Raw genomic sequence first — 72,089 nt, 5'->3', positions numbered from 1 at the left:
ATGTATAACCACAATAATAAGTAACAAAATATTTTATTATTTTATAAATTATATATAATAAATAAATAAAAAAACAATATATACAGCAAAACTACTCTCATACTTTATGGCCACTATAGCTATCATTGACTCCATCAGTATGTTACGGTGTTACCATTGACTCTACCAATAAGCAATCCTACGTGTAGGGTCTATTATAGCCTCATTCCTCATCCACTTGACACATGTTGCAGCAACAATTAGACTCGAAATTTCTAAGTAGAAAAAAAAATTATCCTATTTGAACTATAAGTTTTTAGCGGCTAACTTTCATTTAGTTTCTTTGAATGTGACATTATTTTTTAGGGAAATAGTTGGTAATTAAAAAATATTAGACAAAAATAATTAAAATTTGTGTTATTTAATATTTATTGATTATTCAAATAAAAATAATAAAAATATTTTTTTATAAAGATATTTTGTTTAAAAATATAATTTATTTATTTAGTCATATTTTAAATAAAAATAACACTTTTATAAATATTAAAATCTAATCATATCATCCATCATCTAAAGATCAAAAATAAATATTTTTTTATAAAAATAATTATAAAATTTTTATTGTAATATTTTTTTTTTAATTATACTGTTTAACAACAAGTGATATTTAATGCGTGTTAGTAGAACTAACTGGTAAGAACATTGTACTCAAATCAAAAGGATTTATGCAGTACTCATCATCACATTAATTCTTCCCTTTTGGTACAAAAATAAAAACTGGGATTATCTCAGTTATCAACACTAATTATTGCAAACCTCGTCCTATCATTGAAACTGATAAGAGTGTCGCCATACATCAACAACGAAGTCATCTTTCGTACCAAGGAATCTTTCTCACTTGAGGACCGTCGTGTTATATACGATGTTTTCGGAAAACCCGTTTCGACTCTATCAAAGAAGGTTTCAAAATTTTTATACATCACCTACTCCTTCAATTCATCTACTATATAAATTTTCTATCTTTTTGAGACTTTTAAAATAATACTTATTAGTTATTGAATCTATTTGTGCAGAAAATGTCGATGCATGATCGATGGGATGTTTTCAAAGGCCGTAGCACAGATTCCATTGATTTGTTGTTTACAGTGAAGCGATCAACATTTTTTATCTCCCAGAAAAGAAGAATATTGATTTCAATGTGTTTCTGGCTAAAAATACCACAGAAAGTGTGTGGGACTTTAAGGTTTGTGCTGGTACTGAGAAAAAGTCGTGATATAAGTGCTCATGGATCTTCTTATCAAAATAATTTTCGGAAAAGTTTAGGGCCAGCAATTTTATTGGATTTTGGCCAGCATGTAACCAGCAGAAAAATGTGAGCTATTGGATGAAATCTCACACCAATCTCATACCATTAAATCATCATTGATGGCTAATGGCTATTTGATGGCTACTAATCACAAAAGTTACTGGCTCTAGCATTGTTCTTAATTTTCAAATGACTAAGGAAATTTTATTGTCGCATGGATTCAAAATAATGCTCCATAATGAATCCTCTCTTCTCGCCCTCTGATTTATGCCTCCTAGGGTTTTGGAAGTGTAGTGCCCCTATGTCCGTTACAATCGTGCTCCCTCGTCCCCACTAGTGCATTTAGTAGAGTGTGTCCCAATCGGTATTTAGTGTCCTGAAAACAAACAAATGACTAAAGGAAATGAGTACGTGGAATCAATAGAACAAGAAAAAGAGAAAAAAAAATTCCTAATAGTGTACGAGGAAGATGATGTCTCCAATGGAGTCCAGGAATGCAAAAATAGTGTCATTGAAAAACTAATCACCAATAAGGACATCAATGTCAATTCGATCCAAACTGCCATGGCCAACATTTGGAAAAAACCAAAAAAATTCAGAATCGTTGAAGTAAAACAAAAAACCTATCAATTTTTTTTCCAAAACGAAGCAGATCTCAACAGGGTACTAAAAGGTAGCCCATGGTTCTTTAGGAATGCATGGCTCCTAGTAAAGAGATGGGAGAGAAGAGATGATCAACCAGATCTGGGATTGAGCAAGGTAGACATCAAAATACAGATTTGGGATTTACTAGAGCACTGCAAGACAATAAAGCTAGGAAGGAAGATTGCGGCTTGTATGGGAGAGGTAATGGAGTGTGATCTATACGAAATGGAAAAAGACCAAGAATGATTCATAAAAGCAACAATTAGAATGGATGTCAACACATTCTTTAAGCGAGGAACTAATTTTGGGAGCAGGAATGATGGACTCAAGTGGGCAACTTTCAGGTACGAACGACCACCCACTCTATGTTATTACTGTGGTATAGCTGGTCACAAAGAAACCTCGTGTGGAAAAGCGGCAAGGGATGAAGAACATGGAAAAACAAACTCAAAGGGACTAGGCTCATGGATAAAGGCAGAGATAAGAGGAAGCAAAATAGGGAGGTTGAAAAACAACGCAGAAGACAACCAATAACAAGAGGATCCAAAAGAAGAACTCCAAAAGGCCAAGCTCACTGAAAGACTAATGGCGAAACTAGCGAGTCTGTCAATTACGGATTCATTGGAATCTAAAACTGGAAAAGACCAAAGTGAAGCCCCTGCGACATCTCCCTTGGGCACTTTCCCCCAGCGAAAGGATCTGAGGGGTGATGACAAAAAAAAAGGAACGAGAGCCAGGAGTCTTTAGAGAAGCTAACAATCTATAACAAGCCACTGGAAAATTACAGTGAAAGGGGATAACTAAGCGAGCAAGAAAAAGCAAAAGAAGTCCAGTGTAAAAAAAAAAGTGAGGTAGAAATGGAGGAAGAGGAGCAAGCAGGCAAGGAAAATGATATCCTCTACGAGATCATGAACACAGAAAAGGAAGACAGAGCAAGCTTGGGAAGGAAATGGAAAAAACAGGCCAGAACCGGGACGGGTAAAATAGAGCCAAATAAAGAAATAGAGCCCATAAAAGAAAGATAACCATGATGGAGGACATGAAGATAGAAGACGAAGCACCACTGCAAAGGAAGAAAACAATAACAAGCAACCAGGGAACGGCAGAGGCTGCTGAGCAGCCCTGCCGAGATCCTACCAAGCTCATCCAACAAAAAGCTCCCAACCTTGTTTTCCTGATGGAAACAAGGAAGAAGGCAGATGAGATTAAGAGACTGAGACACAAAGGAGGTCTACAAAATGTGATAGGAGTTGATTGTAACGGTGAAGGAAGACAAAGAGGGGGTGGGCTTGCTATTTTGTTAAAAAGCTCAATTGAGGTAAAGCTTCTATCTATGTCAACAAATCATATAGATATGGAAGTGAAGAAGGAAGGAGAGACAAACTGTTGGAGGGCAACCGACTTCTATAGTTGGCTGGAGATCCAAAATAAAAAATTAAGTTGGGACCTCCTTGATGATCTGGGACAAAATTCAAACACTCCATGGGTAGTGTTTGGTGACTTTAACCAGGTGTTATGCCAAAAAGAAAAGAAAGGCGAAAATCCAATTATTCTGTCTCAAATCAAGAACTTTCAAGAGGCTGTCCAATCTAGTGAACTCCTGGACCTGGGCTATATAGCACGAATCCCCACACCTTCATACTGTTGTACCATCAAGTGCACTAGGTCGTCCAAGTAATACCTGAGCGAGTCAGGGTCGAAATCAGAAGGTTGTTGAATAAAATTTGAATGATTATATGTCATATATAGAGTTATAAGAGTAATGTGTGAAAGGATTACTATAACAGGGTGCTAATACTTTAAAGATAGAGTTGAGAGTTGGAGTTGCTTTGTCTTTCTGAATCAACTCTGGTACTACTGCTCTCCTTGCTTATTGTGAGTGATTTCTTCAATGGCAGGCTGTATATGATTGACACTGGTTTGAGCAGCTGCCAATACTCCTTTGAATTTGAACCCCAGGTTTAGTATGGATCCATCTCTGCTTGAGGGTGAAGCGCGTACAGTCCATTCTCCTTCATGATCCTACTCAAAACGCCACAAACAATGTCGGATCTTCCGGATCAGAGAATGCTGTATCCATGGATTCTAGCCTCTACCACAGAGACCCTAATCTCCCCGATGTCGGCTGAACTAATGTCTCGAGAAGTCCCCATCGAAATCGTGATTAGCCGTCTGAGAGATGTATATTCAAGCTGTTGGTCGTCCTTATCCGGTGAAAGACGCATTCTGACCCAAGTAGACGCGGGTGTTTGTCAGGCACGTTCGTCTTAATATGATGAACAGAGCTAATTGGTTAGATAATCCTATTCACCACGATGAAGTATGAATACACATCTTAGAATTAATCAAACACGGATCGAAGAGAAACAGTAGTACTTTTATTAATTCACAGGACTAAGCAAGGCTTCTCCCCTCAATCTTGGGATGAAGTATCTTGAATAAGATGTGATCCTCCCCTAACTTTAGGGTTAGTTCTCCCTTAGCCACATTAATGATAGCATTGGTTGTGGCAAGGAAAGGTCTTCCAAGGATGACACAGTCATCCTCATCCTCTCCTATGTCCAAGACTATGAAGTTTGCAGGGATGTAGTGGTTTTCAACTTTAACCAAGACATCCTCGGCTAAGCCAAATGGCTTCTTCATGGTCTTGTCTGCCATCTCTAAAGAGATGTGTGCAGCTTGTATCTCAAGGATTTCTAACTTCTCCATTACAAAGAATGGCATGAGGTTAATACTTGACCCTATGTCACACAGAGCCTTATCAAAGGTCATGATACCTATGGTGCAAGGAATCAGAAAGCATCTACGATCTGGAAGCTTCTGAGGTAGCTCTTGCTGAACCAAAGCATGGAGTTCTTTGGTGAGCAGTGGAGGTTCTTCCTCCAGAGGCTTTGTACCAAATAGTTTGGTATTCAGCTTCATTAGAGCTCCTAGGAAACGAGCAACTTGCTCTTCCCTAGTGTCTTCATCCTCACTTGAGGATGAGTAGTTATCAGAACTTATGCACTGCAGAAGTGCATTCAAAGGAACCTCAATAGTCTTTATGGTTTCCTTTTGTTCTGTGCTAGAGAGTTCTTGAGCGGGATTTAGGCACTCAAAGGGTGTGCTTTCACTGGTGTTCAACGCTAGCTTTGTTAGCTCATTGGGCATTGAATGCCCTTGCTGTCCACCCTGATTGGCGTTAAACGCTAACCCCTCTAGCATTCTGGGCGTTAAACGCCCAGTAGGGATGTCCTTGCTGGCGTTCAACATCAGCTTCCCTGGGCTGGTGGGCATTGAACGCCCAGTGAGGGGTTTCTCACTGGAGTTCAATGCCAGAAAGCCTTCCTTTTTGGGTGTTGAACGCCCAGCCAGTACTGAACGCCAGCTTTTCTTTCAGGATGGGCGTTAAATGCCCAGTGAGGGGTTCCTCACTGGCGTTTAATGCCAGGCTTGCTGCCATGGTGGGCGTTGAACGACCAGTGAAGGCTTCTTCACTGGCGTTCAATGCCTTCCCATTCTCCTCCAATTCGGCCTCAACCTCCATGGTTATAGCCTTGCACTCTTCTCTAGGATTAACCTCAGTATTATTGGGAAGAATGTCAGGAGGGATCTCAGGGATCCTCTTGCTCAGTTGACCAACTTGTACCTCCAAGTTTCTAATGGAGAACCTTGTTTCATTAATGAAACTATGGGTGGTCTTAGTGAGGCTGGAGACTAGAATGGCTAAGTCAGAAAGGCTCTGCTTAGAGGTATCCATATTCCCTTGAGAAGATGGGAATGGTGGTCTATTATTGAACTTATTCTGGTTCCTACCACCTTGACTGTTATTGAAACCTTGCTGAGGTTTCTGTTGATCCTTCCATGAGAGGTTAGGATGATTCCTCCATGAAGGGTTGTAAGTGTTTCCATAGGGTTCTCCCATGTAATTCACCTCCTCCATGGTGGGTTGATCAGGATTATAAGCTTCTTCTTCAAGAGAATCTTCCTAAGCACTGCCAGCTGCAGTTTGCATCCCAGTGAGATGTTGAGAAATCATATTGACTTGCTGAGTCAATATCTTATTTTGAGCCAAGATGGCATTCAGAGTCTCAACTTCATGAACTCCTTTCTTCTGAGAGGATCCATGGTTTACAAGATTCCTAAAAAATTTTTGAAAAATAAAGGTGCTAGATCTAAAAATTTTAAGTCTTGTGTCTTTTTTTTTTGTATTTTTCTCTTTCATCATAAAATTCAAAAATAAAAAATATATTTTCTAACTTAATTTTAGCATAATTATCGAAAATTTAAAATAAAATTCAGATTTCAATTTAAAATTTTATCTTATCATATCTTAGTTGTCAAGTTTTCAAAAATCTTATCTTTTTCAAAATCTTATCATATCTTTTTCAAAAATTCAAAAATTTTATCTTATCTTTTTCAAATTTCAATTTTTAAAATCTTATCTTTTTCTAATCTTAAATTTTAGTTTCAAATATTTTCTTATCATATCTTCTATCTTATTTTTAAAATTCAAAATATTTTTAATTAATATCTTATATTCTCTCTCTTAATTTTCAAAACTTCCTAACTAACTCTTCTCTTCCTTAATTTTCAAAAATAATATCTTCTTCTCTCTCTCTTCTTTTTCAAAACCACCTAACTAACTCTCATCTTCTTAATTTTTGAAAAACATCTCTCTTTACTCAAGAACACTTTGAAGACTCACAAGAACACAAAGAACAAAAATTAAAGACTCAAAGAATACAAGAACATAAAAAGAACACCAAACTTAAAATTTTTAGAAAACTCAACACAAATTTTCGAAAATCCAAGGAAAAGTAACAAGAACACACCAAACTTAAAAATTGAAACAAGATTTAAACAAAGAAAAATTATTTTTGAAAATTTTTTAGAAAGAAAGACTCAAAGGAACAACAGTTACCAAGAACATAAGCCAACGCTGTAACCAATTGAGCAAAGAAAATAAAAATATTTTTGAAAAACCTTTTTAAAATTTTTGAAAATTAGTGAAGAAGAGAATAAAGATTAAAGAAAATTAAACAAAGAAAAGAAAAATATTTTTGAAGAAATTTTTAATTTTTTTTCAAAAATTAGAAGAAGAAGAAAAGAAAAATAAAAGACTCAAGCAAAATAAAAATAAAATAAATTACCTGATCTAGGGAGCAAGACAATCCTTCAGTTTGTCCAAACTCAACAATCCCCGATAATGGCGCCAAAAACTTGGTAGCACGAATCCCCACACCTTCGTACTATTGTACCAGCAAGTACACTAGGTCGTCCAAGTAATACCTGAGCGAGTCAGGGTCGATCCCACGAGGATTGTGGTTTGAAGCAAGCTATGGTTATCTTGAAGATCTTAGTCAGGCGGAATCAGAAGGTTGTTGGATAAACTTTGAATGATTATATGTCATATATAGAGTTGTAAGAGTAATGTGTGAAAGGATTATTATAACAACGTGCTAATACTTTAAAGATAGAGTTGAGAGTTGGAGTTGCTTTGTCTTTCTGAATCAACTCTGGTACTACTGCTCTCCTTGCTTGTGAGTGATTTTTTCAATAGCAGGCTGTATGTGATTGACACTGGTTTGAGCAGCTGCCAATACTCCTCCAAATTTGAACCCCAGGTTTAGTGTGGATCCATCTCTGCTTGAGGGTGAAGCGCGTACAGTCCATTCTCCTTCATGATCCTACTCAAAACGCCACAGACAAGGTCAGATCTTCCGGATCAGAGAATGCTGCATCTATGGATTCTAGCCTCTACTATAGAGACCCTAATCTCCCCGATGTTGGCATAACAGATGTCTCGAGAAGTCCCCATCAAAATCGTGATTAGCCGTCTGAGAGATGTATATTCAAGCTGTTGGTCGTCCTTATCCGGTGAAAGACGCATTCTGACCCAAGCAGACGCAGATGTTTGTTAGGCACGTTCGTATTAATGTAATGAACAGAGCTAATTGGTTAGATAATCCTATTCACCACGATGAAGTACGAATACACATCTTAGAATTAATCAAACACGGATCGAAGAGAAACAGTAGTACTTTTATTAATTCATAGGACTCAGCAAGGCTCCTCCCTTCAATCTAGGAGGTTTAGAAACTCATACTGAAGGTAAAAATACAATGTAAATGAAAATAGGGCTGTAAAAGGTTCGAAGAACGTCCGAATTACATAAACATATTCCCTTAAATACTAAACAAATGACTAGTAAGGGTAAAACAGTCTATTTAGTGCTAAAATCTACTTCTGGGGCCCACTTGGTGAGTGTTTAGGATGAGCTTTGATGAGATCCACGTGCTATAAGACTCCTTGGGCATGGAACGCCAGATAGGGGGTCCTCTTTTGGGCGTGGAATGCCAGGAAGGGGGCAGGAAGCTGGCGTTAGACGCCAGTATTGGGCTTTCTAATCCGAAGCAAAGTATGGAGTATTATATATTGCTGAAAAGATCTGAAAGTTAGCTTTCTATAGCCATTAAGAGCGCTTCATTTGGACTTCTGTAGCTCCAGAAAATCTCTTCTGAATGCAGGCAGGTCAGATCCGGACAGCATCTGCAGTGCTTTCTCCGTCTCTGAATCAGACTTCTGCTCCAGCTTCTTAATTTCAGCCAGAAAATACCTGAAATTGCCCAAAAATACAAAAACTCATAGTAGAATAAAAAAATGTGAATTTAACACTAAAACCTATAAAAACTTAATAAAATATGAACAAAAAGTACTAAAAACTATATGAAAGTGATGCCAAAAAGTGTATAAAATATCCGCTCATCAGGCTACATAGGACACCCCTTTACCTGGTCAAATGGACAAGTAGGGCAGAGAAACATTCAAGAGTGTTTAGATGGGGCAATGGAAAATCTAGGATGGAAAGAGAAGTTTCCAAAAACAATAGTCCAACACCTTCCAAGATACAAATCCGATCATAGCCCCATCCTCATAGATCTAAATGGGGAGGTGTGAAGAAGGAGAAAACAACACCGAAAATTCAGATTTGAAGAATTGATGAAGATTGCAGGAACATCATAGAAGAGGCCTGGAAAAATAGCAACGGGGGGATTCAAGAAAAACTAAAGGTTTGCACCGAAAAGCTGGGAATCTGGGGGAGAGAAACTTTTGGAGACCTCCCAAAACGGATATAGAAAGCACAAGAAGAAATAAACAACATTAATGAGTCACTGGTGCACGAAATCGTGATCGTTCATTCCTTGGTAACGGCGCTGAAAACTCAATATGCGTGTTTATAATCTTAATTCTTTGTCACAACTTCGCACAACTAACCAGCAAGTGCACTGGGTCGTCCAAGTAATAAACCTTACATGAGTAAGGGTCGATCCCATGGAGATTGTCGGTATGAAGCAAGCTATGGTCATCTTGCAAGTCTCAGTCAGGTGGATCCAAATGTTTATGGTGAATTAATAATTAAAATAGAAATAAGATATAAAATAGGATAGAGGTACTTATGTAATTCATTAGTGAGAGTTTCAGATAAGCGTATGGAGATGCTTTATCCCTTCTGTCTCTCTGCTTTCCTACTGTCTTCATCCAATCCTTCCTAATCCTTTCCATGGCAAGCTGTACGTTGGGCATCACTGTTGTCAATGGCTACATCCCGTCTTCTCAGTGAAAATGGTCCAAATGCTCTGTCACAGCACGGCTAATCATCTGTCGGTTCTCGATCGTACCGGAATAGGATTTACTATCCTTTTGCGTCTGTCACTACGCCCAGCACTCGCGAGTTTGAAGCTCGTCACAGCCATCCCTTCCCAGATCCTACTCAGAATACCACAGACAAGGTTTAGACTTTCCGGATCTCAGGAATGGCCGTCCATGGGTTCTAACTTATACCACGAAGACTCTGATCTCACGATCAGGAGGCTAAGAGATACACATTCAAGCCTTGTTTGCATGTAGAACGGAAGTGGTTGTCAGGCACGCGTTCATAGGTGAGAATGGTGATGAGCGTCACATAATCATCACATTCATCATGTTCTTGAGTGCGAATGGATATCTTAGAATAGGAATAAGCTTGATTGAATAGAAAATAGTAGTAATTGCATTAATTCATGAGGAACAGCAGAGCTCCACACCTTAATCTATGGTGTGTAGAAATTCCACCATTGAAAATACATAAGAATAGGGTCTAGGCATGGCCAAATGGCCAGCCTCTATGATCTAAGAACTAAACGTCCAGAGATGATCCAAAGATGTCTAATACAATAGTAAAAAGGTCCTATTTATATCAGACTAGTTACTAGGGTTACAGAAATAAGTAAATGATGCAGAAATCCACTTCTGGGGCCCACTTGGTGTGTGCTTGGGCTGAGCATTGAGCTTTAAATGTATAGAGACATTTCTTGGAGTTAAACGCCAGCTTTGGTGCCAGTTTGGGCGTTTAACTCTGCTTTGCAACGTGTTTCTGGCGTTTGACTCCAGAATTGGGCAGAGAGCTGGTATTGAACGCCAGTTTGCGTCGTCTAAACTCGGGCAAAATATGGACTATTATATATTGCTGGAAAGCACTGGATGTCTATTTTTCAACGCAATTGAGAGCGCGCCATTTGAAGTTCTGTAGCTCCAGAAAATCCATTTCGAGTGCAGGGAGGTCAGAATCCAACAACATCAGCAGTCCTTTGTCAGCCTCTGAATCAAATTTTTGCTAAGGTCCCTCCATTTCAGCCAGAAATTACCTGAAATCACAGAAAAATACACAAACTCATAGTAAAGTCTAGAAATGTGATTTTTAATTAAAAACTAATAAAAATATAATAAAAACTAACTAAAACATACTAAAAACAATGCCAAAAAGCGTTTAAATTATCCGCTCATCACAACACCAAACTTAAATTGTTGCTTGTCCCCAAGCAACTGAAAATCAAATAGGATAAAAAGAAGAGAATATACTATAAACTCTAAACTATCAATGAAACTTAGCTCCAATCAGATGAGCAGGACTAGTAGCTTTTTGCCTCTTGAATAGTTTTGGCATCTCACTTTATCCTTTGAAGTTCAGAATGATTGGCTTCTATAGGAACTTAGAATTTAGATAGTGTTATTGATTCTCCTAGTTCAGTATGTTGATTCTTGAACACAGCTACTTTATGAGTCTTGGCCGTGGCCCAAACACTCTGTTTTCCAGTATTACCACCGGATACATACATGCCACAGACACATAACTGGGTGAACCTTTTCAGATTATGACTCAGCTTTGCTAAAGTCCCCAATTAGAGGTGTCCAAGGTTCTTAAGCACACTCTTTTTGCTTTGGATCACGACTTTAACCGCTCAGTCTCAAGCTTTTCACTTGACACCTTCACACCACAAGCACATGGTTAGGGACAACTTGGTTTAGCCGCTTAGGCCAGGATTTGATTCCTTTAGGCCCTCCTATCCACTGATGCTCAAAGCCTTGGATCCTTTTTATTACCCTTGTCTTTTGGTTTTAAGGGCTATTGGCTTTTTCTTTTTCTTTTTTTTTCGCCATTTTTCTTTTCTTTTTCTCTTCCTTTTTTTTCTGTAAGCTTTTGTATTCACTGCTTTTTCTTGCTTCAATAATCAATTTTATGATTTTTCAGATCATCAAATAACATTTCTCCTTTTTTATCATTCTTCAAGAGCCAACATATTTAACATTCATAAACCACAAATTCAAAAGACATATGCACTGTTCAAGCATTCATTCAAAAAAACAAAAAGTATTGTCACCACATCAAAATAATTAAACTAATTTCAAGGATGAATTCAAAATCATGTACTTCTTGTTCTTTTGTAATTAAAACATTTTTTCATTTAAGAAAGGTGATGGATTCATAGGACATTTATAACTTTAAGGCATAGACACTAGACACTAATGATCATGTAATAAAGACACAAACATAAATAAAACATAAAGCTCAAAAACCGAAAAACAGGAAAATAAGAACAAGGAGATTAAGGAGCGGGTCCACCTTAGTGAGGGTGGCGTCTTCTTCCTCTTGAAGAACCAATGGTGTTCTTGAGCTTCTCTATGTCTCTTCCTTGTCTTTGTTGCTCCTCCCTCATAGCTCTTTGATCTTCTCTAATCTCATGGAGGATGATGGAATGCTCTTGGTGCTCCATTCTTAGTTGTCCCATGTTGGAAGTTAATTCTTCTAGGGAGGTGTTGATTTTCTCCCAATAGTTTTGTGGAGGGAAGTGCATCCCTTGAGGCATCTCAGGAACTTCTTGATGATGAGCTTCCTTATGCGTCTCTTGAACTCCATGAATAGGCTCTCTTGTTTGCTCCATCCTCTTCTTGGTGATGGGCTTATCCTCATCAATGAGGATGTCTCCCTCTATGTCAATCCCAGCCGAATTGCAGAGGTGGCAAATGAGGTGAAGGAAGGCTAACCTTGCCAAAGTGGAAGGCTTGTCATCCACCTTGTAGAGTTCTTGAGGTATAATCTCATGAACTTCTACTTCCTCCCTAATCATGATACTGTGGATCATGATGGTCCGGTCTACAGTAACTTCAGACCGATTGCTAGTAGGAATGATTGAGCGTTGAATGAACTCCAACCATCCTCTAGCTACAGGCTTAAGGTCCAGTCTTCTCAGTTGAACCGGTTTGTCTTTTGAGTCAATCTTCCATTGAGCTCCTTCCACACATATGTCCATGAGGACTTGGTCCAACCTTTGATCAAAGTTGACCCTTCTAGTGTAGGGGCGTGCGTTTTCCTCCATCATTGACAAGTTGAACGCCAACCTTACACTTTCCAGACTGAAATCTAAGTATTTCTCCCGAACCAAGGTAAGCCAATTCTTCGGATTCGGGTTCATACTTTGATCATGGTTCCTAGTGATCCATGCGTTTGCATAGAACTCTTGAACCATTAGGATCCTGACTTGTTGAATGGGGTTGGTGAGGACTTCCCAACCTCTTCTTTGGATCTCAAGTCGGATCTCCGGATACTCATTCTTCTTGAGCTTGAAAGGAACCTCAGGGATCACTTTCTTCTTGGCCACAACTTCATAGAAGTGGTCTTGATGGAATTTTGAGATGAATCTCTCCATCTCCCATGACTCAGAGGTGGAAGCAATTGCCTTCCCTTTCCTCTTTCTTGAGGTTTCTCTGGCCTTAAGTGCCATCAATGGCTATGAAAAAAAAAAGCTATATTTTTACCACACCAAACTTAAAATGTTTGCTCATCCTCGAGCAAAAGAAGAGAGAAAGAAGAAGAAGAAGAAGAAGAAGAAGAAGAAGAAGAAGAAGAAGAAGAAGAAGAATAGAGGAGAGGGAGAGAGGTGTGTATTCGGCCAAGGGTAAGAAGAAAGGGTTGTGTTGTGTGAAAATGAAGAAGTAATGAGGGGTTTATATAGTGGAGGGAGAGGGTTTAGGGTTCGGCCATTTAGGATGGATTTGGGTGGGAAAGAGATTTTGAATTTTGAAGGTAGGTGGGGTTTATGGGAAAGTGTGGATGGATGTGAGTGGTGAAGAGGTGATGGGGAAAAGAGATTGAGGTGATTGGTGAATGGATGTTTGGGGAAGAGGGTTATTGGATTGTGTGAGGAAGAAGAGAGAAGGTGAGTTGAGGTAGGTGGAGATCCTGTGGAGTCCACAGATCCTGAGGTGATCCTGTGGGGTCCACAGATCTTGAGGTGTCAAGGATTTCACATCCCTGCACCTTTTAGGCGTGTAAAATGCCCTATGTATGCAATCCTGGTGTTTAACGCCAGACTGCTGCCCATTTCTGGCGTTAAACGCCACTTTCATGCTTGTTTCTGGCGTTAAACGCCAGTTCCATGCTTGTTTCTAGCGTTTAACGCCAGCTTTTCTCAGGGTGCAATCCTGGCGTTTAAACGCCAGACTGCTGCTTGTTTCTAGTGTTTAACGCCAACTTCATGATCTGTTCTGGCGTTAAACGCCAGTTTGCTGCCCATTCTTGGCGTTAAACGCCCAAAATGGTGCCAGTCTGGGCGTTTAACGCCCATTCTGCTAGCCTTACTGGCGTTTAAATGCCAGTAAGCTCTTCCTCCAGGGTGAGCTATTTTTCATTCTGTTTTTGATTTTTCAGTAATTTTTGTGACTTCACATGATCATCAACCTACAAAAAACATAAAATAACAATGGAAAATAAATAGATATAGTTAAATAACATTAGGTTGCCTCACAACAAGCACTTCTTTAATATCAATAGCTTGACAGTGAGCTCTCATGGAGCCTCACAAATGTTCAGAGCATTGTTGGGACCTCCCAACACCAAACTTAGAGTTTGGATATGGGGGTTCAACACCAAACTTAGAGTTTGGTTGTGGCCTCCCAACACCAAACTTAGAGTTTGACTGTGGAGACTTTGGTTGACTCTGTAGTGAGAGAAACTTTTCATGCTTCCTCTCCATGGTCACAGAAGGAGATCCTTGAGTCTTAAACACAAGGTTGCCCTCATTCAGTTGAAGGACCAACTCTCCTCTGTCCACATCAATCACAGCTCTTGCTGTGGCTAGGAAGGGTCTTCCAAGGATGATGGATTCATCCTCATCCTTCCCAGTGTCTAGGATTATAAAATCAGCAGGGATGTAAAGGCCTTCAACCTTTACTAGCACGTCCTCTACTAGTCCATAAGCCTGTTTCATGGATTTGTCTGCCATCTCTAATGAGAATCTGGCAGCCTGTACCTCAAGGATCCCAAGTTTCTCCATTACAGAGAGTGGCATTAAGTTTATTCCTGACCCCAGGTCACACAGAGCCTTCTTAAAGGTCATGGTACCTATGTTACAGGGAATTAGGAATTTACCAGGATTCTGTCTCTTTTGAGGTAGAGTTTGCTGAACCAAGGCATTTAGTTTCTTAATGAGCAATGGAGGTTCATCCTCCCAAGTCTCATTACCAAATAATTTGGCATTCAACTTCATGATTTCTCCTAAATATTGAGCAACTTGCTCTTCAATAATGTCTTCATCTTCTTCAGAAGATGAATATTCATCAGAGCTCATGAATGGTAAAAGGAGGTTCAATGGAATCTCTATGGTCTCTAGATGAGCCTAAGATTCCTCTGGTTCCTCAAAGGGAAACTCCTTATTGGTCATTGAACGTTCCAGGAGGTCTTCCTCACTAGGATTCATGTCCTCCTCCTCCTCACTGCATTCGGCCACACCAAGCAAGGTTATGGCCTTGCACTCTCCTTTTGGATTTTCTTCTGTATTACTTGGGAGAGTACTAGGAGGAGCTTCAATGACTCTTTTACTCAACTGGCCCACTTGTGCCTCTAAATTTCTAATGGAGGACCTCGTTTCATTCATGAAACTCAAAGTGGCCTTAGAGAGATCAGAGACTATATTTGCTAAGCTAGATAGATTCTGCTCAGAATTCTGTGTCTGTTGCTGAGTGGATGATGGAAAAGGCTTGCTATTATTAACCCTGTTTCTTCCACCATTGTTAAAGCCTTGTTGAGGCCTTTGTTGATCCTTCCATGAGAAATTTGGATGATTTCTCCATGAGGGATTATAGGTGTTTCCATAGGGTTCACCCATGTAATTCACCTCTGCTATTGCAGGGTTCTCAGGATCATAAGCTTCTTCTTCAAAAGATGCCTCTTGAGTACTGTTGGGTGCAATTTGCAATCCATTCAGATTCTGAGAAATCATATTGACTTGCTGAGTCAATATTTTGTTCTGAGCCAATAAGGCATTCAGAGCATCAATCTCAAGAACTCCCTTCCTCTGAGGCGTCCCATTACTCACAGGATTCCTTTCCGAAGTGTACATAAACTGGTTATTTGCAACCATGTCTATGAGTTCCTGAGCTTCTGCAGGCGTTTTCTTTAGGTGAATGGATCCACCTGCAGAGTGGTCCAGTGACATCTTTGATAACTCAGACAAACCATCATAGAATATATCCAGGATGGTCCATTCTGAAAGCATGTCAGAAGGACACTTTTTGGTCAGTTGCTTATATCTCTCCCAAGCTTCATAGAGGGATTCACCTTCTTTTTGTCCGAAGGTTTGAACATCCACTCTAAGCTTACTAAGCTTTTGAGGAGGAAAGAACTTGGCTAAGAAAGTCGTGCCCAGCTTATCCCAAGAGTTCAGGCTATCCTTAGGTTGAGAATCCAACCATATTCTAGCTTTGTCTCTTACAGCAAATGGAAAAAGCATGAGCCTGTAGACCTCAGGATCAACCCCATTAGTCTTAACAGTATCACAGATCTGCAAGAATTCAGTTAAGAACTGAAAAGGATCTTCTGATGGAAGTCCATGAAACTTGCAGTTCTGTTGCATCAGAGAAACTAATTGAGGTTTAAGCTCAAAATTGTTTGCTCCAATGGTAGGGATTGAGATGCTTCTTCCATTTAAATTGGAATTTGGTGCAGTAAAGTCACCAAGCATCTTCCTTGCATTATTATTTTCGGCCATGTCTCCTTCTTTTTCGAAAATTTCTGTCAGATTTTCTCCAGAGAGTTGTGCTTTAGCTTCCCTTAGCTTCCTCTTCAGAGTCCTTTCAGGTTCAGGATCAGCTTCAACAAGAATGTTCTTATTCTTGTTCCTGCTTATATGAAAAAGAAGAGAACAGAAAATAATAGGGATCCTCTTTGCCACAGTAGAGAGGTTCCTTTATGTGAGTAGAAGAGAAGAGAAAGAATTCGAATACAGAAAGAGGGAGAGGGTTCGAATTTTTAAGAAAAAGAGAAGTGTTAGTAGATAAATAAATAATTAGAAGGAGATGAGAGATGGAAGAATTCGAAAATAAAATAAAAAATAAAGCTAAATTCAAAAATTAAAAATTGAAATTAAATTAAAATTTAAAACAATTAATTATTTAAAAAGGAATTTTGAAAAAGAGGTTAGTGATTTTCGAAAATTAGAGAGAGAAAGTTAGTTAGGTAGTGATTTTAAAAAGATTTGATTTTGAAAATTAGAGAGAGAAAGTTAGAGAGAAAATTAGTGATTTTGAAAAAGAGGTTAGTGATTTTAAAAAGATTTGATTTTGAAAACTAAAGTTGATTACTTGACTAACAAGAAATAAAAAGATATGATTTTAAAATTTAAAGATCGAACCTTTCTTACTAGGCAAGTAATAAACTTAAAAATTTTTGAATCAATCACATTAATTATTAGCATTAATTTCAAAAATATGAAATAAAGATAAGAAAAAGATTTTGAAAATAAATTTTGAAATTTTCGAAAATATGAAAGAAAAATGAAAAAGATTTGATTTTTGAAAAAGATTTGAAAAAGATAGGATTTTTAAATTGAAAATTTGATTTGACTCATAAGAAACAACTAAATTTTAAAAAGTTTTGAAAAAGTCAACTCAAATTTTCGAAAATTTATGAGAGAAAAAGGGAAAGATATATTTTTTTTTGAATTTTTAGAAAGAGAAAAATAATAAAAAGACTCACAACATGAAAATTATGAATCAAAACAAGAAAAATATGCAAGAACACTATGAATGTCAAGATGAACACTAATAACACTTTGAAGATCAAGATGAACATCAAGTAGAACTTATTTTTGAAAATTTTTAAGAAAAGAAAAACATGCAAGACACCAAACTTAGAAATTTTCAATGCTTAGACACTAACAAATTGAAAATGCATATGAAAAACAAGAAAAGACACAAAACAAGGAAATATGAAGATCAAATAAGAAGACTGGCCAAGAACAACTTGAAGATCATGAAGAACATATGATGAATTTTCGAAAATTCTTGAGAAAAATAGAAATATGCAAGACACCAAACTTAAAAATTGACACTAGACTCAAACAAGAAACATCAAATTATTTTTGGTTTTATGATTTTATAATTTTTTTTGGATTTTCGAAAATAAATTTTGGAAAAACGAAAAAGGAAAAAAGGAAAATTTTTTATTTTATTTTTTTTCGAAAATAAAAATAATAAAAACAAAAAGCTTAAAATTAAAATAAAATTACCTAATCTGAGCAACAAGATGAACCGTCAGTTGTCCAAACTCGAACAATCCCCGGCAACGGTGCCAAAAACTTGGTGCATGAAATCGTGATCGTTCATTCCTTGGTAACGACACTGAAAACTCAATATGCGCGTTTATAATATTAATTCTTTGTCACAACTTCACACAACTAACCAGCAAGTGCACTGGGTCGTCCAAGTAATAAACCTTACGTGAGTAAGGTCGATCCTACGGAGATTGTCGGTATAAAGCAAGCTATGGTCATCTTGCAAGTCTCAGTCAGGCGGATCCAAATGTTTATGGTGAATTAATAATTAAAATAGAAATAAAATATAAAATAGGATAGAGGTACTTATGTAATTCATTGGTGAGAGTTTCAGATAAGCGTATGGAGATGCTTTATCCCTTCTGTCTCTCTGCTTTCCTACTGTCTTCATCCAATCCTTCCTAATCCTTTCCATGGCAAGCTGTACATTGGGTATCACCGTTGTCAATGGCTACATCCCGTCCTCTCAGTGAAAATGGTCCAAATGCTCTATCACAGCGCGGCTAATCATCTGTCGGTTCTCGATCGTACCGGAATAGGATTTACTATCCTTTTGCGTCTGTCACTACGCCCAGCACTCGCGAGTTTGAAGCTCGTCACAGCCATCCCTTCCCAGATCCTACTCGGAATACCAGAGACAAGGTTTAGACTTTTCGGATCTCAGGAATGGCCGTCCATGGGTTCTAACTTATACCACGAAGACTCTGATCTCACGATTAGGAGGCTAAGAGATACACATTCAAGCCTTGTTTGCATGTAGAACGGAAGTGGTTGTCAGGCACGCGTTCATAGGTGAGAATGGATGAGCGTCACATAATCATCACATTCATCATGTTCTTGGGTGCGAATGGATATCTTAGAATAGGAATAAGCTTGATTGAATAGAAAATAGTAGTAATTGCATTAATTCATGAGGAGCAGCAGAGCTTTACACCTTAATCTATGGTGTGTAGAAACTCCACCATTGAAAATACATAAGAACAAGGTCTAGGCATGGCCGAATGGCCAGCCTCTATGATCTAAGAACTAAACGTCCAGAGATGATCCGAAGATGTCTAATACAATAGTAAAAAGGTCCTATTTATATCAGACTAGTTACTAGGGTTACAAAAATAAGTAAATGATGCAGAAATCCACTTCTGGGGCTCACTTGTTGTGTGCTTGGGCTGAGCATTGAGCTTTAAACGTGTAGAGACTTTTCTTGGAGTTAAACGCCAGCTTTGGTGCCAGTTTGGGCGTTTAACTCTGCTTTGCAACGTGTTTCTGGCGTTTGACTCCAGAATTGGGCAGAGAGCTGGCGTTGAATGCCAGTTTGCATCATTTAAACTCGGGCAAAGTATGGACTATTATATATTGCTGGAAAGCCCTGGATGTCTACTTTCCAAAGAAATTGAGAGCGTGCCATTTAAAGTTCTGTAGCTCCAGAAAATCTATTTCGAGTGCAGGGAGGTCAGAATCCAACAGCATCAGCAGTCCTTTGTTAGCCTCTGAATCAGATTTTTGCTCAGGTCCCTCCATTTCAGCCAGAAATTACCTGAAATCACAGAAAAACACACAAAATCATAGTAAAGTCCAGAAATGTGATTTTTAATTAAAAACTAATAAAAATATAATAAAAACTAACTAAAACATACTAAAAACAATGCCAAAAAGCGTATAAATTATCCGCTCATCACAACACCAAACTTAAATTGTTGCTTGTCCCCAAGCAACTAAAAATCAAATAGGATAAAAAGAAGAGAATATACTCTAAACTCCAAACTATCAATGAAACTTAGCTCCAATCAGATGAGCTAGACTAGTAGCTTTTTGCCTCTTGAATAGTTTTGGCATCTCACTTTATCCTTTGAAGTTCAGAATGATTGGCTTCTATAGGAACTTAGAATTTAGATAGTGTTATTGATTCTCCTAGTTCAGTATGTTGATTCTTGAACACAGCTACTTTATGAGTCTTGGCCGTGGCCCAAAGCACTCTGTTTTCCAGTATTACCACCGGATACATACATGCCACAGACACATAACTGGGTGAACCTTTTCAGATTATGACTCAGCTTTGCTAAAGTCCCCAATTAGAGGTGTCCAGGGTTCTTAAGCACACTCTTTTTGCTTTGGATCACGACTTTAACTGCTCAGTCTCAAGCTTTTCACTTGACACCTTCACACCACAAGCACATGGTTAGGGACAACTTGGTTTAGCCGCTTAGGCCAGGATTTGATTCCTTTAGGCCCTCCTATCCACTGATGCTCAAAGCCTTGGATCCTTTTTATTACCCTTGTCTTTTGGTTTTAAGGGCTATTGGCTTTTTCTGCTTGCTTTTTCTTTTTCTTTTTTTTTTTCGCCATTTTTCTTTTCTTTTTCTCTTCTTTTTTTTTTTGCAATCTTTTGTATCCACTTTTGGGGCCCGCTTGGTGTGTGCTTGGGCTGAGCATTGAGCTTTAAACATGTAGAGACTTTTCTTGGAGTTAAACACCAGCTTTGGTGCCAGTTTGGGCGTTTAACTCTGCTTTGCAACGTGTTTCTGGCGTTTGACTCCAGAATTGGACAAAGAGCTGGCGTTGAATGCCAGTTTGCATTGTCTAAACTCGGGAAAAGTATAGACTATTATATATTTCTGGAAAGCCCTGGATGTCTACTTTCCAACGCAATTGAGAGCGCGCCATTTGGAGTTCTGTAGATCTATAAAATCCATTTCGAGTGCAGGGAGGTCAGAATCCAACAACATCAGCAGTCCTTTGTCAGCCTCTGAATCAGATTTTTGCTCAAGTCCCTCTATTTCAGCCAGAAATTATCTGAAATCACAGAAAAATACACAAACTCATAGTAAAGTCCAGAAATGTGATTTTTAATTAAAAACTAATAAAAATATAATAAAAACTAACTAAAACATACTAAAAACATACTAAAAACAATGCCAAAAAGCGTATAAATTATCCGCTCATCAGTCACCACAAACTAAAAAAGCAGAAAAGAGAGGCAGGGAATTGGAATCAGAATTAGATGAGCTTCTGAGGATAGATGAGATCTGATGGTGCCAAAGGTCCCGAGTGAGCTGGCTAAAATATGGAGATAAGAATACTAGTTTCTTCCATTAAAAAGCTACCCAATGGAAGAAGAGGAACTGGGTCGACTCAATTGTAGATTGTAACACCCTACCACACAGAGTCTTATGCTTAAGTCATAAAGCTGAGCTGGCAAGGTATTACGACCTTTAAAAGTAAAAAATATATATATGTAATAGTAGTTGAAAGAAATTTTAACTAGAAGCCTGTGAAAAAGAGTTAAGCAAAGCGTTAAACAGAAAGTCACATCACTCGTGTAAACGATAACTATGAGAGAAGAATTATAAAGATACATATAGCAAGGCTTCCGACTTGGCTCGCGAAGCTTGAACCGGCCAAAGCATATATACATATACACAATTAAACCCAAAAGTAAACTGATGAGCGGATAATTTATACGCTTTTTGGCATTGTTTTTAGTATGTTTTAGTTAGTTTTTATTATATTTTTATTAGTTTTTAAATAAAAATCATATTTCTGGACTTTACTATGAGTTTGTGTGTTTTTCTGTGATTTCAGGTAATTTCTAGCTGAAATTGAGGGACCTGAGCAAAAATCTGATTCAGAGGCTGACAAAGGACTACTGATACTGTTGGATTCTGACCTCCCTGCACTCGAAATAGATTTTATGGAGCTACAGAACTTCAAATGGCGCGCCCTCAATTGCGTTGGAAAGTAGATATCCAGGGCTTTCCAGAAATATATAATAGTCCATACTTTGCCTAAGTTTAGACGATGCAATTTGGCGTTCAACGCCAGCTTTCTGCCCTATTCTGGAGTTAAACGCCAGAAACAGGTTGCAAAGCAGAGTTAAACGCCAAAAACAGGTTACAAACTGGCGTTTAACTTCAAGGAAGACCTCTACACGTGAAAGATTCAATGCTCAGCCCAAGCACACACCAAGTGGGCCCGGAAGTGGATTTCTGCATCAATTACTCATCTCTGTAAACCCTAGTAACTAGTTTAGCATAAATAGAACTTTTTACTATTGTATTTACATCTCTGGAACACATTATGTAACTTTTACGTTCTGAGACCTCCATGGGAGGCTGGCCACTCGGCCATGTCTACCCTATTTTTACTTATGTATTTTCAACGGTAGAGTTTCTACACACCATAGATTAAGGTGTGGAGCTCTACTGTTCCTCATGAATTAATGCAAAGTACTATTGTTTTTCTATTCAACTCAAGCCTATTTCTTCTCTAAGATATTCATTCGCACATAAGAACATGATGAATGTGATGATTATGTGACGCTCATCACCATTCTCACTTATGAGCGCGTGCCTGACAACCACTTCCGTTCTACATGCAAACAAGCTTGAATGTGTATCTCTTAGTCTCCTGATCTGCGATTAGAGTCTTCGTGGTATAGGCTAGCATTATTGGCAGCCATTCTTGAGATATGGAAAGTCTAAACCTTGTCTGTGGTATTCCGAGTAGGATCTGGGAAGGGATGGCTGTGACGAGCTTCAAACTCGCGAGTGCTGGGCGTAGTGACAGACGCAAAAGGATTACTGAATCCTATTCCAGCAGGATCGAGAACCGACAGATGATTAGCCGTGCGGTGACAGCGCATTTTGGACCATTTTTACTGAGAGGACGGGAAGTAGCCATTGACAATGGTGATGCCCAACATACAGCTTGCCATGGAAAGGAGTATGAAGGATTGGATGAAGACAGTAGGAAAGCAGAGAATCAGAAGGAACAGAGCATCTCCACATGCTTATCTGAAATTCTTACCAATGAATTACATAAGTATCTCTATCCTATTTTATATTTTATTTATATTTTAGTTATCAATTCACCATAACCATTTGAATCCGCCTGACTGAGATTTACAAGATGACCATAGCTTGCTTCATACCAACAATCTCCATGGAATCGACCCTTACTCACGTAAGGTTTATTACTTGGACGACCCAGTGCACTTGCTGGTTAGTTATGCGAAGTTGTGAAGAAGAACTAAGATTATGAACGTGCGTATTAAGTTTTCAGCGCCGTTACCAAGGAATGAACGATCACGATTTCGTGCACCATGTTTTTGGCGCCGTTGCCGGGGATTGTTTGAGTTTGGACAACTGACGGTTCATCTTGTTGCTCAGATTAGGTAATTTTATTTTATTTTTATTTTTATTTTCGAATAATTTTCAAAAAAAAAAAGTTATTCTATGTTATTCAGAATTTTTAAGAATGAATTCTAGAGTTTCAGATGATGCTGTTATCATCACAGGAGCTAGTTGATTCCCATCAATTTAGCTGTTGTTTGTAATGTCTTGCTGAAGCTTGGCTAGCCATGTCTAGTGTTTTGGACCGGAGCTTTCACTGAAAGCTTGGCTGGCTAGTAAGCCATGTCTAATTCCTGGACCGGAGTTTCGGACTAACATTGCTTGATTCCTGGAATTCTTATTAAAAATTTTGAAATCTTTATTTTTCCTTTTCCAATTAATTTTCGAAAAATTACAAAAAAATTTAATAAAATCATAAAAACAAAAAATTTTGTGTTCATTGTTTGAGTTTAGTGTCAATTTCTAAGTTTGGTGTCATTTGTATGTTTTAATTTTTCTTAAAATTTTTCGAAAATTCATGCTTTGTTCTTCATGATCTTCAAGTTGTTCTTGATGATCTTCTTTGTTTGATCTTTGCATTTTTATGTTTTGTGTCTTTTCTTGTTTTTCATATGTATTTTCAATTTGTTAGAGTCTAAACATGAAAGATTTCTAAGTTTGGTGTCTTGCATGTTTTCTTTTGTTGAAAATTTTTCAAAAATAAGTTCTTGATGTTCATCTTGACATTCAAAGTGTTCTTGGTGTTCATCTTGGCATTCAAAATATTCTTGCATGCATTGTTTGTTTTAATCCAAAATTTTTATGTTTTGAGTCCTTTTCTTTGTTTTTCTCTTTCATCATTAAAATTCAAAAAAATCAAAAAAATATCTTTCCCTTTTTCTTCTCATAAAATTCGAAAATTTAAGTTGACTTTTTCTAAAAAAATTTAAAATTTAGTTGTTTCTTATGAGTCAAATCAAATTTTCAATTTAAAAATTCTATCTTTTTCAAATCTTTTTCAAAAATAAAATCTTTTTCATTTTTTCTTTCATATTTTTGAAAATTTCAATTTAATTTTCAAAATCTTTTTCTTAATTTCATTTCATAATTTCAAAATCTTCACTAACAATTAATGTGATTGATTCAAAAATTTCAAGTTTGTTACTTGCCTAGTAAGAAAGATTCAATCTTTAATTTTTAAAATCATATCTTTTAGTTTCTTGTTAGTCAAGTAATCAACTTTAATTTCAAAAATCAAATCTTTTTCAAAATAAATTTCAATCACATCTTTTTCAAAATCAATTTCAAAATCTTTTCTAACTTCTTATCTTTTCAAAATTGATTTTCAAATCTTTTTCAATTAATCTTATTTTTTTGTTTGATTCTTATCTTTTTCAAAACTACTTAATTAATTTTCTCTCTCCAATTTTCGAAATTACTACCCCCTTTTTCAAAAATTCCTTTTCAATTAATTGTTTTAAATTTTAATTTAATTTCAATTTTTAATTTTCGAATTTAGTTTTAATTTTTATTTTTATTTTATGTAATTTTCGAATTCTTCTCTTTCTCTTCTCCTTCTATTCATTTATTCATCTACTAACACTTCTTTTCACTCAAGGATTCGAACCCACTCTTCCCCCTTGTGTTTGGATTCTTATCTTTTCCTTCTTCTATTCTTCTATTCTTCTACTTACATAAGGAATCTCTATACTGTGACATAGAGGATTCCATATTTTCTTTTGTGTTCTCTTCTTTTTCATATGAGCAGGAACAAGGATAAGAACATTCTTGTTGAAGCTGATCCTGAACCTGAAAGGACTCTGAAGAGGAAGATAAGGGAAGCTAAAGCACAACTCTCTGGAGAAAATCTGACAGAAATTTTCGAAAAAGAAGGAGGCATGGCCGAAAATAATAATAATGCAAGGAAGATGCTTGGTGACTTTACTGCACCAAATTCCAATTTACATGGAAGAAGCATCTCAATCCCTGCCATTGGAGCAAACAATTTTGAGCTTAAACCTCAATTAGTTTCTCTGATGCAACAGAACTGCAAGTTTCATGGACTTTCATCAGAAGATCCTTTTCAGTTCTTAACTGAATTCTTGCAGATCTGTGATACTGTTAAGACCAATGGGGTTGATCCCGAGGTCTACAGGCTTATGCTTTTCTCATTTGTTGTAAGAGACAGAGCTAGATTATGGTTGGACTCTCAACCTAGAAATAGCCTGAACTCTTGGGATAAGCTGGTCACGGCTTTCTTAGCCAAGTTCTTTCCTCCTCAAAAGCTTAGCAAGCTTAGAGTGGATGTTCAAACCTTCAAACAGAAAGAAGGTGAGTCCCTCTATGAAGCTTGGGAGAGATACAAGGAACTGACCAAAAAGTGTCCTTCTGACATGCTTTCAGAATGGACCATCCTGGATATATTCTATGATGGTCTGCCTGAATTAGCTAATATGTCATTGGACAATTCTGCAGGTGGATCCATTCACCTAAAGAAAACGCCTGCAGAAGCTCAGGAACTCATAGACATGGTTGCAAATAACCAGTTCATGTACACTTCTGAAAGGAATCCTGTGAGTCATGGGACGCCTCAGAGGAAGGGAGTTCTTGAAATTGATGCTCTGAATGCCATATTGGCTCAGAACAAAATATTGACTTAGCAAGTCAATATGATTTCTCAGAGTCTGAATGGAATGCAAGCTGCATCCAACAGTACTAAAGAGGCATTTTCTGAAGAAGAAGCTTATGATCCTGAGAACCCTGCTATAGCAGAGGTGAATTACATGGGTGAACCATATGAAAACACCTATAATCCCTCATGGAGAAATCATCCAAATTTCTCATGGAAGGATCAACAAAGGCCTCAACAAGGCTTTAATAATGGTGGAAGAAATAGGGTTAGCAATAGCAAGCCTTTTCCTTCATCCACTCAGCAACAGACAGAGAATTCTGAGCAAAATCCATCTAGCTTAGCAAATATAGTCTCTGATCTATCTAAGGCCACTTTGAGTTTCATGAATGAAACAAGGTCCTCCATCAGAAATTTGGAGGCACAAGTGGGCCAGCTGAGTAAAAGAGTCATTGAAGCTCTTCCTAGTACTCTCCCAAGCAATACAGAAGAAAATCCAAAGAGAGAGTGCAAGGCCATAACCTTGCTTGGTGTGGCCGAACCCAGAGAGGAGGAGGAGGACGTGAATCCCAGTGAGGAAGACCTCCTGGGATGTTCAATGACCAATAAGAAGTTTCCCTTTGAGGAACCAGAGGAATCTGAGGCTCATTTAGAGACCATAGAGATTCCATTGAACCTCCTTTTACCATTCATGAGCTCTGATGATTATTCATCTTCTGAAGAAGATGAAGACATTGTTCAAGGGCAAGTTGCCCAGTATTTAGGAGCAATCATGAAGCTGAATGCCAATTTATTTGGTAATGATACTTGGGAGGATGAACCCCCCTTGTTCACTAATGAACTAGGTGCATTGATAAGGCAGACATTGCCTCAGAAGAAACCGGATCTCGGAAAGTTCTTCATACCTTGCACCATAGGCACCATGACCTTTGAAAAGGCTCTATGTGACCTTGGGTCAGGGGTAAACCTCATGCCACTCTCTGTAATAGAGAAACTGGGAATCTATGAGGTATAGGCTGCCAAATTCTCATTAGAGATGGCAGACAAATCCATGAAAAAGGCTTATGGACAAGTAGAGGACGTGATAGTAAAGATTGAAGGCCTTTACATCCCTGCTTATTTCATAATCCTAGACACTGGGAAGGATGAGGATGAATCCATCATCCTTGGAAGACCCTTCCTAGCCACAGCAAAAGATGTGATTGATGTGGACAGAGGAGAGTTGGTCCTTCAACTGAATGAGGACTACCTTGTGTTTAAAACTCAAGGATCTCCTTCTGTAACCATGGAGAGGAAGCATGAAAAGCTTCTCTCACTGCAGAGTCAACCAAAGCCCCCACAGTCAAACTCTAAGTTTGGTGTTGGAAGGCCACAACTAAACTCTAAGTTTGGTGTTGAACCCCCATATCCAAACTCTAAGTTTGGTGTTGGGAGGTCCCAACAATGCTCTGAACATCTGTGAGGCCCATGGGAGCTCACTGTCAAGCTATTGACATTAAAGAAGCGCTTGTTGGGAGGCAACCCAATGTTATCTAACTATATCTATTTATTTTCCATTGCTATGTTATGTTTTCTGTAGATTGATGATCATGTGAAGTCACAAAAATTACTAAAAAATCAAAAACAAAATGAAAAACAGAATGAAAAACTGCACACCCTGGAGGAAGAGCTTACTGGCGTTTAAACGCCAGTAAGGGTAGCAGAATGGGCGTTAAACGCCCAGTCTGGCTCCATTCTGGGCGTTTAACACCAGAAACAAGCACCAGACTGGCGTTTAACGCCAGAACAGAACATGGAAGTGGCGTTTAACGCCAAGAATGGGAAAAAAGCTGGCGTTAAACGCCAGAAACAGGCTGCCTTTGGGCGTTTAACGCCAACAATAAGTAGCAAGCTGGCATTTAACACCAGACATGCATGCTAAGGGCGTTTTACACGCCTAATTGGAGCAGGGATGTTAAGTCCTTGGCCCCACTGGATCTGTGGACCCCACAGGATCTCCACCGAGCTCACTTCTCCTTCTCTCCTCTTCACACCTTTTCATAAACCTCTTCCCCAAATACCCTTCACCAATCACCTCGATACCTCTTCCCCAAAAGCCCTCAACCACTCAAATCCATCCACTCTTCCTCATAAATCCCACCTACCTCCAAAATTCAAATTCTTTTCCCTCCCATACCCAACCCTAATGGCCGAACCGTACACTTCCCCCACTCCTATATAAACCCCTCACTCCTTCTTCATTTTCACACAACACAACCCTTTCTTCTTTCCCTTGGCCGAATACACACCTCTCTCCCTCTCCTCCATCTTTCTTCTTCTTCTACTGTTTCTCTTCTTCTTTTGCTCGGGGACGAGCAAACATTTTAAGTTTGGTGTGGTAAAAGCATTACTTTTTGTTTTTTCATAACCATCAATGGCACCTAAGGCCAGAGAAACCTCAAGAAAGAGGAAAGGGAAGGCAATTGCTTCCACCTCTGAGTCATGAGAGATGGAGAGATTCATCTCAAAGGTCCATCAAGACCACTTCTATGAAGTTGTGGCCAAGAAGAAAGTGATCCCTAAGGTTCCTTTCAAGCTCAAAAAGAATGAGTATCCGGAGATCCAACATGAGCTTAGAAGAAGAGGATGGGAAATTCTCTCTAATTCTATGCAACAAGTCGGGATCTTAATGGTTCAAGAGTTCTATGCAAATGCATGGATCACTAGAAACCATGATCAAAGTATGAACCGAATCCAAAGAATTGGCTTACCATAGTTCGGGGGAAATACTTAGATTTCAGTCCGGAAAATGTAAGGTTGGCGTTCAACTTGCCAAGGATGCAAGAAAACGCATGCCCCTACACTAGAAGGGTCAACTTTGATCAAAGATTGGACCAAGTCCTTATGGACATATGTGTGGAAGGAGCTCAATAGAAAGTTGACTCAAGAGGCAAGCCGGTTCAATTGAGAAGACCGGACCTTAAGCCTATAGCTAGAGGATGGTTGGAGTTCATCCAACGCTCATTCATTCATACTAGCAACCGGTCTGAAGTTACTGTAGACCGGGCTATCATGATCCATAGTATCATGATTGGAGAGGAAGTAGAAGTTCATGAGATTATACCTCAAGAACTCTACAAGGTGGCTGACAAGTCCTCCACTTTGGCAAGGTTAGCATTTCCTCACCTCATTTGCCACCTCTGCAATTCGGCTGGGATTGACATAGAGGGAGATATCCTCATTGATGAGGACAAGCCCGTCACTAAGAAGAGGATGGAGCAAACAAGAGATCATGGGCCTCCACAAGAGCATGAGAAAATTCCTTACCATGAAATCCCTGAGATTCCTCAAGGGATGCACTTCCCTCCACAAAACTATTGGGAGCAAATCAACACCTCCCTAGGAGAATTAAGTTCCAACATGGGACAACTGAGGATGGAGCACCAAGAGCACTCCATCATCCTCCATGAGATTAGAGAAGATCAAAGATCTATGAGGGAGGAGCAACAAAGACAAGGAAGAGACATAGAGGAGCTTGATGAGCGGATAATTTATACACTTTTTGGCATTGTTTTTAGTATGTTTTTAGTATGATTTAGTTAGTTTTTATTATATTTTTATTAGTTTTTAATTAAAAATCACATTTCTGGACTTTATTATGAGTTTGTGTATTTTTCTGTGATTTCAGGTAATTTCTGGCTGAAATTGAGGGACCTGAGCAAAAATCAGATTCAGAGGCTGACAAAGGACTGCTGATGCTGTTGGATTCTGACCTCCCTGCACTCGAAATAGATTTTCTAGAGCTACAGAAACCCAAATGGCGCGATCTTAATTGCGTTGGAAAGTAGACATCCAGGGCTTTCCAGCAAAATATAATAGTCCATACTTTGTCCAAGTTTAGATGACGCAAACTGGCATTCAACGCCAGCTTTCTGCCCAATTCTGGAGTTAAACGCCAGAAACAGGTTACAAGTTGGAGTTAAACGCCCAAAACAGGTTACAACCTGGCGTTTAACTCCAGAAACAGCCTAGGCACGTGAAAAGCTTAAGTCTCAGCCCCAGCACACACCAAGTGAACCCCAGAAGTGGATTTCTGCACTACCTATTGTAGTTTACTCATTTTCTTTAAACCTAGGTTACTAGTTTAGTATTTAAACAACTTTTAGAGATTTATTTTATACCTCATGACATTTTAGACCTGAACTTTGTATCTTTGATGGCATGAGTCTCTGAAATCCATTGTTGGGGGTGAGGAGCTCTACTGTGTCTCGATGAATTAATGCAATTATTTCTGTTTTCTATTCAAACACGCTTTTTTCTATCTAAGATATTCGTTCGCACTTCAATGTGATGAATGTGATGATCCGTGACACTCATTACCATTCTCAACCTATGAACGCGTGCCTGACAACCACCTCTGTTCTACATTAGATTGAATGAGTATCTCTTGGATTCCTTAACCAGAATCTTTGTGGTATAAGCTAGAATCCATTGGCGGCCATTCTTGAGAATCCGGAAAGTCTAAACCTTGTCTGTGGTATTCCGAGTAGGATTTAGGGATTGAATGACTGCGACGAGCTTCAAACTCACAAGGGTTAGGCGTAGTGACAGACGCAAAAGGATCAATGGATCCTATTCCAGCATGAGTGAGAACCGATAGATGATTAGCCGTGCGGTGACAGCACACCTGGACCATTTTCGCTAAGAGGACGGATGGTAGCCATTGACAACGGTGATCCACCAATATACAGCTTGCCATAGGAGGAAACTTGCGTGCGTGAAGAAGATGACAGTAGGAAAGCAGAGATTCAGAAGACAAAGCATCTCCAAAGCTCCAACATATTCTCCATTACTGCATAACAAGTATTTATTTCATGCTCTTTTATTCTTTGCAATTCAAACTGATAATTATAATTGATATCCTGACTAAGAGTTACAAGATAACCATAGATTGCTTCAAGCCAACAATCTCCGTGGGATTCGACCCTTACTCACGTAAGGTATTACTTTGACGACCCAGTGCACTTGCTGGTTAGTGGTACGAGTTGTGAAAAGTGTGATTCACAATTCGTGCACCAAGTTTTTGGCGCCGTTGCCAGGGATTGTTCGAGTTTGAACAACTGACGGTGAATCTTGTTGCTTAGATTAGGAAAATTTTGTCTTTTGGGTCAGAGTCTTTTATTTTCTTTTCAAAAATTTTTCAAAAATATTATTTTTCTGTATTAATTTTTAGTTTTTCTATGAGTTTAGTGTCATGTTTTAAGTTTGGTGTCAATTGCATGCTTTTCTTTGTCTTTTAATTTTCGAATTGCATGTTCTTTGTTCTTCCTTGATCTTCAAGTTGTTCTTGTTCTGTGTTATTTCTTGTTTTTCTTGTGCTTTTTCAAAATATCAGTTTTCAAAAAAAAATTATTTATTAAATACCTTTTTAAAAAACGTTAAATTTATAGCTCAATTGGCTAGAGTGTTGTGCTTATGTTATTGGTAATTGGCTATCTTCCTTTTAAAACTTTTTCAAAGATAAGTTTTCTTTGATTAAATCTTGTGTCAATTTTTAAGTTTGGTGTTCTCTTGTTAATTTTCCTTTAGTTTTCGAAAATTTCAATGTGGTTTGCTAAAAATTTTAAGTTTGGTGTTCTATCTCCATGTTCTTGTTGTTCTTGTGAGTCTTCAAGGTGTTGTTCTTGAGTCTTCCTTGTGTTTTGATCTTAAAATTTTTAAGTTTGGTGTTCCTTGGTGTTTTCCCTCCAAAATTTTCGAAAATAAGGAGCATTAGATCTATTTTTAGTTGTGTGTCTTTTGTGTGTTTTTCTCTTTCATCATAAAATTCAAAAATAAAAAAATATCTTTTCTAACTATTTTTAAGCAAATTTTTCGAAATTTTTCATAAAAATTCAGATTTCAATTTCAAAATTTTATCTTATCATATCTTAGTTGTCAAGTTTTAAAAAAAATCATATCTTTTTCAAATCATATCCTTTTTAAATTTTTTAAATCATATCTTTTTCAAAACCTGCTAACCACTTTTTCTCTCTCTTCATTTTCGAAAATCCTCACCCATTTTTCATTTTATTTTATTTTATTTTTTTAATTTCCATTTTCTATTCAAAAAAAATTAATAAAAAAATATTTTAATACTATTTGAATCTCCAATTCACAACATCTCCCTTTCTCCATCATGGACCTAAGTGGAAATGAACAGTCCAGAAGGACTCTGGGGTCATATGCTAACCCTATTACTGCTTCATATGGGAGTAGTATCTGTATACCCTCCATCGGAGTCAGTAGTTTTGAGTTGAATCCTCAGCTCATTATCATGGTACAACAAAGTTGCCAGTATTCCGGTCTTCCACAGGAAGAACCTACAGAGTTTCTGGCATAGTTTTTACAAATTGCTGACACAGTACATGATAAGGAAGTAGATCAGGATGTCTACAGATTATTACTGTTTCCATTTGCTGTAAAAGACCAAGCTAAGAGGTGGTTAAATAACCAACCTAAGGCTAGCATAAGGACATGGAAACAGCTGTCAGAAAAATTCCTGAATCAATATTTCCCTCCAAAATGGATGACATAGCTAAGGCTGAACATCTAAGGCTTTAAACAAGGAGATAATGAATCTCTTTATGATGCTTGCGAGAGATACAGAGAGATGCTAAGAAAATGCCCCTCTGAAATATTTTCAGAGTGGGTGCAGTTAGACATCTTCTATTATGGGCTTACAGAGAAAGCTCAGATGTATTTGGACCACTCAGCTGGTGGATCTATACACATGAGAAAGACAATTGAAGAAGCTCAAGAGCTCATTGATACAGTTACCAGAAATCAGCATCTGTACCTAAGTAGTGAGTCTTCCATGAAAGAAGAGGCTAAAACAGTAACTGTTGAACTCAGTCCTGCAGAACAAGTTACTGAATTCAATCAGCAATTAGATTTTCTAATAAAACAGCTAGCCGAATTCAAGAAGATACTACAAGACACAAGAATGGCTAATATGAATATGGAAGTACAGTTGAAGCAAACAAAACAGCAGTTATCAAAACAAATAACAGAAGAGTGCTAAGCAGTTCAATTAAGAAGTGGAAAAACATTAAATACCTCACTTCAAAGCAGCAGAAAGCCAAGAAATGAACAAACTGCTACCCAAAATCCCTCTAAGGATAGTAAGAGACCAGAGAGGAATAATTCTGGCGCTCAAACGCCAGAAAAGGGTGAAGAGCTGGCGTTAAACGCCCAACCCATGCTCAGTTCTGGCGTTCAAACGCCACAAACAGGCAAGGAGGTGGCGTTAAACGCCCAATGGAAGCTCAGTTCTGGCGTTCAAATGCCAGAAACAGGTAAGAAGTTGGCGTCCAACGCCAATCCAGCTTCTACCTTTGGCATTCAAACGCCAGTGAGGGATCAGACACACACAAGTGCTGATAGTAACCCCTCTAAAAAGGCTTCTCCAACCACCTCTGTAGGAAATAAACCTGCAGCAACTAAGGTTGAGGAATACAAAGGCAAGATGCCTTATCCTCAAAAACTCTACAAAGAGGAACAGGATAAGCAATTTGCTCGCTTTGCAGACTATCTCAGGACTCTTGAAATAAAGATTCCGTTTACAGAGGCACTTGAGCAAATACCCTCTTATGCCAAGTTCATGAAAGAGATCTTGAGTCATAAGAAGGATTGGAGAGACACTGAAAGAGTTCTCCTCACTGAAGAATGCAGTGCAGTCATTCTGAAAAGCTTCCCAGAAAAGCTTAAGGATCCTGGGAGCTTTATGATACCATGCATATTAGAGGGTAGTTGCACCAAGACAGCTTTATGTGATCTTGGGGCAAGTATCAACCTAATACCTGCATCTACTATCAGAAAGCTTGGTTTAACTGAAGAAGTCAAACCAACCCGGATATGTCTCCAACTTGCTGATGGCTCCATTAAATACCCATCAGGCGTGATTGAAGACATGATTGTCAGGGTAGGGCCATTCGCCTTTCCCACTGACTTTGTAGTGTTGGAAATGGAGGAGCACAAGAGTGCCACTCTTATTCTAGGAAGACCCTTCCTAGCGATTGGACGAACTCTCATTGATATCCAAAAAGGAGAAGTAACCCTGAGAGTCAATGAGGATGAGTTTAAGTTAAATGCTGTCAAAGCCATGCAGCATCCAGACACACCAAAAGACTGCATGAAAGTTGATCTTATTCACTATTTAGTAGAGGAGATCAACATGGTTAAGAGTCCCGAATCAGAGCTGGAAGACATCTTTAAAGATGTTCAGCCTGATCTGGAGGATTCAGAGGAATTGAAAGAACCTCTGAAATTTCCTCAGGAAGAGGAGAAACCTCCTAAACCCGAGCTCAAACCACTACCACCATCCCTGAAATATGCATTTCTGGGAGAAGATGACACTTTTTCGGTGATCATAAGCTCTACTTTAAATCCACAGGAAGAGGAAGCACTACTTCAAGTGCTAAGGACACACAAGACAGCTCTTGGGTGGTCCATAGGTGATCTTAAGGGCATCAGCCCAGCAAGATGCATGCACAAGATCCTATTGGAGGACGATGCTAAGCCAGTGGTTCAACCACAGAGGCGGCTAAATCCAGCCATGAAGGAGGTGGTGCAGAAAGAGGTCACCAAATTACTGGAGGCTGGGATTATTTATCCTATTTCTGATAGCCCCTAGGTGAGCCCTGTCCAAGTTGTTACCAAGAAGGGAGGCATGACAGTGGTTCATAATAAAAAAAATGAACTGGTTCCTACAAGAACAGTTACAGGGTGGCGTATGTGTATTGACTACAGAAGGCTCAATACAGCCACCAGGAAGGATCATTTTCCTTTACCATTCATAGACCAGATGCTGGAGAGACTAGTAGGTCATGAATACTACTGCTTTTTGGATGGCTATTCAGGATACAACCAAATTGCAGTAGATCCTCAGGACCAAGAGAAAACAGCATTCACATGTCCTTCTGGAGTGTTTGCCTACAGAAGGATGCCTTTTGGTCTGTGCAATGCACCTACAACCTTTCAGAGGTGCATGCTCTCCATCTTCTCTGATATGGTAGAGAAATTTCTGGAAGTCTTCATGGATGACTTTTCAGTATTTGGAGACTCATTCAGCTCCTGCCTTGACCATTTAGCACTTGTTCTGAAAAGATGCCAAGAGACCAACCTAGTTTTAAACTGGGAAAAATGTCACTTTATGGTGACTGAAGGGATTGTCCTTGGGCATAAAATTTCAAACAAGGGAATAGAGGTGGATCAAGCTAAAGTAGAAGTAATTGAAAAATTACCACCACCTGCCAATGTTAAGGCAATCAGAAGCTTTCTGGGGCATGCAGGATTCTATAGGAGGTTTATAAAGGATTTTTCAAAAATTGCAAAACCTCTGAGCAATCTGCTAGCTGCTGACATGCCATTTGTGTTTGACACAGAGTGTCTGTAGGCGTTTGAAACCCTGAAAGCTAAACTGGTCACAGCACCAGTTATTTCTGCACTAGACTGGACATTACCATTCGAACTAATGTGTGATGCCAGTGACCATGCTATTGGTGCAGTATTAGGACAGAGACATGACAAGCTTCTGCATGTCATTTATTATGCTAGCCGTGTTTTAAATGACGCCCAGAAAAATTACACAACCACAGAAAAAGAATTGCTTGCAGTGGTCTATGCCATTGACAAGTTTAGATCATACTTAGTAGGATCCAAGGTGATTGTGTATACTGACCATGCTGCTCTTAAATATCTACTTACAAAGTAGGATTCAAAACCCAGGCTCATAAGATGGGTGTTGCTTCTGTAAGAGTTTGATATAGAAATAAGAGACAGAAAAGGGACAGAAAACCAAGTAGCTGATCATCTGTCCCGAATAGAACCAGTAGAAGGAGCGTCATCTCCCTCTATTGAGATCTCTAAAACCTTTCCGGATGAGCATTTGTTCGCCATTCAGGAAACACCATGGTTTCCAAACATTGCAAACTATAAAGCTGTAAGGTTCATACCCAAAGAGTACAGTAGGCAACAAAAGAAAAAATTAATTACTGATGCAAAGTACTACTTGTGGGATGAACCTATCTCTTTAAGAGATGTGCAGACGGAGTAATCCGTAGGTGTGTGCCCAGAGAAGAAGCACAGAAGATCTTATGGCATTGCCATGGGTCACAATATGGAGGCCACTTTGGAAGTGAGCGCACAGCCACCAAGGTCCTTCAATGTGGGTTCTATTGGCCTACCCTCTATAAAGATTCCCGAGAGTTTGTGCGTAACTGTGACAATTGCCAGAGAGCTGGTAATCTGCCTCATGGTTACGCCATGCCTCAACAAGGGGTCTTGGAGATTGAGTTGTTTGATGTATGGGGCATTGACTTCATGGGACCTTTCCCACCATCATACTCAAACACTTATATTCTGGTAGCAGTCGACTATGTATCCAAATGGGTAGAGGCCATTGCCACACCCACTAATGATACCAGGACAGTGCTGAAGTTCCTCCAGAAACATATCTTCAGTAGGTTTGGGGTCCCTAGAGCATTAATTAGTGATGGGGGCACTCACTTCTGCAACAAACAACTCTCCTCTGCTATGGCTCGGTATGGAATTAGCCACAAGGTGGCAACTCCATATCATCCATAGACAAATGGATAAGCTGAAGTCTCTAATAGAGAACTGAAAAGAATCCTGAAATGGACTGTAAATACCCGTAGAAAAGATTGGGCGAGAAGCTTGGATGATGCTCTGTGGGCTTACAGAACATCATTCAAGACTCCTATAGGAACCTCTCCATACCACCTTGTGTATGGTAAGGCCTGTCACCTGCCCGTGGAACTGGAGCATAAGGCCTACTGGGCAACCAGATTCCTGAACTTTGATGCCAATTTAGCTGGAGAAAAAAGATTGCTCCAGCTGAATGAGCTAGAGGAATTCAGACTCACGGCTTTCAAAAATGCCAAGCTTTACAAAGAGAAAGCAAAAAGGTGGCATGACAGAAAGCTGTCATCTAGAGTCTTTGAACCAGGACAGAAAGTTTTGCTGTTTAACTCTAGGCTCAGGCTATTCCCCGGGAAACTGAAATCCCGGTGGAAGGGACCATATGTGATTACAAGCGTGTCACCATATGGCTATGTGGAGCTGCAAGACAGTGATTCTGATAATAAGTTCATTGTTAATGGACAGAGAATCAAGCATTATCTTGAAGGCAATGTTGAGCAAGAGTGCTCAAAGCTGAGGCTAGATTAAAAGCTCAGCAAGGTCCAGCTAATGACATTAAAGAAGCGCTTGTTGGGAGGCAACCCAATGTTATTTAACTATATCTATTTATTTTCCATTGCTATTTTATGTTTTCTGTAGGTTGATGATCATGTGAGGTCACAAAAACTACTGAAAAATAAAAAAAAAAACAGAATGAAAAACAGCATTAAAAACAGCACACCCTGGAGGAAGAGCATTCTGGCGTTTAAACACCAGAAACAAGCATCTGTCTGGCATTTAACGCCAGAAACAAGCATCAACCTGGCGTTAAACACTAGAAACAAGCTACATTTGGGTGTTTAACGCCAGAAACAGGCAACAGTCTGGCGTTAAACGCCAAGATTGCACAGTAAGGGCGTTTTGCACGCCTAAATGGAGCAGGGATGCTAAGTCCTTGACCCCTCAGGATCTGTGGACCCCACAGGATCCCCACCTACCTCACCATTCAAATTCAAACCATTTTCCTCCCAAACCCGCCCATTCACACACCTCCATCGCCTCTACTTCTTTCTTCTTTCGCCTCTACTTCATTCATTAACCACTTCCCTTTCACATTTCTCATCATTTTTACCTCTTTCTTCACTCCCAAGTTACCTCAAACTCCTAACTTCTGCTATTTACTAAACTTACTAGTAGGATCTAGGGTTAACAGGGCAAAAATAGGGGGTTTAGGGTTCAAAATCATGTGTAGAGCAGAAAAATATAGGTGCTGGAAAACAGGGCGTGTGCGCATAGCTCAACAAGAAAGCAGAATATATGCGTGCACACGAATGCGTGCGTGCGCACACATCACTTATTGTGCATGCGCCTCACCTGTGCTAGCACCTCCAGCAGAAGGCCCATCCAGGCGTGTGCATGCGCACAAGGGCGTGCGTACGCACACTTTATGAAAAATACCAGATGTGCATGCACACAGAGGCGTGCGTACGCACAGGTTGATTTTTGCTTCTGTTGGGTGCGTGCGTACAGCTGTGTGCGTGGGCACACATTAGAAAACCTGGTTTTGCTGCAGCTTGCCAAAATTTAGTTTTCCACACCAAATTTCCGGTGTCCATAACTTCCTCTATAAAATTCAGTTTTTCACAAAATTTATATCAATCTCAAGCTTTTTAAACACTCTTTAATTTAAAACAAACCTCATTTTCATTCAAAATTTGAGAAGTAAGTTATGGACTCACAAAGTTCAAAAACCACTTTTTACCAAAGTCTACCAAACCCTTTTTTTTTACCACATTCACATTCCCTACCCACAAAACCTGCACAGTTACAGTATATCAAACCCCATTTTATTTTCACCAACCACCAGCACATCAATGCTCATACCATTCCATAAAATCCATACAATAATCCCAATATCCACCATTTCAACCACAAGCTACAAACTTTAAACATTCTTTAGCTTACTCCTTTAATTCATTGATGACAACTATTATCATCGACTAATCAACAAGCCATAATTGCCAATATCTCATAAATACATACCACAACATCATCAACTTATCATTAATAACCCCAAAAACACATATTCAATGACACCAACAATTCATGCTTATTAATTCCAACACAAGCCCACTCATTAATTCATAAGACATCATTGCAAAGCTAAACATTCAATGCATTTGACCATTTCAACTTATCCTATAATGCTCTAGCCTAAGTTTTCACAATACCTTATATGTTAAACACGCGAAACCTAAACCATACCTTGGCCAATCACTTTATTTAGTCCGAGGCAGCCCCCCAAGGTCACAACACAGCCCTTCAAACTTATAGAAACCAGCCAGCTTAGCTTCAATCGCCACCGAGCTTCCAAATGCTTACTTTTCAATTCCAATGCTTATATATAAAACTTAATTCATACCTAATTCACATATATATTCCAAATTCAGATTTTACATAATGAAATCAAAATTGGAATCCCTTTCTGGTGTTGGACGCCAGAATTTGGTCAGATGGCTAGCATTGAACACCAGTTTTGGGCCTTCTAATCCGAAGCAAAGTATGGACTATTATACATTTCTAGAAATCTATGGAAGTCAGAATTCCATAGCCATTGAGAGTGCTCCATTTAGACTTTTGTAGCTCCAAAAAAGCTCTTCCGAGTGCAGGTAGGTCAGATCCAGACAGCATCTGCAGTGCTTTCTCTGTCTCTGAATCAGACTTTTTCTCCAGCTCTCCAATTTCAGCCAGAAAATACCTGAAGTTGTATAGAAACACAAAAACTCATAGTAGAATCCAAAAATGTGAATTTAACACTAAAACCTATAAAAGCTTAATAAAAACTAAATAAAAACATACTAAAACTATATGAAAGTGATGTCAAAAACCGTATAAAATATCCATCATCAGTATACAAAATCAAGACTTGCTCCAATGGCTCTATTGATAGGTATAAGGGTCATTTGGTTACTCAAGAGTATAGTATTGATTACGAAGAGACTTTTTCTCATGTTATTTGACTCATATGTGTTCGAGCTCTTCTTGCAATTGCTGTAGTCCGTAAACGGTCTCTAAGTCAAATGAATGTGAAAAATGATTTTCTTAACAGTGACTTGAAAAAGAAAGTCTACATGAAACTTCCTCCAGGATATTCTTGTTCTCCTAACAAAGTTTGTCTTCTTCACAAGACACTCTATGGTCTTAAGCAAACTCCTCGAGAATGGTTTAAAAAATTAGTAATAATATCTGCAATCTCGATTAACTTGTAGTCCTTATGAGAATGTTCTTTTCATTCGCAAAAGTAACAAGGATATTGTTCTCCTACTATTGTATGTTGATGACATGATCATTACTAGCAATGATATTAATAGCATCACTAACCTCAAAGCAAGTCTTCACCACCACTTTGAGATGAAGACATTGGATCTCTTAGTTATTTTCTTACTCTTGAAGTTATCTCCTTAAAAGATAGCATCTATCATTCTCAAGAAAAGTATGCATCTGATCTTCTTGCTCGGACTGGAATTACTGATAATTGCACAAAATCTACTCCTCTTGAACCTAATGCTTGCTTCACTTGGATGGCACTGCTTTGGATAATGCCACTCGCTAACTATCACTCGATTAAATATTGTTTGTTCAGTTCATGTTATTAGCCAGTTCTTATCAACACTCCACACTATTCATTATGTTGTTGTTCTTCGGATTTTTCGCTACATCAAATGTACTATGCTTCAAGGTCTTCATTTTTCTGCTTAATCTTCTTTAATCCTTCAAGATTTTGATGTTTATTGGGCTGGTGACCCCACTGATCGTCGTTGTAGTATTGGTTATTGTTTGTTTTTTGGTGACTCTCTTATCTCTTGGCATGCCAAGAAACAAACTTTTACAGCTCGATGAAGCACCAAAGTAGAATATCATGCTTTGCTTGATACTTCTGTTGAAATCGTTGCAATTCGTTGACTTCTTGAAGATTTGAAAACTCTTTAGTCTTCTCCTACTGATCTCTATTGTGATAACATAAGTGCTATTCAGATTATCCATAATAATGTCTTTCATGAACGAACCAAATATATTGAGAATGACTATTATTTTAATTTGTACGATAACGTCTTCTCATTGGTGTTATTCATCTAATCGTTGTTGAGACTATAGATCAAATGATTAGTATCTTTATCAAAGCTCGTCGTTCTACTCGTTTTTAAAATCTAGTATCCAAACTCAAGACAATCTTTTTAACACTCACTTGAATTCAACGAGAATATTAGAATATAATTAATAAATTATTAGATATAAGGTAAATAGAGTTATTAAGAAGTTGTTAGCATTAGTAAATAATTGTTAAGATTATTATTGAAAATATGTGTATAAATTAGCTTCTTGTATCAACGAATGACATAGCATACAGTAACACATTTTTTATTACTCTGTCACATTTTTCTATCAATTTACAACAACAATTATATATATAATTTTCATCCAACATTATCCAAAGCATAGATATTTAAATAGCTCGGGAAGTACTAACCGGAAGGTTACACCTGGGGACAAGTACAACCCAAGCAAAGTATAATATTAAGCGAGGAACCTTAATACATGCACTTGGGGTAGTGCTTATTAGAATTTTCTACACACATGAAAAAATACAACATATAAAAATAATACACTATAATACAACTATACAAGAGAAGATCAGCGAACCATGCAATGGATGCTGCACCTTGATCATTATGTGAAAATATTTATTATTTTTATTTTTAGTATTTATTACTTCAAAAATTTTGTGAATAAAATAAAAACCGTAAAAATATTTTTGTTATTTTTATTTAAAAAAAGTATAGGTAACTAACAACATTTTTGAATAACATGTGAACAATATGAATTAATAGGTTAAAAAAGTAAATTAATTTTAAATTTAATTAGTAGTATTAAATTAAAGTATAGTGTATTTTTATTTGATTGGTGATTGTTCATGTTGTTCAAGATGGTCATTGTTTACCTAGTATTTTCTATTTATTTATTATTATTCACAAAATTCTAAAAAACACTAAAAGTAAAAACGAACATATAGTTTCACATGTCAAACACAAAAATCTAAAAATACATAGAGGAAAGAAAACCTTGCCACAACTAACTAGAGGGCCCTCGCCATGAAAATCTCCCAAAACACAAACCTTGGAACAGAAGAGGCTCACCAATCACCAGTCATCACTCTGCAGAATGCAGATTAAACCTCCATCACCATTCTCACTCAACATAATACATACATCAAAATAATTAAATTATTCATAATAATAAGGAAAAAATTAAAGAGACAGTTCATCAGTTTCAATAATATTATTTGCACATTATCTTTTGTTTTTATCTTTAAGTGTTCATACATCTTATTGTCCATTTTATATTAAAAAAATTGAAAAAAAATTGATAAACCGGATGAACAAGTCTATTTTTAGACGATTAACCAGCCTATTTAAAACAGTATACACAAAAGAACTTTTTTTTATCAAAATTTATATTTTATAAAAAATTATCAATATATTATTTTAAGACGGGAGACTTAGATATATATGTTATAGTTTTTTTTAGTGCTATTCATCTTTTTTAGATTAATAATGTAGTAAATGATGTGTTCTGCTCAGATCTATGGAGGTTGTACACGCTTTCTTTTTTAGTCGTCAATTAATTATCATTAGTATTTTTAATTGTGTGAAATTTTATCTAATAGTATAGAATTATTTACTTTCTTTTACTGGTTAAGTGCTGACCAGATTTTAATAAAAGTGCTGGCCTTCTAAACTTTCTCTAATGTTATTTCAACTACTCAAAATTATTTGACAATTTTAAATATGAGTAATCTGAGCAAAAAATTTTTGTGATGGGTTCTCCCAATAAACTTAAGTTGTTGAAATAGCATTGTACCTCTCCATTTGTGTCATCATCTAAAGTAGTTATTATGTTGTTATTATTATAAGTGTTTGCACCCACAGATATGGCGTTCAGAGCTGCTCCTGCGATTGTATCCGCAGCCTTGACTTCATCATTATAATTGGTCGTAGACGAAGACTCGATGTGTTTGATCTCATCAACAATGGTAAGTAGTGCAACTATGAAGCCATAATCCACGTTTGGTTGAACCTCTACCTCGAAGGCCTCTTTATTCTTCGTCATCTACACGCATATGCATAAACACATACAAAATTGGATATATACAACGACCTAAGACAGAAACAACTTTAAAGTATTGACTGTGTACACCGTGCATTTTATATAATTATTCAATAACTTTTTAGATAATTATTCGTATGACGTACGTGTGTTAAGAATAATTATTGTAACATCTAATTTGACTTCTAAACTTGATAACAGTGGATCGAATTTATCGTTATCAGTTTGATACTTTGATTAATATCGCATTAACAATAATTATCTTAATAGATATATAAAAAAATCAACTATAGAAAGATATATTTAGTATAATTTATTTATATTATTATAATAATATAAAATTATTTTAAAGAGTAAATTAAATTATCCCTTATTACATATTACATATTGCAGTATTAGTTAAAATAAGTTAATTTATCATGATTAAATTTAACTATTCTTCTAACTTAAATTTTGATAACTTAACCAATGAGCAGTATAATTTTTTTTCACAATTTATAAAAAATAATAAAAAAGTTCTATTTTGTAATTTTTTTTCAAGTCACATATTTATTAATAAATTTCAATAAAAAATTTCAAAAATTAAAATAAATAAATAAAAAATTTAAAAGGCATAAAAAAATATTCTTATAACGTTATTGTTTGATAATTTTATCTTCTTTTGTATTTTTCAAAATAAAAAATCATTTTTCGTATAGAACTTCTTTATACAGTAACGAAGACAATTTCAAAAAAAAAAGTGGTTAAATTCAGAGTTATTGATAGCAGAAAAAAAAGATAGAAGAGAAAAAAAGTATACAGTCCGTACGAAATTTAAAATTCAAATTTAATTGGATGAAATTAGGAGAGGTTATTTTATAAAATGTGTACTCTAATTGAACTGTAGTTAAAAGTAAATTTTATTGTAACAAAAGATTTTTTTAATAATTAACTACCAAATATATTATATATGAAAAAGATTTTTTAAAAAATACGAAGAATACAAGAGAGAATTATCAAGATATAGCATTTTTAAATTTTTTATCTCTCTTAAATTTTTTTATTTGTTTTTTTAGTCTTTTGAGATTTTTTTTTTAAAAATAATTAATAAATATGTGATTTGAAAAAAAATAAATTATAAAATTAGATTTTTTTAATAAATTTTATAAATTGTAAAAAGAAATATACGATAGTTAATTAGTTGAGTTGTCAAAATTTAGATTAAATAAAAAACGGGCCTGCTACATATACAAGTTTACAAGCTTACAAGTTGGCCCAGCCCAAATAGAACTCACGCGCATAAAGAGTGATAACATGGCGCGTCAAAATCACGCGCTCAACACTACGGTTACGTATGGCAGACTCTTCCACTTCTTCCACTTCTCAAAACGCTTCGAAAACAAGGAAACCCTCCCATTTTCGAGCGAAAATCAAAGTTCAAAATATACAAATCGTTGTTCGAAACCTCCATCAAAACACCATCAAACTCTCCGTGAAGAATCTGAAGAGAAAACAAAGCAACAATACTCAACGTAAGTTCATTAAGATTCCTGTATATTTTACTTTTTCTTCTACGTCGTTCTTCTAGGGTTTACTATTATTCTTGCTTCTTTGTTACACTGTTCTAAGTTCTACGTCGTTCTTCTAAGTTCTACGTCGTTCTACGTTCTTGTTCTAAGTTCTCCTGCTATTGTTGTTGATTTTTGGGGGTTTATTCCGTAGATTCGGGGGTGTATACTGCTTAACCTTGTAATGTGGCTTGATATTGAAGCATGGTTGAGTGATATCTGACTGATATCTATATGGATGTATCTGAATAATATCTATGGGTGTATCTCACTGTTATCAATGGGTGTATCTGATTCTTACATATGGGTATATCTTACTGTTATCAATGGGTGTATCGGACTCATATATGCATGTATCTTACTGATATCTCAATTAATTTGATATTGAAGCATGTTTGAGTGATACCTGACTAATATATATGGATTTATCTGAATAATATCTATGGGTGTATCTCACTGTTATCAATGAGTGTATCTGAATCATATCTATGGGTGTATCTTACTGTTATTAGTGGGTGTATCTGACTCATATATATGGGTGTATCTTACTGATATCTTTGGGTGTATTTTTCGTTTCAGAGAAAATGGCAGCAAGAAACCAAACAAAAGACCTTAAGTGTGCCACACATCTCCTGAGTGATAAGTTCAGAAACATGACTGAGGAGAAGAAGGCAATTGTGAGGGATCTCGGATTCGGTGGGTTGATGCACATCCCACCACTAAGGGTGGATCACCAACTCTTAAGGGAACTGGCAAACAACTTCAAACTTGGGGAGAACAGACTGAAGACAGGATATGGTTCTTTCCAAATAACACCAAAGACAATAGGTGAGGCGCTTGGCATCAATGCAACAGGTAACTAGCTCAAAATTATAGGTGTATATTAAGTTGATGCTTGGGTGTATTTAAGGTTGATGCTTGGGTGTATTTGAACCGACTTTGATACTTTGTTGTTTTCCTTTTTGTAGGAAATCTGTTTCCTAAAAAAGTTGAGTATAAGAAACTTTCTGATTATGACAAAATAATTTATAGAAGATTCCAGGGTAAGACCCTCAAAAGTCTTACCGATGAAATGATGGAAATCGGAGTTGGCAACGAAGAGGAACGCCTGATGTTCAAGAGGATATTCATCCTCTACATACAGATGGCATTCCTTTTGCCAACGACGATAAACAAAATATCACCCGTGCACCTGGCCCCAATTTTTAAGATGGACAGCATATCGGAGAGAAACTGGGGGGGCATGTTTTGACCTTCATGATCAAGGGCATCACAGACTACCAGGAGAAGAAGAAGAAGGCAATTGATGGCTGCCTCTTTGCCCTGATGATAATATACTTTCATCTTTCAGAAAACAAAGGCAAGAAGAGGGCTGAAAGACCACCAAAGCCTTGGATTGCCAACTGGACTAAGGAGCAGTTGGTGGAAAGAATGACTGCAGAAAGAGAGGAAATTTTGGTAAGTAAACATAATATGTTGCTTGTATTTTATTTACCTGAATGCTGCTAGCTAAAATATCTAATGTTTCAGGGGATTGTGAAGATGGCGGAGACAAGAGCAATAGAAAAAATGAAAAAAAAAAGAAAAAAAAGAAAAAAAACAAGAAATAAAAAAAACAGAAAAAGGAAGGCGAGTCCAACATCGTCTTCGGAGACAGAAACAGCTACTGACAGTGACACTTCTACCTCTGAGTCTGAGACTCAAGAAGACTCAGAGGATTCAGGAAGAAAACACCCCAGCAAAAAGGGGAAAAAGTAAGTACCATACTTGGGTGTAATTTCTTTTTCGAGTTGGGTGTATTTTGTTGATCACGTTGGGTGTATTTTTAGTATGTTCTAAATAATGATTGTTTGCCTTCCAGAATGGACTCCAGAAAAAGAAAGCAGAGGCAAGAGGAGTCAGATTCTGATTCAGAATCTGAATCTGAACCAAGTGATGAGTAATGTCCTGAAATTATTACTCCTTTCTTTTGGCTTCATTATAAAGATTTCGTGTATTAACTGAAGTGTCTATTATTAACTTATAGGAGCGAAGAATCATCACCTGCAGAGAAGGAGAAGAAAAAGAAAAAAACAAAAACAACACCAAAAAAGTAAGCACTTCTTTGCATAATATTCTGTGATAAAATTAATTTTTTATTTCTGATTGGTACTCTTTTTTTTCCACCCAGAACACAACCAAAAAAGAAAAAAGTTGTCGTGGAGGATTCACCTCCTAAAGAAGACCAATACTTTGATGGGTACAGTACCTCGTAAGCTATATTACCGTCTATCATCGTAATTATTTTTGTTAACATCTTCTTTTATGAATGTAGTGAGACATATGAAATATCAAGTGACGAACTCGATGAATGGCTAAGGGAAAACGTTGATAAATCTGCTGCAGAGGGGTATGTCTTGCTGGGGTGTCTATTTCAGATTTTGGTGTGTGTTGTTTGCTAATAATTGTTTCTTGTTTCGCAGGGAGAACCAACATGACCTGCGATCGACAGAAGGTCGCTATGTGTCCTCTGAAACGTAAGAAGCTTTATTTAATAAAATCTTGTTATCATGATTTGGGTGTATTTTGTGGAACCATTTGGGTGTATTGTGTGGATCAAGTTGGGTGTATGTTGTTTATTAAGTTGGGATATTTCGTTTGTTGTGTTGGGTGTATATTGTCCATTCGGTTGGTTGTATCTTGTGCATTCATTTGAGTGTATTTTATACCTGTATCGTATTTTGTCTGAATAACATGAAATCTGTTTTAGAATACCGGCTGTGAACTTGGGAAGTGATGGTCCTTCCTCTCAAGGACGCACAGAATAGAGTAGTGTAAACCAGCCGTCACAGAGCATGTAATTTCTCTCTCAAATAACCGTTACTTTTGTTCTTCTATTACCCTTCTACTTCTAATTCTGTATATATTTTTTTAGAAAAAAAAGCCCTTTATTATTTTATTCAAGAAAAAAAAGGCAAGAAAAAAAAGCAAAAACTGCAAGTATGTAAGTTCTCAAAAAACAAAGCCTGTCTTCTTTTTGAATTGTTCGGGTGTATTTTTTGACTTTATTTGGGTGTGTTTTAGGTTGAGTCCGGCTGATTCGAATGTGATGGTTGTGAGGGAACAGACACCGTCCGAAGCACTTGCAATGTGAGTTTTCCAATAATATTTCAACCTTATAACCTTATTATTTTCAAAAGCATTGTTAAACTTTCATTTTTATTCTTGTTTAGAGTCCCGATTCAGGTTTTTGTGCCGACATCCCAAACAACCACTGAGACAGATTTTGAACCAACCCCTATGCTACAGATTGAAGGGACTACAGAAACGTAAGAAATAGTATTGGGTGTATATTTGTTTAGAGGTTGGGTGTATATTTGCTAACAGTTTGGGTGTATATTGTTCCTGATTAGTTTTTTTTTACGCCATGATTAATTTTTTGTAACTGTGCAGCACTCCTGAACCCCCCAAACAACTTCAAGAGACCACACCCACGCTTCCCCCAGCTCCAACTAAAATGTAAGTTCATCAGACTAGAATCAATCTTTGCTTATCATCCGTATATTCTTATTCTTATTCTTATTCTTATACATGATGACACAGTCATCCAGACGCAGAAGACGCTGCTGCCCTGTTGATGATGGCACGGACAGCATCCTATGTTCCTAAAACAGATCCATGGGTGCCATCATTCAGCCTTGGATTGACTGATTCAAGCCAGGAGGGGGCGTCAACGCAGGAGACAGAAAGGGCAAAATCTCCAGAATCTGCAAATTTGATAGAACAATTGGACGATTTGGTCCAAAAAATAGCAAGCAGTGCGGCGAAGGGAAAAAACAAAAGTCCACAAATTCAGAGGGGGACTGGGGGAGAAAGTTCTGCAAAGTTTCAAACTCCTGGGGGATTATATCAGATTACGGATGATATGAAACAAAAGTGCTACATCTGGGGGACGAGACTGAAGGAAGACGCAGATGGCAATACTAACGAGTATGAGGAGATGTGCACTCTGATTGGCCAAGGAGAATACATTTTGATGAGTATGCACCTTGTATCCCTCCAGGCAAAAAGTGATATAGAATCTCAGGTAATATTAGAATAACATTAATGCACCAAAGTCAATTGGAATGCTTATTAATGTAAAATTGATTTCGGCATATATTTCTAGATTGTATCTACCATCTGCCTCATCCTCAACCAGAAAAACGAAAAGAGGTTTCAAGAACAAATATACTGTCTCCCCCCCGATATTGTGGTAAGTGTTACTTCTACGAACTTTGGGTGTATTTTCTGTATTGATTTGGGTGTATTTTTTACGTTCAATTGGGTGTAAGTTTAGTATTTCATTTCTTGTTTCGCAATTCTTGCAGAGCATGGCACTTTCGGATCACCCAAAGGGGGAATTCGTATCACCGAAAACGAAAAAGGAATTCAGGGTGGAAGCCTACCCGAGTTTCATTCCCTTCATAGATAGAAAAAAATTAACTTCGCATCGATATGTAAGTTTTCGTTTGCTAAATTTGTTAGTACGCTTATTTACTTATATGCCAAATAAAATAACGCACTGTTGAAATGTGGGAATCCTTCAGATTTTTGCTCCTGTTTGCCACTTGGGTCATTGGTGGTTATGGCTGATAAATACAACAAAGCGGAAATGTCATATACTTGACCCGCTACACAAAAAAGCTCCAAGCGATGAGAGAAAGCAGGTTAATAGATTCACTATAAGTTGCCTCTGTCTTCTTTACTTTAATATTTAGGTCTATTTCGTTAGTTGTGTTGGGTGTATATTGTCCATTCAGTTGGGTGTATCTTGTGCATTTATTCGGGTGTATTAATGATTTGTTTTGCTATTTAAGGGATATGTATTTTCAAGATTGATAACATATGTCGGCGGGGAACCTCTGCAGAAAGGGGAGAACGAGAAGAAAATTAAAACATCATATGTTAAAATATCAGGCCAAAAAACAAGGTATAAATTTGTGAGTCTGAACATTAAACTTTCGTAAATGAGATTTGTAATTTACTTTCTTCGTTTTCAGCTATGACTGCGCTGTGTACGTTATGAAGTGGATGGAGTTAATTGAGCCGGAAAACATCAAAAACGGGAAGTATGAATGGGATAATTGGCCACAGGTAACTGTCTTTAGAACTATAAAATTCTGTATTACTTTACTCAATTAATATTGCTGTTTAAACAGAATATACTTTTTAATTGTAGGAGGAGGTGGACCACTATAGAGTGGAGTATGCTTCCCGGATACTATTCAGTGAGATGAATAAAGAAAGAGATCGGGCAATTAGAGAAAGTAGTGCTATAAGGCTGTCGAAGCCATCCTCTGTATTATTGAGTTTGTTTTGTCAGATTAATTCTGCTGATATAGAAACTGCGTAATCCAACTGTGGGTAGTTTGTAAATTGAACAAATGATGTAAATATTTGCCATTTATCAACAACTTCTATTCCATGTATATTTTTTCCCATAGTTAAACTATCTGTGCTGGTAAACTGTCTGTGATGTATTCAAAAGCTGTATTACATGTGGTAAAATATGAAGGAAAAAATCAAGGCATATATAAACGCAAATTATAAACTGTTACACCCAACGCAAGTCTAATAATACACCCAAGATTGCATAAAATATACACCCAAACTGTCTGTGCTGTATTCAAAATGTATGAATTACATGTACTAAAATATGAAGAAAAACATCAAATCAAATATACACACATAACCTGCGAATTTTTACAGCTTTTGTTCTATATGTATCTATATATGTGTCTATATGTAAATTGTGAATTAACAAAAATACACCCAAAAGAACAGTGCTTTTACACCCATATCCTATAAAACTATACACCCAAAGAGTTATCCCCTGCTGCTGGTACCCTGAACTGATAATTCATAACGTGTCCTTGATATTGGCTGAAATTTGAATGCGCCGCTGATGCAGCATCAAACAGGTTTATCTGAATATAACACTCACACATTAGCTAAACTATTAACGAGAAAAATAAACTCAATCGTCACAAATTTAAAGAACATTACTTTTACCTCGCTTAAAACTTTCGTCTTCTTCTTCTTTGTGGCATTTGCAATCTGTTTCTCCAGCTTTGAACCTAGCCTGTTTTTTGGACGTCCTCTTGTTCGAATCCTTGGCGGGCTTTGAAGCTCGTTAACGGATTCCAAGTTGGCGTCTTCGTGGGATAAAGAAGATGTCACCTTCCTTTTGGCTTTTAATGCTTCCATCTCGGCCATGACGTTATCGTACGCACGGTGTAGAATTGCAGTCAGCTCCTCCGATTCGGAGGCAAATTCGCAAATATTTTACGAACGAAAAACCAATTGGTCGAACCTCTTGCTTCTTGGCTCCATTAGTGGCTCGTCGTGGCTGCTCTTGATATGTGTGTGTCGCCTCTTTACCTTCTTGCTCCATCGTTCCAGTATGTATCTAGGGGACACTTGGCTTACTTGTTCGAAGCTTAACACGCTTAGTGCGTGACGGCAGAGTATCCCTCTCGACTCGAATAATAAGCATTGGCATTTTACCTCGGCTGCAACCGAGTCGTAAGTAACCACGAACTTGTTGAATATTGAGCTGGAAACTTGTTCTCTGACTTCGTATACTGAATAGCCTAGAGCGAAATTCTTTAATCTGGTGATGCAATTCGCCTTTCCTCTGAATTGCGCTTGGACTTCCCTAAACTTTGCGTGAGTGTACGCATCTTTAAACTGAGCTTCAATGGAGGATTTGGTTGCACACGGTATGACCGTGTGAAAATCTGCAGCATCTGATTCTCTCTCTGCTTGCTCCCTGCTTCCGAGGCAATTATCGTATTGTTTGACGAACTGAATAAGCGAGCTGTTCCGGGTGATATACTTGTTAAAAAATGAATGCATGCTCTCGCTCCTTTGTGTGCTTCTCATCCCTGCCCAGAAGTGGTGATCCAGATAGATAGGAACCCATATGTGACGGTCTTCGTACAGATCTGCATAATACACCCAAACACAGACTATAAATACACCCGAGGGAACATGCAATTTACACCTCTGCTGCAGATTTTAAAAAGACATTACATGAAAGCCACTTGTTGTCCACAAGACCAAAATTCAGCAGAAAATCATTCCAATTCCTATCGAATGAGTCTTTGCTGTGAGAGTTCCAAACAACTTGGCTCATTTCTTGCTCAATATCGGCATGTCCCTTGTACCCGTTTAATTTGCTTGGAATCTTCTTCATGATGTGCCAAATACACCAACGGTGAATTGTCGTTGGCATACAGGCCTCTAAAGCCAATTTCATTGATGCGCACTGATCGGTGAGAAACCCTTTCGGAGCGTTTCCTCCCATGCAACAAAGCCAGCATTGAAATAACCATTTGAATGATTCAATTTCTTCATTCTTCATCAAAGAGCATCCGAGAAGTGTTGACTGACCGTGGTGATTCACCCCGACAAAAGAACCACAGACCAAATTATACCTGAAACAAATTACCATGGTCCAGAATGCAAAATCATTAGGTACACCCTAACAAATGCTTCGCATACACCCAATGAAACAGCCAATATACACCTCTGCTGCGGATTCGTAAAAATAAATTAATTTAGCATCATAAACAGGGACAGTTTGTTACCTGTTTGTATTGTAGGTGGTGTCGAATGAAATGACGTCTCCGAAATACTCAAAGGCAGCTCTGCTTCTTGCATCGGCCCAAAAAGCCAGCTTAATCGATTGATCCTCTTCGAGTTGGAGCTCAAAAAAGAAATTCTGATTCTTCTCTTTCATTCTTAACAAATATTTCCCGAATTCCTTTGCATCTTCTTGTTCGGAAACATTCCGCACTTCCCTGGTAATGTAATTCCTCACGTCCTTTTCGATAAAATTTAACTCGCGGTGACCCGCGGCAGCCGCAACAAATGATTGGTAGGTTTTGCTTGGTCTGATACCGGCCTCCTCGTTATTCTCTATCGTACGACGAATGGACATGCTTAGTTCCCTGTGCTGTTTGAGCATCTCTGCTTTACTTGGACAGCAGGGGTGTGAATGATCCAGCACAACCTTTGAAATGATCCAAGCACCGACATCCTTCAATGTGTGTATATAAATTCTTGCAGGACAGTTTAGACCGGCTGTCGGATTGGTCTTCTTGGTCGGAGATATTTTAGATTTCTATTTTCCCTCTCTGCTACATGTAATCAGTTGATTCTTAATCTCGTTTCCCTTCCTATTTGTGCACCGAACTCTTGTAGAGAAACCTGCAGCCTTGGCGTAGTTCCTGTAAAATTTTCCAGCATCTTCAAGGGTGGTAAAGGTCATTCCGACCTTCGGAACAAGCTCGTCATCAACAACCGAGAGAGGCTGCACAATACACCGTGTCAGAACTGTGAATACACCCATAGATATGATTCAAATACACCTAATCATGTCTAATATGATACACCCGAACCGCAACAACTCAACTACACAATGACCTTTAAAGCCATAAACTGTAAATACACAGGCTGCAGAATACACCATGTCAAAAACTAAAAACACACCCAATCATGTCTGATATAATACACCTGAACAACAACAACTCAATTAAAATAACAAAACCAGTACTGTAGATACACCCACACTTCAAGCAAGAATACATCCAAAAAAAGACCTGATCTACACCCGAGCGTCTGCTATAAATTCTAGTTAATTAATCACAACTAATACATTGAATCGACAGATTCATGTTAACGTGTTAGTTTCACAGTCAATGTTCAGCAATTTTTCAACTACACAATGCTATACAAATTACTGAAAGAAAATTCATTATGCAAATCAAACCTCAGGAACTTCGTTAGATTCAAATTCATAATCCACTTCGCCTGGATTCAGCTGACAATCTGAGGTTGAATGATCCATTATCTTCAAAACGAGTTCAAACTTTGATTTCAGAAAACAACAAATCAAAATAGAAAACGAAGCTCGAGTTGCAGAGAGAGAAAAGGGTAACGTAAACGAAGAACATACCAGTGAGAAAAGGAGAGGAAAAGAACGATGGAGAAGAAGGAGGGAAGACGCGCGAGAAGAAGAACAACCAAATCTCAAAATAACGAAAACGAAGAAGGAAACAAATATTTTAAATTTGGTAGTTAGATATATGCGGGATGTTATATAGCGCGTGTAATCAACGTACGTGGAGCAGCGGGTATTTTGATTTTATTGTTTAATGAACTTGTAAAGCATACAAGCCCTAATGACTTGTATGCAGAGCTTTTCCGAATAAAAAAATAAATTTAGTCATGATAAATTAATTTATTTTAATTAATAATACTGAGACATGTAACTAGGAATAACTTTCCTTTTAAAATTGAGAGAATTTGGTAAAATTTATCATATATATATATATATATATATATATTATGATAAAGAGATAAAGATTCTCTTTGATAGATAATTAAATATTTATTTACAAAAATATATTTTTTATTTTTATTAATTTTTTTAAATAAATATATACTATTTTTCAATCTTTCAACACAAAAACTCTTTATCATAAAATTATCCTAAATGATCACATTGTAATAAATTTAATTATTTTACTATAAAATATTTGATTATTCTAATAATTGATTATTTTGTTAGAAATTAAAGACACCTAAAATAAAATACATAATATTAGTGGCTATTATATTCATTGATATTTTTGCGTTAACCAAGTGCTGAGTTGATGATCTTAACTGTTACTATTGTCTATAGCAACCTATTAATTAACAACTTGCTGATATGGTCATGTGTTCCCACTGAAACGAAGCCTGAGTTTCGACGTTAAGCAAGCATAACAGGAATTATCCAGAAAATTATTTTGATAAATTCTAAACAAGTTTTGACTAACCTTGGCAAGAAGGGTAGACGATCCATGAGCACAAATATCGCAAGACCTTTTCTCAGCACCAGCGCAAACCTTAAAGTCCCACACACTTTCTTTGGTATTTTTAGCCAGATACACATTAAGATCAATATTCTTCTTTTCTGGGATTAAAAACGTTGATCGCTTCGCTGAAAACAGCAAATCACTGGAATTTGTGCTTTGGCCTTTGAAAACTCTCCATCTATCATGCATCGATATTATCTGCAAAAATAATACATCATAGTTACATGGAACATAATAAGTTTTGGTACAGAAACAAACAAATATATGATAAGTTATATGTAAAATATTTTATGTAAAAAATATACATATGACATTTTGATACACAAATGAATTAATATGTGGGGTTATGTGCAAATTGAATGATACGCAGCACACTATTTAATTAGTGAATTCATGTAAATATGTAATAGATTTGATGAATAAGTACTATTTTAAATGTCTATTAAAATGTTTAAATATATAGTTGTGTAAAACTATATGGTAGATATAACAAAAGATCATTTTTTAGAAGATTGAACTATTGAAGTAAACTATATATTGCTAAAATATAGAAAATATATATAGGTGAACAGGTGATGAATTGAAGGAGCTTTTATGTCTAAAAAATTTGAAATAAACCTTCTTTGATAGAGTGAAAACAGGGTTTCCAGAAACATCGTATATAACACGACGGTCCTTATCGAGTGAGAAAGAAGGTTCATGAATACGAAAAATGACTTCGTTGTTGATGTATGCGACACCCTTGTCGGTTTCAATCTTTATATTGATAGGAGCAGGTTTGCAATACTTAGTGTTAATAATTGAGATAAGCTCAGTTCCCATTTTTGAATCAAAAGGGAAGAATTACTGTGATGATGAGTAGTGCGTAAATCCTTTTGATTTGAGTGTACAATAATGTTCTTACCAGTTAGTTATTAAATATTACTTGCTAAACGGTAATAGTCCAAAATAGTGTCACATTCAAGGAAATTGAATGGAAATCAGGGTATAATAGGCACTTTTTATTTTTTATATCGGATTAATATTAGTATATTTTTAAATTTGGACTGCTGTAATATTTTTTTAAAATGTGGGATGATTTAATTTAGAGGGTAAAAATCAAATTGTCTGATTATTTAGAAGTATAAAAATTAAACCGTTTAATTTTTTGGTACAAAAATCGAACCCTCTAAATTTTGTATATTTATGTTTAAAAAATTAAAAAAATTTGAGGTACATTAGTTAGAGGGTCCGATGTGTGTTTAAAAATTAAAAAATATTTGAAGTACACAAATAGAAAGATTTGATTTGTGTATCTTAAATTTTTTTAATTTTTTAAATACAAATTCGAAGGTCCGATTTGTGTATGTGTCATAGTTTTAAAAATTACAGAAAAAATACAATGTTAAAGTATATCATTTATTTGTGTATAAATTAAGACGTTCCTATTTATAGATTAACAACGTAAGAAAATTATTAGTTTAAATTTTAAAATATAGATGAAATATAAATTAACTGAGGTAGATCTAAACATTAACAAACATATATCGAATTTTATTTTTTAAATCGGTCAAAATTATATTTTTAAGAGTTTTATTATTTTAAAAATGGTATTTTTATACCTATAAAAATTAAATTTTGTATAATTACAGGTACTCGTATTTTGTTTATAGTGTAAATGAAATAATTTTAAACGTAGTTCGTTTAAACGAAATACGTTCAACATTTAAACGAAATACGTTCAAAATTATTTCATTTACACTGTAAATGAAATATGTCATACGATGCAATTTTGTAAAAACGCTGCAATTGTTTATCCGTAAATAATACATTTATTTAATTTATATATAAAAAAAAATCCCTAAGTTTTTTCAATAAAACTTCACATCCAAGTAATTTAACTAAGTCCAACCAAATCTTTTAGATTCAGATGCTACATCTTCTTCTTCTTCTGCCTCTTCTTCTTCTTATTTCAAATTCACGCATGCACATTCTTCTCCACCCTGATGCTACGTCGTCTTCTTCTTCTCCTCATTTTTTATTTTTTTCAATTTTGTTACCGTCATCACCGATAGCACCTCCTCCTCCTCCTCCTTCTTTTCTTATCGGAATTTCTTTTTCTTTTTCCTTTTCATCCTTCTCCTCCATCATCATCATTATGATCATCATGGTTATCGCCACTGTCTTCTTCTACTACGTATCGTCGTTATCGTTATCGTCGTTATTGTTATCATTATCATCGAATTTTTGCCATATTGATGACATTGTCTAATCCAAAATTGATTTGGATATATTTTTGTTTAAAATGGACTTGGTCTGTACTTGCTTTGAAACGAGTTTGTTTGTGTATCGTTATCATTAAATTTTTGGTTCATTCGAAATTTAATTTTCGGTTCATTTTGGATGTAATTTCAGTTCATTTTTAAGTGAATTAAGGTGTATTTGGTCTCGTTGTTCTGCACAATTCAAAACACATAATGCTGCAAAATTATCAAGGAGAGAAGGAAGGAAAAAAATATAACAACAAAAGAATGACGATGAAAAAAAAATACGTGAATAAAAAGAAATGCGAAGAAGAAGGAGGAGGAGGAGGAAGACGAGGAGGAGGAGGAAGAAAAAGACAACAATAACATACTTTGTGCGTGTAAATACATTATTTTAGTGAGAGTAATTTTTGTTAATGTTAGTCAACTTAGTTAAACTTGAATAATAATAATAATATTTAGATATACAGAAGATCTAAAATTTTTTAGCCTATAATAGGCACAACTAGAAAATGGATTAATACAGACAGATTTACAGACGGATTTGGTCTTTATTACAGACGGATTTTTGGTTACCGACGAAATTACCGACGGATTTTGTCCCTCTGTAAAAGCCTCGTCGGAAATTATTTACCGACGGATTTTTTTCCGTCGGAAAATTACAGACGGATTTTTACCCATTACTGACAGATTTTCCCTCTGTAAATTTTCTATCCATTTCTCAAAGGCGACGAACTTTTCGACGGATTTTCTGTCTGTAATTACAGACGGATTTTTCGACGGATTTTCCGTCTTTAATTACAGACGAATTTTCCGTCGGATTTTCCGTCTGTAATTACAGACAGATTTTCAGACGGATTTTCCGTCTGTAATTACAGACGAATTTTTCGACAGATTTTCCGTCTGTAATTTGAACTTTGAAAAATCATCTCACACTCTGATTACAGACAGAAAATCCGTCTGTAAATCCATCAGTAAGGTAAAATATATTTTTTTTTATTTTTCCAATTACAAAATAAACTTATTTTCATACAAAATAAATATAAATTTAATACAAATTTTTATCTAATTTGTATTCAAATATTTATAATATTTCAAAAAATAAACAAATTCATTGTATTATCAAACTAAAAGAAAAATACTATAAACAAACAAGTCAATATAATTCAAAACATAAACAAAGTGTATTGATACATCAACTATAATAATAAGTAATAACCATATATCAACAAAGTGTATTGATACATGAACTATAATTCAAAATATAAATTCTGTTTTCAAAACATCTTTCTGAAATCCCATGTCCAATAAATGATCAGCTTCATCGAGCACCCACACTTTCACACCCATCAGCCGAGTTGCAAAGCCAGCAGTATTCTCCACATGATCTCTAAGCCTTCCAGGTGTAGCAACAAGGATCTGTACTGTATAGCAAGTCTTGTCCCTCCAATTACAACCTGAACACCAATGGTAGGATGATACTTAAGCAATTCAACAACTTCTGTAGTCGCTTGACTTGCAAGCTCTCGAGTTGGACATATGACAATCACATGAATTGGTGGCCGCCTATGATCACGTTCAGTTGGTGGTGAAAAGTGAGTAGCTAGCTGTACAAGTGACAAGTCTACAACTTACGTGAAAACATTTCACATCCATTGTTAGTAAAATTGCATCTACTGATATTCAAGTTCGAGAGGGCTGGAAGCTCTGGCAGAAAACAATCAATCACAATATTAACTTGTTGCTTGAATGATTCATTAGTTAATCTTAAATCCAACAAAGGAAGTTCTCTAAAAACTAAAAAGTAACGTAAGTTGGTTCAACCTGAAACTTTCAATTTTTAAATGAATAAGAAGATACACCTAAAGCTCTTTGGCATAGATATTATCAAGATAAACTTATTTCTCCCCCCCCCCCCCCCCCCCCCCACACACACACAAAAAATAAATAAATAAATAAGGTCTGTGAAGTGATTCAACCTGCAAGAGTATCCAAGCATGCAGCTGTTACAAAGCAGCCTTCCAAATTTAACAGAGCAAGATTTTGTAGCCCTGAAATAAGGCAAAAAAAGAAGATGAGCATGAAATTATGAAATTCATTTTCTCTTAAATTGTTAATCAGAAACACTCATACACAAGACATTTGGATGCCATTAACACAATATCAGTGCATTGTAGAAACAAAGATAGTGGCTATATGTTGGAACAGTTCTACAATGCAATGCCCAATACCTTTTAGAAAATGGATGCCAATATCTGTGACTTTACTAGAAAACGGTGACCATGCAGCCAAATGGATTCCTTTCTGCTTGCAAAATTCTCTGAGTTTCCCTTGTTGCCATGATGAGCTCATTTCCACCTAAAGTCAAAATTGAATATAGCCACATCATTATTGAATTTAATCCCTTTAAAATATGTATATTTATTTGATAAATTTAATCCCTTTTGGCAAGTGTTGCTATTGAATTTTCTTACTTGATTGACAGTAGGAGGAATAGTTGCATTTTCTAAGAGCTGTGTGAGTTTTTTATGCCAAAGTTGCTTACACCAATGAATTTGGCTAAGCCTAATCTTTGACACTCTTCCATGGCTTCCCATGTTCCTTCTATGTCAAAGGGAAGCAAATCATCCTTTCCTATTTCAAGAACTCCATCAACTTCAGATTTCAACCTCACTGGCATATGAATCAAGTAAAGGTCTAAATAGTCCAACCCAAGTTTCCTAATCAATTTGAAGAGCAACTATACATTGGTGAGATTATATACTATATGATATTTTTTTTCTTTTTCAATTACTTTACATACTTGAGTGTGGTCTTGAGAGCTGGAAGGACAAGGTCATGGTGATCATTGTTGCACCAAAGTTTGGAAGTGATGAAGGCTTCATGGCGGCTGTTTATGATTCCAAGCTCTAAGGCCTTATCAGGCTACAAGCAAGCAGAAGGCAACAGACGCCAGCTGATAGAGCTCATTTGTCTGCATAAACAGGATTATTACTCAACAGCTCAGAAAGACAAAAATGTACAACTGAACAATGGCAATAGCCAAACAAAGACCCGAACTTGCAAAATTTCCATTCAATTGAACCATCAGTGCCATTTTCAAAAGATACATTCCCTCTGCATATTGATAATTCATTATTGGTGCAACTTGTATCTATACAAACTAATTTAATATAAAATTGTGTGGCATAAATATACTAATTCTGAAATTTCAAGGACTGTGTAAATATAATAAATAGAAAAAACCGCATGTGCAACCCGATCAGGATATAATAAATAGCAAGTTAAACTAATTAACAAAAATAAGCCTAGAGATGATCTTGACAAGTGAACATCCTTTTGTGTAATAATATAATGATATATCTTACTGCACAGAAGTACTCCGATCAGGAGAGTTTTACAACCAAAAAGATACCACTTATTAAATAATGAAAATAATAGCTTGAAGGTATACTTTACCACCGATAAGGAAATCAAGATTAAATAATGAAAATAGTAGCCGATACACTTAATTGGTCTCATCATATCCGATACACTTAATTGATCCATTGTAAGCAAGAACAAGATTAATAGCTCCTTCACCCCTGTAAACCCAGTTAGCTGCATCTTCTTCCCTTAGAGTTTGCTCCATCAATTTTCACCTGAAAAAAAACTCTCATTTTTAGTTCAGGCATTTTATCAAACATCAAGAAGACACCCAATGAAAAGCTTCAAAAAAACCAAACTTGAGTTCAATTTGAATAAGGAAACTTGTGAAAAAACAAAACAGTACCTCTGATTTATCATAGTCTGCATGTATTTAAGGACAAGGTATAATATATGTAGCTATAGTAATATAAGAATCTAATAAGCAAATAAAAACTTTAAGAAACTCATCAGTCATCATCATGATATATATACCTTTAATAGTTGAAATTGGTTCAATGGAGAGAGTTTCATAAAAAGGAAGTGAAGGGTAACACTCCATGTCTTGTATTGAAAACTCGTGTGCCCAACATTCCAGTGGTGGATATTCGTTACTGTTTCCCCTGAAATATAGATTGAACATAAATAAATGCAGCACAGTGGCAAATAATTCACAAAAAAAAGTATATATAGAGTGTTGTAACAATTTAATCTAATTAGATTACCTGGAATAATAGTAATAATCATAATCATATAAGGAAAATTGAATGGGAAGTGGGAAATGATATTCATCTATTTGTTGAGGGTTGAAGAAGTAGTTGCAACAAGCCATGGAGATGATGATGATGAGTAATGAGGGAGAGAATTGATGAAGCGAGGGATATAATGAGTGAGGGATACGAAGAGAAGTTGGCAATATATATACGGATAATGATGAAAAGAGACAAATTCATACACATTTAATAAGAAAAGAGTTTATCACCTTGAGAAATGCTACAATTCATATCCAGAAAATTTGGAGAGGTAAGCTGTCTTCTCATAACTTTCTGTCTTCACATAAATTTGGAGAGGTAAGCTGTCTTCACAGAACTACTAATTAATAAAGGAGAGAACATTTAAGATAAATAAGCATACAGAAATTGAACTAGGCAAAGCAATTACAACTAGAATGCAAATACAATATACCTCTAGTACACATATCTGCACAACATTATCAACAAACTGCCTAGAAACCAGAACTGCATCCAAAAGAAAGAAGCCTTTGTCAGTGCAACAGCAATTTCTAATCCATATTGATTTAGGCACCACCTAACTGAGCATCAATTCAAGACGTCTCACCTTTACCAAATTTGCCCACAATGGATGCAGCAAGTACAACCTATATAGGTGAAAAAAATTCAGAACATAAATTCAAAGTTGTATAAGATAATTCAAGCAAATAGAAAGAAAGACTGAAGTATTCCCCAACCCAGTTAAATGCATCATTTTGTAAAGGAATCCAGCACTGCCCCAACCTCACAATTTTGGCTACACTCAATGGGCAAGTAACTTGCATATAATCTAATTCATCACCAATTTTGTACGAAATAGAATTTACAGCAACCTATCATAGATAAATTTGAGGAGAAAGGGAAATAACACCGGGTATCATAAGCTAAATCAGAAGATCCAACAGTAATCTTGAAGAACATTCAAATACAAACCTCACCATGAATAGATCTTCTTGCATTGTTTAAAAATTGCTACACTTTTTAGATATACATAAGTAATGATAGTTGGCTAATAACTCTGTAGTTCAGAAAATAAAAAAGACTAACATGCAAGTACAAAACAGAAAATTTCAATTCACAAAATCAGATTAATTATATTTCATAACTTCATGGTAATAAATACAGTAAAGTACAATCAATAATTCTTTATGTACATCACTTTAGTGCTAGGTCTGGATAAGTGATCAGAGCTGGTTTCTCAGGATCCCCATACACTATAACAGACACAGAACCACAACCAGTTCGAATGTGATGCTCCTGAAATGATCAATATGATTTGTAACCAAAATACAGGCAAAAAGAAGAAAGAGGCAACAGAACCAAAGTTAGAAAACTGAGGAATAAAAAAAAATGAAGTATTTGTGCATCATAATCTTACCTTTATGAGACGATCTCGAACACTCTCAGCAGTGGCATAGTAAGCTTGCTCTAGCTCAAACTTGAGAGGGGAAAAATGAGGACTGAACTGAGCATGGTAACTGATATTGGAAGCAATCTCTTCAGCTTTTTCAGCTAATGGATGTGCCACTGCAGCAACCTTTGCTGCAGAAACAATATCAGAAACACCATCTTTGCCTAGACAGCAGGATAAAACAAAAAGACAGCAGAAAGAGTCACTTTAAGCAGGAAATCTTTGCCTAGACATAGAAAATCACTCAGTGCTCCTAATTAGCAGAGTAGTTGGCTAGAATGAAATAAATTACCTGTCACCAAAGAGGAAGCAATTTAGACTCATCACCTAGGGCATTTAAACATTGTGCACTGCAGAACATTGATATGATATCAGAGTAGTTGGCTAGAATGATAGCTCTGAAGGGTTGCAGAAGAGAAGTCTTGTTCGTCATAGTCGAATTCTGTGTCCATTTTACCATCCAAAAATAGGCAGACCACGGCGCAATCATTCATCTTTGAAGTCGGATACTTAAGTTTCCACTCCCGGGCTGCAGCATCTACCAGAATCCTTGCAGCTGATGACCGTGTTGGTGCCGAAGATACTATCTCAACCACCTCTTCATTGCTTAAAACATCCCAGACCTGGAAAGAATCAGAATCAGTTACATTCGGAGGAGACATGGAAAGATTCCACTGCTAAGTGCTAACAAACTATTGAGTGGTTACCTCATCAAGGCATATAATAATATAATATAGTACTGTAACCGTGTAAGCATGGAAATGATTGATAAAAATGAAATTGAAATAAGAAGGAAGTACCTCTCGAATTGCTTGAACCTTCCATCAACAATAGCAGGGAGTTTCTTGAAAGGGTTGATAGTTGATAGAGACAGATTATGGAGGTTTAATTAAAGAGGTAGATAAGTGTCTTCGGAAGCATAGTAATTGTAACGATTACCTGCAAATTCGGGAGATAACTGCTATCTTTTGGAGATTTCAACTTTAATCTCGTCGAATTCTAAAATCAGAAAAAAAACAACTTAGGGAATGAGAGCAAATAAACCAAAAGATCACAGAGAGAGTAAAATACTAAAATACAAGCTCTATCAAGCTTATCATCAAAACCATGCAAACAAAACAACCATGCATATGAACAAAGATTTAAGTTTAGAGCTCCATTATACACATTCTCATCTAAATGGACTGCTGAAAGAAATGGAACTACAAAGCATCCTTTTGGAATAACAAAATCTACTCAAACATGTAAATAACATAGTATTAGTACATGCTTATCATATAATAATATTATGGTCTCTTTTGAGCATGATAATTAACAAGAAAAATCTACTCAAACATGTAAATCAGCATCATCTCACATTCTCATAGTTGAAACTTAAACTCCATATAAGAGTTCAGAAGAGAAGATATTCTCACAACTATTAGGCACCTCTCCACAAGATCCCTACTCCTTGAATAGTCGCCACTTCGATTTTGACCTAAACATCAAGATTGAAATCATGACCAATAGATAACAAGAAATCACAAGTTGATATCAATTCTGAAGGAAGAAAATGGATTCGAGAAAAAGAAAAGGCTTACAGCGACGATATCAGGGTCACACCAGGGAAGCTGGTCTTTGCCAGAGAAGAAGTTACCAACGGAGTCAACTATCGTTTCCAGCTTTGCTTCAAGCTTCGCCATTCAACAAGAGCATAGGAGCATCGCCAGTGGCTCTCCGATGAACAACCACTGCCACAAAACCAAAACCCTAGTTCACGCACCCTATCAGTTCGAACAGGGGGAAAGAGAGAGGTGGAACCGATTTTGGTCGCCACAGAGCTAGGGCTTGCGCGAAGGTATGCGAGCCACAACTGAGGGGGATAAAAGGAGAGAGAGAGGCGCGGCGGTGGTGGAGCTTGAGCTTGCTTTGTTCTGCGAAGACACGGAGCTTGCTTTGTTTAAAAAAGAGGAGAAGAAGGAGAAGGTAGCTCCGGCGGTTAGGGTGGCCGGCGGTGGAGCTGTAGGCGAGGAATGGAGAAGAAGGAGCTCGTGCGCGACGGAGAGAAGAAGGAGCGATTTGAAGTTTTTTTTTTTTTTTGTCAAGGATTTGAAGTTAAACCGCTAGGTTTTTTTGATTTGTGTGTTGTAAATGGAGTTCGGGCATATGCTAGGTTCAACTAAACATTATCGACGGAAAATTTAAATTACAGACGGATTTTCCGCCTGTAATAATTTAATAAAATGCAGCATTTTTTCTATTTAATTACAGACGGATTTTCCGTCTGTAATTATTTTTCACGAAAAAAAATTAATTTTTTTGACGGAATTATTGACGGATTTTATTTTCCGTCTGTAATTTATGCTAATCTATTTTTTTTGTTTTCCGACAAAAAAATCCCTCTGAAATTCCGTCTGTATTTCAGTGGGATAAAATCCGTCGGAAATATCCGTCTGTAATAACTAATTTTCTAGTAGTGAGGCCCTACCCTTACGAATACATACTTTAAAAACTGAGTCGCTATCTTATGGAAAAATTTTGGAAGACAATAATATTATTGGCCAATAAAGTCAATACTTGAATAGACTCAATCAACTGTAATAATCTTAAAAAAACTTACTTAAAAGATGGTGATGAAGATTTAAATGGTTCATACCAAGAAGGAATGTATAGTCCAAACTTAGTTATTAAATATTACTTGCTAAACGGTATAGTCCAAAATAGTGTCACATTCAAGGAAATTGAATGGAAATCCGGGTATAATAGGCACTTTTTATTTTTGATATTAGATTAATAATGGTATATTTTTAAATTATAGATTATTGTAGTATTTTTTAAAAGGTGGGATAATTTAATTTAAAGAGTAGAAATCAAATTACGGGCCTGCTACACATACAAGCTTACAAGCTTACAAGTTGGCCTAGCCTAAATACAACTCACGCGCATGAAGAGAGATAACATGGAGCGTCACATTCACGCGCTCAACACTCAAACGGTTACGTATGGCAGACTCTTCCATTTCTTCCACTTCTTCCACTTCTCAAAACGCTTCGAAAACAAGGAAACCCTTCCATTTTCGAGCGAAAATCAAAGTTCAAAATATACAAGTCATTGTTCGAAACCTCCGTCAAAACACCATCAAACTCTCCATCAAGAATCTAAAGAGAAAACAAAGCAACAATACTCAACGTAAGTTCATTAAGATTCCTGTATATTTTCCATATTACAAACTACGTTTTACTTTCCTTCTACGTCGTTGTTCTAGGGTTTACTGTTATTCTTGCTTCTTTGTTACACTGTTCTTCTACGTTGTTGTTCTAAGTTATCCTGTTATTCTTGTTGTTCTAGATCTTCTGGTAACTGATTTTTGGGGGTTTATTCCGTAGATTGGGGGGTGTATACTGCTTGACCTTGTAATGTGGCTTAATATTGAAGCATGTTTGAGTGATATCTGACTGATATATATGGATACTATATCTGAAACATATCTATGGGAGTATCTCACTGTTATCAATGGGTGTATCTGATTCTTACATATGTGTGTATCTTACTGTTATCAATGGGTGTATCTGACTCATATATGCGTGTATCTTACTGTTATTAATGGGTGTATCTGACTCATATATATGGGTGTATCTTACTGATATCTTTGGGTGTATTTTTCGTTTCAGAGAAAATGGCAGCAAGAAACCAAACAAAAGACCTTAAGTGTGCCACACATCTCCTAAGTGATAAGTTCAGAAACATAACTGAGGAGAAGAAGGCGATTGTGAGGGATCTCGGATTCGGTGGGTTGATGCACATCCCACCACTAAGGATGGATCACCAACTGTTAAGGGAGCTGGCAAACAACTTCAAACTTGGGGAGAACAGACTGAAAACAGGATATGGTTCTTTCCAAATAACACCAAAAACAATAGGTGATGCGCTTGGCATCAATGCAACAGGTAACTAGCTCAAAATTATAGGTGTATATTAAGTTGATGCTTGGGTGTATTTAAGGTTGATGCTTGAGTGTATTTGAACCGACTTTGATACTTTGTTGTTTTCCTTTTTGTAGAAAATCTGTTTCCTCAGAAAGTCGAGTATAAGAAACTTTCTGAGGATGACAAAATAATTTTTAGAAGATTCCAGGGTAAGACCCTCAAAAGTCTTACCGATGAGATGATGGATATCGGCGTTGGTAACGAAGAGGAACGCCTAATGTTCAAGAGGATTTTCATCCTCTATATACAGATGGCGTTCCTTTTGCCAACGACAATAAACAAAATCTCGCCTGTGCACCTGGCCCCAATTTTTGAGATGGACGGCATCTCAGAGCGAAACTGGGGGGCCATGTTTTGACCTTCATCGTCAAGGGCATCACAGACTACAAGGAGAAAAAGAAGACGGCAATTGATGGCTGCCTCTTTGCCTTGATGATAATATACTTTCATCTTTTAGAAAACAAAGGCAAGAAGATGGCTGAAAGACCACCAAAGCCCTGGATTGCCAACTGGACTAAGGAGCAGTTGGTGGAAAGAATGACTGCAGAAAGAGAGGAAATTTTGGTAAGTAAACATAATATGTTGCTTGTATTTTATTTACCTGAATGCTGCTAGCTAAAATATCTAATGTTTCAGGGGATTGTGAAGATGGCGGAGACAAGAGAAAAAATGAAAAAAAAAAGAAAAAAAAGAAAAAAAACAAGAAATCAAAAAAACAAAAAAAAGGAAGGCGAGTTCAACATCGTCTTCGGAGACAGAAACAACTACTGACAGTGACACTTCTACCTCTGAGTCTGAGACTCAAGAAGACTCAGAGGATTCAGGAAGAAAACACCCCAACAAAAAGGGGAAAAAGTAAGTACCATACTTGGGTGTAATTTCTTTTTCGAGTTGGGTGTATTTTGTTGATCACGTTGGGTGTATGTAGTTTACTAAGCTGGGTGTGTTTCGTTTGCTGCGTTGGGTGTATATTGTATATTCAGTTGGGTGTATCTTGTGCATTCATTTGGGTGTATTTTTAGTATGTTCTAAATAATGATTGTTTGCCTTCCAGAATGGACTCCAGAAAAAGAAAGAAGAGTCAAGAGAGGTCCGATTCTGATTCAGAATCTGAATCTGAATCAAGTGATGAGTAATGTCCTGAAATTATTACTCCTTTCTTTTTGCTTCATTATAACAATTTCGTGTATTAACTGAAGTGTCTATTATTAACTTATAGGAGCGAAGAATCATCACCGGTAGAGAAGGAAAAGAAAAAGAAAAAGACAAAAACAACACCAAAAAAGTAAGCACTTCTTTGGATAATATTCTGTGATAAAATTAATTTTTTATTTCTGATTGGTACTCTTTTTTTTCCACCCAGAACACAACCAAAAAATAAAAAAGTTGTTGTGGAGGATTCACCTCCTGAAGACGATCAATACTTTGATGGGTACAATACCTCGTAAGCTATATTACCGTCTATCATCGTAATTATTTTTGTTAACATCTTCTTTTATGAATGTAGTGAGAGATATGAAATATCAAGTGACGAACTAGATGAATGGCTAAAGGAAAACGTTGATAAATCTGCTGTAGAGGGGTATGTCTTGCTGGGGTGTCTATTTCAGATTTTGGTGTGTTTTGTTTGCTAATAATTGTTTCTTGTTTCGCAGGGAGAACCAAGCTGACCTGCGATCGACAGAAGGTCGCTATGTGTCCTCTGAAACGTAAGAAGTTTTATTTAACAAAATCTTGTTATCATGATTTGGGTGTATTTTGTGGAACCATTTGGGTGTATTGTGTTGATCAAGTTGGCTGTATGTTGTTTATTAAGTTGGGATATTTCGTTTGTTGTGTTGGGTGTATATTGTCCATTCGGTTGGTTGTATCTTGTGCATTCATTTGAGTGTATTTTATACCTGTATCTTATTTTGTCTGAATAACATGAAATCTGTTTTAGAATACCGGCTGTGAACTTGGGAAGTGATGATCCTTCCTCTCAAGGACGCACAGAACAGAGTAGTGTAAACCAGCCGTCAGAGAGCATGTAATTTCTCTTTCAAATAACCGTTATTTTTGTTCTTCTATTACCTTCTACTTCTAATTCTGTATATATTTTTTTAGAAAAAAAGCCCTTTGTTATTTTATTCAAGAAAAAAAAGGCAGGAAAAAAAAGCAAAAACTGCAAGTATGTAAGTTCTCAAAAAACAAAGCCTGTCTTCTTTTTGAATTGTTCGGGTGTATTTTTTGACTTTCTTTGGGTGTATTTTAGGTTGAGTCCGGCTGATTCGAATGTGATGGTTGTGAGGGAACAGACACCGTCGGAAGCGCTTGCAATGTGAGTTTTCCAATAATATTTCAACCTTATAACCTTATTATTTTCAAAAGCGTTGTTAACCTTTCATTTTTCTTCTTGTTTAGAGTCCCGATTCAGGTTTTTGTGCCGGCATCCCAAACAACCACTGAGACAAATTTTGAACCAACCCCTATGCTACAGATTGAAGGGACTACAAAAACGTAAGAAATAGTATTGGGTGTATATTTATTTAGAGTTTGGGTGTATATTTGCTAACAGTTTGGGTGTATATTGTTCCTGATTAGTTTTTTTTACGCCATGATTAATTTTTTGTAAGTGTGCAGCACTCCTGAACCCCCAAACAACTTCAAGAGACCACACCCACGCTTCCCCCAGCTCCAACTAAAATGTAAGTTCATCAGATTAAAATCAATCTTTGCTTATCATCCGTATATTCTTATTCTTATTCTTATTCTTATACATGATGACGCAGTCATCCAGCCGCAGAAGACGCTGCTGCCCTGTTGATGATGGCACGGACAACATCCTATGTTCCTAAAACAGATCCAGGAGTGCCATCATTCAGCCTTGGATTGACTGATTCAAGCCAGGAGGGGGCGTCAACGCAAGAGACAGAAAGGGCAAAATCTCCAGAAGCTGCAAATTTGATAGAACAATTGGACGATTTGGTCCAAAAAATAGCAAGCAGTGCGGTGAAGGGAAAAAACAAAAGTCCACAAATTCAGAGGGAGACTGGGGGAGAAAGTTCTGCGAAGTTTGAAACTCCTGGGGGATTAAATCAGATTACGGATGATATGAAACAAAAGTGCTACATCTGGGGGACGAGACTGAAGGAAGACGCAGATGGCTATACTAACGAGTATGAGGAGATGTGCACTCTGATTGCCCAAGATGAATACATTTTGATGAGAATGCACCTTGCATCCCTCCAGGCAAAAAGTGATATAGAATCTGGGGTAAGATTAGAATAACATTAATGTTTTTACACGAAAGTCAACTACAATGTTTATTAATGTAAAATTGATTTCGGCATATATTTCTAGATTGTATCTGCCATCTGCCTCATCCTCAACCAGAAAAATGAAAAGAGGTTTCAAGAACAAATATACTGTCTCCCCCCAATATTGTGGTAAGTGTTACTTCTACGAACTTTGGGTGTATTTTCTGTATTGATTTGGGTGTATTTTTTACGTTCGATTGGGTGTAAATTGTATATTTTTAGTATTTCATTTCTTGTTTCGCAATTCTTGCAGAGCATGGCACTTTCGAATCACCCAAAGGGGAAATTCATATCACCGAAAACGAATAAGGAATTCAGCGTGAAAGACTACCCGAGTTTTATTCGCTTCATAGATAGAAAAAAATTAACTTCGCATCCATATGTAAGTTTTCGTTTGCTAAATTTGTTAGTACGCTTATTTACATATATGCCAAATAAAATAACACACTATTGAAATGTGGGAATCCTTCAGATTTTTGCACCTGTTTGCCACTCGGGGCATTGGTGGTTATGGCTGATAAATACAACGAAGCGGAAATGTCATATACTTGACCCGCTACACAAAAAAGCTCCAAGCGATGAGAGAAAGCAGGTTAATAAATTCACAGTAAGTTGCCTCTGTCTTCTTTACTTTAATATTTAGGTCTATTTCGTTAGTTGTGTTGGGTGTATATTGTCCATTCAGTTGGGTGTATCTTGTGCATTCATTCGGGTGTATTACTGATTTGTTTTGGTATTTAAGGGATATGTATTTTCAAGATTGATAACATATGCCGGCGGGGAACCTCTGCAGAAAGACGAGAAGGAGAAGGAAATTAAAGCAACATATGTTAAAATATCAGGCCAAAAATCAAGGTATAAATTTGTGACTCTGAACATTAAACTTTCCTAAATGAGATTTGTAATCTATTTTCTTCGTTTTCAGCTATGACTGCGCTATCTACGTTATGAAGTGGCTTGAGTTAATTGAGCCGGAAAACATTAAAAAGGGGAAGTATAAATGGGATAATTAGAAACAGGTAACTGTCTTTAGAACTATATAACTCTGTATTACTTTACTGAATTAATATTGCTGTTTAAACATATTATACTTTTTAATTGTAGGAGGAGGTGGACCACTATAGAGTGGAGTATGCTTCTCGGATACTATTCAGTGAGATGAATAAACAGAGAGATCGGGCAATTAGAGAGAGTAGTGCTATAAGGCTGTCGAAGCCATCCTCTGTATTATTGAGTCCGTTTTGTCAGATAAATTCTGCTGATATAGAAACTGCATAATCCAACTGCTGGGTAGTTTGTAAATTGAACAAATGATGTAAATATTTGCCATTTATCAACAACTTCTATTCCATGTATATTTTTTTCCATAGTTAAACTATCTGTGCTGTTAAACTGTCTGTACTGTATTCAAAATCTGTATTACAGGTGGTAAAATATGAAGGAAAAAATCAAGGCATATAAAAACGCAAATTATAAACTGTTACACCCAACGCAAGTCTAATAATACACCCAAGATTCCATAAAATATACACCCAAACTGTATGTGCTGTATTCAAAATGTATGAATTACATGTACTAAAATATGAAGAAAAACATCAAATCAAATATACATCCATAACCTGCGAATTTTTACAGCTTTTGTTCTATATGTATCTATATATGTGTCTATATGTAAATTGTCAATGAACAAAAATACACCCAAAAGAACAGTGCTTTTACACCCATATTCTATAAAACTATACACCCAAAGAGTTATCCCCTGCTGCTGGTACCCTGAACTGATAATTCATAACGTGTCCTTGATATTGGCTGGAATTTGAATGCACCGCTGATGCAGCATCAAACAGGTTTATCTGAATATAACACTCACACATTAGCTAAACTATTAACGACAAAATAAACTCAATCGCCACAAATTTAAAGAACATTACTTTTACCTCGCTTAAAACTTTCGTCTTCTTCTTCTTTGTGGCATTTGCGATTTGTTTGTCCAACTTTGAACCTAGCCTATTTTTTGGACGTCCTCTTGTTCGAATCCTTGGCGGGCTTTGAAGCTCGTTAACGGATTCCAAGTTGGCGTCTTCGTGGGATAAAGAAGATGTCCCCTTTCTTTTGGCTTTTAATGATTCCATCTCGGCCATGACGTTATCGTATGCACGGTGCAGAATTGCAGTCAGCTCCTCCAATTCGGATGCAAATTCGCAAATATTTTGCGAACGAAAAACTAATTGGTCGAACCTCTTGCTTCTTAGCTCCATCAGTGGCTCGTCGTGGCTGCTCTTGATGTGTGTGTGTCGCCTCTTTACCTTCTTGCTCCATCGTTCCAGTATATATCTAGGTGACACTTGGCTTACTTGTTCGAAGCTTAACACGCTTAGTGCGTGACGGCACAGTATCCCTCTCGACTCGAATAATAAGTATTGGCATTTTACCTCGGCTGCAACCGAGTCGTAAGTAACCACGAACTTGTTGAATATTGAGCTGGAAACTTGTTCTCCGACTTCGTATACTGAATAGCCTAGAGTGGAATTCTTTAATCTCGTGATGCAATTTGCTTTTCCTCTGAATTGAGCTTGGACTTCCCTAAACTTTGCATGAGTGTATGCATCTTGAAACTGAGCTTCAATGGAGGATTTGGTTGCACACGGTATGACCGTATGAAAATCTGCAGCAACTGATTCTCTCTCTGCTTGCTCCCTGCTTCCAAGGCAATTATCGTATTGTTTGACGAACTGAATAAGCGAGCTGTTCCGGGTGATATACTTGTTAAAAAATGAATGCATGCTCTCGCTCCTTTGTGTGCTTCTCATCCCTGCCCAGAAGTGGTGATCCAGATAGATAGGAACCCATATGTGACGGTCTTCGTACAGATCTGCATAATACACCCAAACACAGACTGTAAATACACCCGAGAGAACATACAATTTACACCTCTGCTACAGATTTTAAACAAACATTACCTGAAAGCCACTTGTTATCCGCAAGACCAAAATTCAGCAGAAAATCATTCCAATTCCTATCGAATGAGTCTTTGCTATGAGAGTTCCAAACAACTTGGCTCATTTGTTGTTCAATATCGGCATGTCCCTTGTAAACGTTTAATTTGCTTGGAATCTTCTTCATGATGTGCCAAATACACCAACGGTGAACTGTTGTTGGCATA

At 36.9% G+C, this 72,089-nt stretch overlaps 2 protein-coding genes, 1 long non-coding RNA gene and 2 other non-coding genes across 54 annotated transcripts; 1 reads left to right on the top strand and 4 right to left on the bottom strand.

The window, feature by feature from the left end:
• Positions 1-15,777: 15,777 nt before the first annotated feature.
• Positions 15,778-15,885, top strand: LOC112746159 (small nucleolar RNA R71). Its single transcript, XR_003174055.1, has one exon. It is a non-coding gene; the product is annotated as a small nucleolar RNA R71 (small nucleolar RNA).
• Positions 15,886-25,237: 9,352 nt separating this feature from the next.
• On the bottom strand, positions 25,238-25,345 carry LOC112746461 (small nucleolar RNA R71). The gene has a single exon (XR_003174344.1). It is a non-coding gene; the product is annotated as a small nucleolar RNA R71 (small nucleolar RNA).
• Positions 25,346-49,561: 24,216 nt separating this feature from the next.
• LOC140178328 (protein FAR1-RELATED SEQUENCE 5-like) lies at positions 49,562-52,300 on the bottom strand. The gene is made up of 3 exons (XM_072214670.1): positions 51,560-52,300; positions 49,980-51,406; positions 49,562-49,894 (listed from the first exon to the last, which is right to left on the bottom strand). The coding sequence occupies exons 1-2, from the start codon at positions 51,937-51,939 to the stop codon at positions 50,968-50,970; spliced, it is 819 nt and encodes a 272-aa protein (XP_072070771.1). The 5' UTR covers positions 51,940-52,300; the 3' UTR covers positions 49,562-49,894; positions 49,980-50,967.
• A 437-nt stretch (positions 52,301-52,737) lies between these two features.
• Positions 52,738-54,719, bottom strand: LOC140178685 (protein LURP-one-related 15-like). Its single transcript, XM_072215907.1, has 3 exons — positions 54,452-54,719; positions 53,795-54,031; positions 52,738-52,824 (listed from the first exon to the last, which is right to left on the bottom strand). Exons 1-3 carry the CDS (start codon positions 54,653-54,655, stop codon positions 52,738-52,740), a joined length of 528 nt encoding a protein of 175 aa, XP_072072008.1. The 5' UTR covers positions 54,656-54,719.
• Positions 54,720-57,220: 2,501 nt separating this feature from the next.
• On the bottom strand, positions 57,221-63,818 carry LOC112743785 (non-functional NADPH-dependent codeinone reductase 2). Of its 50 annotated transcripts, none has more exons than XR_011871121.1 (16): positions 63,243-63,818; positions 63,020-63,139; positions 62,463-62,661; positions 61,955-62,285; positions 61,630-61,826; positions 61,406-61,508; positions 60,820-60,859; positions 60,667-60,719; positions 60,464-60,570; positions 59,977-60,104; positions 59,536-59,717; positions 58,880-59,050; positions 58,551-58,796; positions 58,308-58,434; positions 58,056-58,127; positions 57,221-57,783 (listed from the first exon to the last, which is right to left on the bottom strand). It is a non-coding gene; the product is annotated as a non-functional NADPH-dependent codeinone reductase 2 (long non-coding RNA). The 50 variants fall into 50 exon arrangements; XR_011871154.1 differs by having other exon boundaries at positions 57,221-57,683; XR_011871124.1 differs by having other exon boundaries at positions 58,551-58,749.
• Between the last annotated feature and the right edge of the window lie 8,271 nt (positions 63,819-72,089).

The sequence above is a fragment of the Arachis hypogaea genome, chromosome 14 (genome assembly GCF_003086295.3).
Source record: "Arachis hypogaea cultivar Tifrunner chromosome 14, arahy.Tifrunner.gnm2.J5K5, whole genome shotgun sequence".
NCBI classification, from domain to species: Eukaryota; Viridiplantae; Streptophyta; class Magnoliopsida; order Fabales; family Fabaceae; genus Arachis; species Arachis hypogaea.
Note: the sequence above shows the minus strand (reverse complement) of the source record. Positions and strands in the feature narration are given on the sequence as shown.

Excerpts from the sequence above, each read along its gene's own strand:
- LOC140178328 (XM_072214670.1), bottom strand. The coding sequence starts at position 51,939 with ATGCTCAAACAGCACAGGGAACTAAGCATGTCCATTCGTCGTACGATA. Across the intron at positions 51,407-51,559 it reads ACCACCTACAATACAAACAG|GTATAATTTGGTCTGTGGTT; the intron begins GTAACAAACTGT and ends AATTTGTTTCAG.
- LOC140178685 (XM_072215907.1), bottom strand. The coding sequence starts at position 54,655 with ATGGGAACTGAGCTTATCTCAATTATTAACACTAAGTATTGCAAACCT. Across the intron at positions 54,032-54,451 it reads TTTTCACTCTATCAAAGAAG|ATAATATCGATGCATGATAG; the intron begins GTTTATTTCAAA and ends TTATTTTTGCAG. Across the intron at positions 52,825-53,794 it reads CGTCTACCCTTCTTGCCAAG|ATAATGGATCATTCAACCTC; the intron begins GTTAGTCAAAAC and ends CTCGTTTTGAAG.